Source organism: Spea bombifrons, chromosome 10 (genome assembly GCF_027358695.1).
Source record: "Spea bombifrons isolate aSpeBom1 chromosome 10, aSpeBom1.2.pri, whole genome shotgun sequence".
In the NCBI taxonomy this organism is placed as follows: domain Eukaryota; kingdom Metazoa; phylum Chordata; class Amphibia; order Anura; family Pelobatidae; genus Spea; species Spea bombifrons.
Genome location: NC_071096.1, coordinates 18,493,258 through 18,565,346, shown reverse-complemented (window position 1 = coordinate 18,565,346; position 72,089 = coordinate 18,493,258). Strand labels below are relative to the sequence as shown.

The 72,089-nt window shown below is 43.1% G+C and overlaps 2 protein-coding genes across 3 annotated transcripts; one reads left to right on the top strand and one right to left on the bottom strand.

Moving 5' to 3' along the window:
* Positions 1-2,634: 2,634 nt before the first annotated feature.
* On the bottom strand, positions 2,635-10,103 carry BAD (BCL2 associated agonist of cell death). Of its 2 annotated transcripts, none has more exons than XM_053449048.1 (4): positions 10,002-10,103; positions 9,420-9,564; positions 8,436-8,611; positions 2,635-2,900 (listed from the first exon to the last, which is right to left on the bottom strand). In XM_053449048.1, exons 2-4 carry the CDS (start codon positions 9,562-9,564, stop codon positions 2,766-2,768), a joined length of 456 nt encoding a protein of 151 aa, XP_053305023.1. In that variant the 5' UTR covers positions 10,002-10,103; the 3' UTR covers positions 2,635-2,765. The 2 variants fall into 2 exon arrangements, with proteins under 2 accessions (XP_053305023.1, XP_053305024.1); XM_053449049.1 differs by having other exon boundaries at positions 9,931-10,086.
* Positions 10,104-26,730: 16,627 nt separating this feature from the next.
* Positions 26,731-49,336, top strand: LOC128467997 (potassium channel subfamily K member 4-like). Its single transcript, XM_053449776.1, has 5 exons — positions 26,731-26,811; positions 45,838-46,154; positions 46,711-46,828; positions 48,640-48,800; positions 49,328-49,336. Coding segments are annotated over exons 1-5 (606 nt in total). The 5' UTR covers positions 26,731-26,810.
* Positions 49,337-72,089: the final 22,753 nt, after the last annotated feature.

Below are 72,089 nucleotides of genomic sequence, written 5' to 3'. Positions count from 1 at the left end.
AGTTACTGCAGATTTGTACATGATCTCACGTTCCACCACATGCCAAAGGTGCTCTATTGGATTGAGATCTGGTGACTGTGGAGGCCATTGGAATACAGTGAACTCATTGTCATGTTCAAAAAGCCAGTTTAAGATGATGACCCATCTGCTTCAAGGTTCGACATGTTGTGCGTTCAGAGATGGTATTCTGCATACCTTGGTTGTAATGAGTGGTTGAGTTACTGTTACCTTTCTGTCATCTCAAACCAGTCTGCCCATTCTGCTCTGACCTCAACAAGGCATTTTTCTCCACACAACTGCCGCTCACTGGATATTTTCTCTTTTTTCAGACCATTCCCTGTAAACCCTAGAGATTGTACATGAATATCACAGTAGATCAGCAGTCTCTAAAATACTCAGACCAGCCCATCTAGCACTAACAACCATGCCACATTCAAAGTCACTTAAATCTACACTTCTACATTCTGATTCTCGGTTTGAACTTCAGCAAGTTGTCATGGTCAAGTCTACATGCCGAAATGCATTGAGCTGCTGCCTTGTGATTGGCTGATTAGCTATTTGTGTTAACAAGCAATTGAACAGGTTCTAATAAAGTGGCCATTGAGTGTATATATGTGTGGGAGCTAGAAAATCTATGATAGAAAATGTATGGAATATCATAAAAAAGTATCGATGCAGAGTCCTGGCAGAGAGAGACAGCAAAGATGTGGTACCTGGAGTCCTTAGTATATATATATATATATATCTTATATCGTATAGCAGAATCTGCATCTTTGAGCCTTTTGCAGGGTTTTTGCAAGGATAATGCCTGCCGGTAAGACACAGGACATTTTTTATCCACATTTGGACTGGAACTTTAAGAATGTGTAGTTCATGTGGTACTATGTTTTGGTTTTACCCAATAACAGATATGGCTGTAGACACTGATCGGAAGGATCTACTCCCCCCATATTTTTATTGTAGTTGATGATGCACTATAGTTTTAGGGCCTATGTATCACAGTATCCTCTCACATTGAAAGGCACCACCGGTTCAGCATGTACAGTTGTGCTCTAAAGTTTGCATACCCTTGGAGAATTGGTAATACAAGTACCTTTTTTAAGGAAAAAATGAGTGAGCAGGCAAACATTTTTGTTTTATTATTTCTTATGGGATTAATATTCAACTGTAAATTATAACAGAATCATAAAAAAAACATAGCAACAAAGAAAAAAAAATGAAATTACCCCTATTCAAAAGTCTATATAACCTTAGTTCTTAATGTTTTGTATTACCCCCTTAAGCATCAATAACAGCATGTAGTCTTTTGTAATTGTTGTCTATGAGGCCCCAAATTCTTGCAGGTGGTATGGCTACCCATTCGTCACGGAAAAACGCCTCCAGGTAACGCAAAGTCTTTGGTTGTCTTGCTGGAACCGCACATCTGAGATCTTCCCAGAGTGGCTCAAGGATATCAAGGTCAGGAGACTGTGATGGCCACTTCAGAACCTTCACCTTTTATTGCTGTAACCACTGGAGGGTCAACTTGGCCTTGTACTAAGGGTCATTGTTGCGCTGTAAAGTCCAAGAGCGTCACATGCGCAGCTTTCGAGCAGAAGAATGCAAATTGTCTGCCAGTATTTTTTGATAAGATGCTGCATTCATGTTGCTATCAATTTTCACAAGGGTCCCTGTGCCTCACACAGAGCTCATCCACCCCCCAAACATCAGTGAGGCAGCAGCATGTTTCACAGAGGGGATAATATTCTTTTCGCTATAGGCCTTGTTGACCCCCACTCCAAACATAGCCCTTATGATTGTGACCATAAAGCTCTATTTTGGTTTCGTCACTCCAAATTACAGTGTGCCAGAAGCTGTGAGGCGTGTCAAGGTGTTGTCAGGCATATTGTAACTGGGTTTTTTGTGGCATTGGCACAGTAAAGGCTTCTTTCTGGCAATATTTTGGTTCATGTAAACACTGTCTTTTTCAAGGAGTAGCCTGAATTTCTCCTGAGGTTACCAGCGGGTTTTTCTTTGTATCCTGAACAATTCTTCTGGCAGTTGTGGCGGAAATCTATCTTGGTCTACCTGACCTTGGCTTGATATCAAGAGATCTCCAAATTTTCCACAGTATTGATTGGCATTTTCAAGGCTTTCTATATCTTTTTACATCCTTTTCCAACTTCATAACATTCCATTACATTGCAACGCAGGTTCTTTTCTGCTCCCCATGGCTCAGTATCTAGCCTCCTCAGTGCATCCACATGAGAGCTAACAAACGTATTGACTATTTATTCACAGGCAATAACTGCAATTTAAAAAGCTACAGGTGTGGGAAATTAACCTTTCATTGTGATTTTAATCTGTGTGCGTCACCTTGTGTGTCTGTAACAAGGCCAAACAAGGGTATGTAAACTTTTGATCCGGGCCATTTGAGTGATATCTGTTATGATTTAAAAATGAGCCAAAACAACTATGGGATAATAAATGGCTTCATATGATCACTAGCCTTAAATAAAATAGTTTTTTTGTATGATCAGTCATATTTTCAAAAATATGAAAATGCCAACATTTCAAACTTTTGACCACAACTACATGGTGGAGAGAACATACACATAATTTTTGCACACGCATCAACCGGAAAAAAACAGAGACTTTGTACATTTCCCAAAATAATGTGTACTTTAGCATTACATCCAGAGTGTCAATGGGAGGTATACTTTGAGTAAAACCGCTGCTGCCGCTACATACCAGATTTTTGCAAAGTCTCCACATAATGGAGTCAATTACATAACATCATCTGTGACTTCTTTTTTTCCTTTACTTCTCCTCCATCCCCAGAAAGTCATGAACATTTCTCCTATATTCCTTTTCCCAAACAATTGAGCTTCTGCACCGGCACTTTTTGGACGAGGCAGGCCCTGTACAAAATAATTGTTTGTTATAGAACACAAAGCCACATTCATATAAAAAGGAAGATGAAGAAAATACTCTTTACATTAAACCACTCCTGGGTGATTTGTAACTTAAAGGGTGTGAATTGGGGAACACTAGATTAAGTGACAAACCCAGAGGACATGACAAAGATGCATTTTACCTTAATCAACATAAACAGCTCTCCTCACGGTCTGGGTTCATTCAGACAAACCCATAAAAGCTGAGGTCTTGGGGGAGTGGCAACCAAAGCTGCCATCCTCTGCTCTGCTCAGGACTGACACTACACTATAGGCAAGGTAGGTGCCGGCCTAGAGCCTAGATCTACATGCTGCCAAGAGGTTCAGTTGGTGAGATCATGGACCTCTGTCTCACTGCTCCCTCACAATGCTGCTGGTGACCGACGCAGAATGCCTGGATATGATTGAATATTACAGTGCTTAGCAGTGACGCCGTGCAGGACCTCTGTCTCACTGCTCTCTCATAATGCTGCTGGTGACTGACGCAGAATGCCGGGATATGATTGGATATTACAGCGCTTAGCAGTGACGCCGTGCAGGATAGGGTCCTTACGTTCCCACCAAAGGACTTCAGCAAGGTTAATGATGGGGAAACATAGTGAGAAAGCGGAGGCATAGTAAGAAAATGGAGAGGTAAAGAGAACGATATAGAGGAGAGATACTGATGAAAAGAGGGAGAATAGCTAGAAGGGGGAGATAATGAGAAATAAAAAATGGGGGAAACTTGCAGAGATAAGGAAGGATGGAGAATGAGGAGGAGCGATGGGGGGAGATATAAAGAGAGTAAGAGAACTAGAGTAAGAAGAGAGACAAAAAGGGGGAGATGAGATAATGAGAGATGGGAAGAGGGAGAGAATGACAAGAGGGATACATAAAGAGAAAGGAGAGAGATGCAGAGAGAAAGAGAGGTAAAGTGAAATAGGAAGAGAGATAAAGAGAAATGGGACAGATTGGAAAGAAGCAAAATAAAGAAAAGGGGGAAGAGAAAAAGGAGGAGAGAAAAGGAGAAAGGGCGTGGAGAAAATAATAAAGAGATAATGGAGAGCTAAAGAGAGAGGAGATCCCATGAGAAAGGGGGATCAAAGGGAAGGGGGAGAAAAACTGAAAAGGGAGAGGCACAGATGCTGAACAGAAAGGCAAGAAATAAGAAAGGGGAGAGAAAGGGAGAAATTAGGGAAAGATACCAAAAAGGGAGCCTAGAGAAGGGGAAAAAAAGTGGATAACTAGAAAGGTGAGAGATGGGCAGAAAAGGAAGCGACAACAACGAGAAATTAGGAGAAAGAGCAGTGAGAGAGCTTTTGTTTTGAAAGCGTTAGGGCAAGTATATCAAAGGGCAAGCAAGTGTGTGGATGCAAAGGCAAGTGTGAATGTGCGTGTGCATGGGCAGATGTGTGTATTTTGGCATTTTGAGACTTAATGGTATAGAATTAATAAAGGGTGCGCATGAGCCAGACTGAGAGGAGCCCTGAGACCCTAAGAGGTGACCTCCGATGGTGCAATCTGGGTACTGGGTAAGTCCTGTGGATGCAACCTGGTCAAGTCCTGTGTCTGTGTGCAATCTGCGTGCTGGGGAAATCCTGTGGGTGCAAGGTCAATTCTGTGGATGCACCCTGGGAAAGTCCTGTGTCTGTGTGCAACCTGAGTGTTGGTGGGGCAAGTGCTATGTCTGTGTGCAACCTGCGTGTTGCTGGGGCAAGTCCTATGTGTGCAACCTGTGTGTTGGTGGGGCAAGTCCTATGTCTGTGTGCAACCTGCGTGTTGCTGGGGCAAGTCCTATGTGTGCAACCTGAGTGTTGCAAAGAAGCAATACTGTTCTTGTTAAGCTCATTCATTGCAATAAAATAATCAAACTGTAAAATCATGTCCCTTAAGAATGACTGATATGTTTACAGGGTCAATGTAAAATAGTTGTAATGTGCATGAACACAGCTTAGTGCTTACAAAAATATGACGGAGCCCTACTTTTTTTTTTTTATTATGACTTTAATATTAGGGACCTTAAATCACATAGACTTAAAGTTTACGTAACAAATTTTCTCTTTAACCACATTCAATGTCAATGTAAATATGTTTAGGCTGTGGGTATTTATTGTAATAAAAAGGTGTAATTTTAATTTTGCTCGTTGTTTAGGTCACTGCTATTGCCATTACACTCAGTGATATACTGGAATAATAATCACTAATAATTATTGTGTTTTATGTCTATGATTTTAAAAGAAGGCCATACTAATCCTGAACAAAACAATGTATAATTTGTGCAGGATCCAAGTGGCTAAATGGTCCTTATGCTTCCTTCTACCTTTCCCTGGCTTCTCTTACTACTTCCTAAATCTTCTTATTGTTTTTTTTTGGTATATATTAAATTCATAAACATATGGTGTTATATGAAACAACTGTCATTACGTGATTTGGAAATAATGTTTGTCACAATCAACGATTGCTTTCACCGACCTAATCTGATCATCATTCCTATCACCAGCAATATACACTAGTTCAAACCATAACAGCAATCACTATTCACTAACAGTACCCCAACCCAAGCTCTTACAGTACCCTGTTATTTGTAACTATTTGTGTGTAATTTTTTTTTAAATTGTCTGCAAACTTATGCAAAGAAAGGCACCAAAACCACTTTGCAGTCATTATATGGGGCCTTTTGTGAGAGTCTATATGCTCAGCAGAAGCAGGTGCTTATTTTTTTTCTGTTTTCTTCACTCTTCCAGGTAACCCAGCATGCAGCTTTCCTCCCAAAATGTGCCTGACATGAAAAAGAATGGACCCCCCAGAAATTCTGTGTTCACATTTACATATTTGGTGTGGGATCCCCTAGAAAAGTAAATGGGGTTTCCTTAAACTCCTCAAGTGATATGAATTGGGTGGATACCACGCTGACTAAAAAAAAATCTACTAGTAAATTTTTTGAAACCTGGGGTACATCTATCTCCACACTGAAACCAGACACATAATTACTGATCCAATCTGCCTTACAACATACCTCGTGGTATAGTCTCCAACTCTTGCAGGGCAGGGCCCCCAATTGTAATTGTATAGGCTCTGGCGCCGTTTACCATATGATGTTACACAGTGGACAGCCCCCCCCCTTTTTTTCTCGCCACGCAGGGTAAGCACAGGGTTTATATGTTCATGTTTGTTATGTTATGTGTTGGGAATTACTCATGATACTGAAGCCATGTTGCACCATTGCTGTCTTTATTACATATACTCAACTCACATGTGCTCTTAGCAGTAATTATTCTGCAACAGTGATGTTGTAACAACTCTGTACCCTTTCATATAAATTGTGCGAATGGAATTGTAATCAGGGATTTGCTATGGACTTGAAGGTGCATTGTTTGTCATCCCCCCCTTTATCCATCCCCCTTTTTTCTTTCTGTATCCTCAATGTGAAAAAAGAAAACACATTAAAAAAAATCCTCGAGTGCTTTTATATATTTTGTGAATATTTTAGCGTTTAGGTGTAGTGTTACCCTCGTGAGTTAAGCCTTACTGGTTCAGCTGTAAAGAAATTGAAAATACTACACATGCTCGTTGTTTGGGGGCCTCTTCTGACTGTGTAAAGCCGATATTTCCCTGCTTTTGTGGTATGTATGTGTTCAGGAAAGGCAGGGGATTACTTTTTGTTTTTCTTGCTCCAGGTAGCCCAGGAAGCAGCATCTATCCCAAAATGCGCCTGGCATGTAAAATGGAAGAGAAAAACTCTTCCAATTATTTTTGTTAGATTTGTGTTTTTGTTGGATCACATAGACAGGAACAGAGAGTGCCTTTCAGCTTATAGTGCTTTCAGACTATATACCGTATAGCAAATATCTGAAAAATATCCCTCCTCTTATAATCGGTGTCGTCTTATAATCAGACCTCAAATACGTCTGACTATGAGCCTACTAAGATCCAGATTCCCCCCCCCACCCCACTTACCGGTGCTTCTGAGTCCCCGGTGTGTAGCGTGTAGATGTCTACGCGATTTTATTGCTAAAAAGTTAAATTTATTAGACTATCACAAAAGACATCTTTAAATTTAATGCATGGCTGCCGTCAATTAAACAGCTCTAGCTGCCCGGGATGTTAGAATATGCCAACAAAACTATATAATTTTTAGAAACTACACCCCCAGCTGCAGCAAATGAGGTCTTATTTGTATTTGTATCACAAATCTGATGTGCACAACAAATAAATGAATATCACACTTATAAAAATAAAAATTAAATTAAAAGCGACAAGTTAATTTATGTCTTGCGCACTCCAGTCTTGTGCTACTAATACATGCAGCCCCTCATTTGATGAGCCAAGGGGTGTAGTTTCTGAAAATATATACTTTATGTACCATAATTTAACTTCCTAGCTGTCTAGAGCTGTCTAATTGCAGACATCACCCCTAAATGTTTTAAGACAATTTTTTAACATGATTCTCAAATCTGACATATCTGAAGTTAAAGTGGTCTAGACATCTGGGAAGTTAAATTACAGTACATAAAGTATACATTTCAAGAAACTACACCCCTTGGAGCTTCAAATGAGGGGTTACATGTATTTCTAGGACAAACGTTGAGTCTGTAGCTGCTTAGATGCCTGAGATACAGGCATCTAAGCAGCATGCCCCCATAACTTTAACTGACAATTGTCAGTTTTCAATAAAGTTGCGCGGTGACGTCATCGTGTCATTACGCGTGCCGTCACCAGCCGGATCGGGTGGTCCCAGTGATGCCCTTCAATGTGAGGGTCAGATCGCCGGGGTAGGTGGTGATGGAGGTCCACAGACCCCCATCAAGGTAGGGTAGTGCTAGCGACAGCATGGTGCCGTCGTTAGCACCTGACTGGGACTGCTAGCGACGGCACCAGGCCGTCGTTAGCAGTCAAGGGGTTAAAATACACCGGTGTTTCCAAATAAAGAGAGTTCCTGTTTTACCTCACTACGAGTCCTGTCTTGTTATTGAGGTAGGCCTCTGTGCTACCCTTATCAGGGTGGTAGAGTGCTGTATTGCTATACTTCGGTATACTACAGTACGGCTGAGGTTCCTGAAGTGCTGTGTTCTCGGCTATGATCGTGTATTGTCCTTTTCAGTAGCTCAGCTTCGGCTAGCCACAGACAGTGAAGGGGTTAATCTCTGGTGCCCCGGTGGCCTAGGGGCGAAGGAAGCAACGTTCTGCGGGCGTACCCAGTCGGGGTACAGATCGGTCCTGTCACACCGGCTAATTCAATTTACCCCATCCAATTTCTCTGTCCCCCTTGCAAACCTCCTCTATGTGCTTTTGCGCATAAAATAAAGCATATTAAAGTGATTAAAAAAACAACATAATATGAATTCTTTGCTGGTGAGCCTGCATGAAGCCCTAGACTGTATACCACATCACGAACAGAAAATCCAACAATGTATAATACAGAAACCTGTATATAGTGAACATATAAATGTGTTTGACTATGTTTTTTTTTTTTTGCACAAAGACAGTTGTGTCTGTTATTGAATATATTCCGGGTAGTTTTACCTTAAATGTTTGGTCAAACTCATCACTCATACGTCTAAGCTCTCGTCCATAGCGAGCAGCAACCAGAAGCGAGGAAGGTGCAGAGCGAGAGCGTGTGCGAAACTGATGGAGCTCCCCCATATTGTCTGTTTCAGATGACTCAGACGCGGACTCAGTGCGGGACCGGGTTTCCTTTCCTGTGAAAGAAACTCTTTTCATACTGGATCCTACCAACACCAGGAAACAATATGGTTTATCTGTTTACGCTTTGCTTTACTTCAATGTATCTGAATTAAACAAATAGGTATCCAATTAGGAAAAACATTTATGACATAATGCTTTTGGGTGCCCTATGCTACTGTAAGCATACACAGCTAATGTGGAAAAATGTAAGGGGTACATCTCGAGAAAATGGTCCTTGAGGACCAAGGACGGATAGCCTACATCATGGCTTTTGGTACCGGGATTTAACAGCTTAGTCTCCCCCAGCTGGGGCCAAAATTTATGGACAGTGCTCTAATTAACTGCTGTAGGGGTGGGATACCAAAGGGGAAGCTTATTGGAGAACCTCCTGATTGCTGCCCTGGGGAACCTTAATAGGTATATATAAGAAAACTACAAAAAAAGTATCATTTTTTTCTTTTTTAGTTCCATACAAAATAATGCCTTACATTAATGAATATAGCTTCAAAAGAAACTTCTACTTGTGCTGAACAATCAATATATAATATGTGTGGGTAAATTACTTGAGTAAGGGAGACATTACAGGTGAACACATGTACAGCACTACGGAATTTGATGGCGCTATATAAAACAATAAATATAGTAAAAACATGAAAATTGTTCAGGTCCTGTAGTGTAAAAAAAAAAAGACTGGTCCTTAAGAGTGGTTAATAGCTGTCATGATGTAGGAGATCGATATCTTTAACACAGCTGTCAGTAAAGAACATAATAGACCAGAATAGGAACAAGTGTGTTTGTGAGCATTTTAGTACTGCCCACTACCTTGATGCCTTTGTAGATTCGTTGAACTCCGACTCATATTCTGGTCTGGCACATACAGAGGTGGATCTGTATTGGGAAGTTTTTCTCCCTTTTCCTCTTCAGAAAATTCTTCTATACTGAAGGAAGCAGATGAAGAGTCTGCCATCTGCATGCAGAATAAAATAACCCAAAACCTTAGCCACTTCAAATACTTGCATCCCTCCACACACCAGTCTCAAATTTCCCACCCTAAGAATAACCTGTTCCTTCGTGGAACACTTTACCTTCTTTTTAGAACGCGAACATAGAAACTGCTACTCTATTTTCACGTTATTAACATTCCCATTCATCTGTATTCCTTCACTGATAACCCTCATTAACTCTGAAAACACTCGTTATCCTCTATCCCCTACAGATTATACCAAACTTTATTTTACCCAAGTATTTCTCCAAACTTCAATTATGCCAATTTATCTTGTCCCTCTCAATCCATTCCATAAAATTGTTTATGCGGTATTTTATAAATCCTCACCACTTCCCACAGCGTCTAAAAAGCTTCCGTTTGTTACAGATTTATGTATTTCTAAATATTACAAAATATACCTTCAGTTGGGCTTCTCATTCCATTCCCCTACAAGCTATGTTTATCTACGTGCTTTTTCCGGGTTCCTGTTACAAGCCCCGCCCCTCGCCTTGTTCCCGGGCGAAGCGTCTACATTTCGACCAATCGCCAGTACGCAGCCTTTGTTTTGTTTTTATTTGCTTGGGCTTACCGTTTCAGAAATACACAGTCGGTTTCCATGGTGACAACAATTTCTAGCCAGGTCTAAACTACTTACGGAATTTTTTGTAACTTGCTTTAGTGCCTGGTGTGAAAATATACTGGAGGTATCTAGGAAGGCTAAAGCCGTTTTACAAATTAACCCATGGATAAAAAAAATAACAGTAACAGGTAATATACCAATCCTGTCAGTTTTTGATAGCATAGAAATAAAAACTTGATGCATCTGGTGCAGGGTGGGTTGCATTATACCTCTCCGTGTTATAGAATTATATATTGAGACTCTCCCAATATGAATAAGGAGATCACTATAACTACTTATACATTTGTGAATAACTCCTATAACTTTATAGTATAACTGAAGCAATCCCTTTGACAGAGGGAAAGTTGTAATATTCCCTTCTCCGATAGTACCTGTCCAAAGTTTATTGTGTGGGATGTTTTGCGTTCTTACAGAGATTGTGGGCAAATGCCATTGTTATGCCACTCAATTGTCCCGATTTTGCGACTTTATCCTGTTGTCCTCCCATGCTCTGCCTCTGTCCCGGTTTTTGGACAGAGGTAGAGCTCGGCAGGATTAATGTGCCATCTCCCAGTGTTTGCAGAACTAGTCCTGCTGCTGCTCATCCACCCAGAGCAGTAGAAGCAGCACCCAAAAGTGCGCTGTCCAGGGCTCTCCGCACCCCAATTTGGGAGCACTATGAAAAAGTGCAAACATTGTGGGAAGCTAATAGGCAGAGGGAAAGTCTCTGGGCATTTCGCCAGTGCTAGCATATAGCATATAACACAGCACTCAACACAACGCTGTGTTATTGGGGAAAGATGCAGAAAAACATAGGGCAGGCAGCATAGCTGGTGGCCTTGGTACTGCAACAACTAGTACCATCTCCAGAGTGGAAACCTCCAACAGCTACTTCTGAGCCAATAGCAGCTACTGCTAGTGCTGGCAGGCAAAGACCAAGGCAGGTTGGAGCACTGCAACATGTCCAGCCCACCCTGGAAGAATTTGGGGCATTCCACTCCAGGAGGTCAATGTCCAAACAGCAGGCCAATAAAATGACCAGACTTATTGGACAGTTCATTGCTTTTGGAGGGGCATCCTTCTCCATGATTGAAGGGGAGCCTTTCAGGGCTGTGGCTCCACAATACACAGTTCCCTCACGTTCCACTTTTAGTAGGAATATTGCCCCACTCACTGTATCGGTCCTGTGTTTCAGCAGTGAAAGAGGAGCTTTCCAAGGCTGCTGGTCAATGTGTACATTTCACAACAGATTTGTGGAGTGCACCTAGCGGGCAGCATGCCTTTCTTTCCTTGACAGCAAACTGGTGGCAGCCCGGTGTGTCTAAGGAAGCTTCTGCAGAAGGCTACCGATCATTCCTTCTCCATGCAGAAGTGATGGATCAAAAGCACACTTCCAAAAATATTCTGCATGCAATAAGGAAAATGTTTTGCCTTTTCGGTAGGAGCAAAGGCTGGCACCAATGTTGAAGATGGGTTTGTGGTAACTGACGGAGATGCAAACATGGCGAAAGCGCTGCAAGATGTCATATTGTTTGCGTGCGCTGTGCAGCCCACATCATCCATCTTAAAGTCAAGTCAGCAACGTCAGAAGGAAGTAATTTAGCAGCAGCAGTGATGCACGCAGACAACCCCCGCTGCTAGCCACACCTCCTTCCGGCAGCAGCGGAAGTTGTCTACGCCAATCGCACGCTAGTGATGTCCGGATCATGAACGAATCGTTCATTTGATCCGGTTCTTTTTAGTGATCCGGATGAATCGGTTCAGTAGACTGAACGATTCATTTGTAGCGGTTCAGTCTGTGAATCATGCAGCTGTAACCTGATCCTAGAGCTGTGAGTCATCTGCAGAGCACTCAGACACAGACTCTGGGGTCAGGTTACAGCTCATTAATTCACAGAGGAACGATGACTCATAGAGTCAGAGAGTCGTTCAAAGAGTCGAATGATCCGAAGAGTCGAATGATCCGAAGAGTCGAATGATTCAAATCTTACAGGGATCTGGATCTTACAAGGATCCGAATCTTACAGAGATTCGAATCATTCAGAGAATATTACTGATACCATACTTTTATAAATAAATACATTAATAATGTTCACACTGCCCCCAGGATTTAGATTCCCTTGAGTTTGCCCCCCTTTACCTATAACTGCACCTACAGTTAACTTTATTAAATTAATTAAATTAACCCTCAGTCATCAGCATAAAATTAACCCTTATATCCCATCAACCATAACTGCCCCTGAAATTAACCGTAAAGATCCCATTAACCATAACGGCCCCTGAAATTAACCCTAAAGACCCCATTAACCATAACGGCCCCTGAAATTAACCCTAAATACTCAATTAACCATAACTGCCCCTAAATTAATTGCATGTACTCCAGATAAATTACCTAATAAATTGGTATAGTTGATGGGGTCTTTAGTGTTAATTTAGGGGCAGTTATGCTTAATGGGGTGTTTAGGGATAATTTAGGGACAGTTATGCTTAATGGGGTCTTTAGTGTTAATTTAGGGGCAGTTATGCTTAATGAGGTGTTTAGGGTTAATTTGGGGACAGTTATGCTTAATGGGGTCTTTAGTGTTAATTTAGGGGCAGTTATGCTTAATGAGGTGTTTAGGGTTAATTTGGGGGCAGTTATGCTTAATTGGGTCTTTAGTGTTAATTTAGGGGCATTTATGCTTAATGAGGTGTTTAGGGTTAATTTTGGGGCAGTTATGCTTAATGGGGTGTCTAGGGTTAATTTGGGGCAGTTATGCTTAATGGGGTCTTTAGTGTTAATTTGGGGGCAGTTATGCTTAATGGGGTCTTTAGTGTTAATTTGGGGGCAGTTATGCTTAATGGGGTGTTTAGGGTTAATTTGGGGGCAGTTATGCTTAATGGGGTGTTAAGGGTTAATTTTAGGGGCAGTCATGGTTGATGGGGTGTTAAGGGTTAATTTTAGGGGCAGACATGGTTGATGGGGTGTTTAGGGTTAATTTAATGGTGAGGGTTAATTTAATAAAGCTAGCTTAAGGTGCAGTTGCAGGTAAAGGGGAATGTAAATCCTGGGGGCAGTGATTATTAATGGATTATTTATAACAGTATGGTGATATTCTCTGAATGATTAGAATCCCAATGAAGGCAGAGAGTCGTTCAAAGATCCGGATCTTACAATGATCCGGATCTTACAATGATCCGGATCTTACAATGATCCGGATCTTACAGTGATCGGGATCTTACAGTGATCCGGATCACTGTAAGATTCGGATCCCTGTAAGATCTGAATCTTTGAACGACTCTCTGCCTTCATTGACATCACTGGAGGCAGGGGGGAGGATTCATAATGAAAGGGGCGGGGCCAATCGTTAGTGTGCCTGCACAGAGTTACTGGAAAACAGTAACTCCTGTGAGTCACACTGAGTGATCCGAAGATTCGGATCATGAATCGGATCATTTCAGTGAACGAATCGAAATGATCCGATTCACTTTAATGATCCGAACTTCCCATCACTACTGTACGCTGCCCCAGCTGCACACCGGGGACTCTGAAGTACCGGTAAGTGGGGCGGGGGGGTTGAGACAGGAGGATCCAGATCCCCTGCAGCTGCGATGCGCGCAGACCTTTCCCAGCTGTCAAAGATCAGAGTTCCCCGCACGGGGCTGATCTCTGACAGCCGGGGAATGTCTGCGCGATGCACGCAGACAACCCCCGCTGCTAGCCACGCCTCCTTCCGGCTGCAGCGTGAGTCTACACGCTGCCCCAGCTACATGACAGGAGACTCAGAAGTACCGGTAAGTGGGACGGGGGGGGTTAAATGGGGGGCATAAGGCATTTCTGGAGGCAGGGTGCTCTGTGAAATGCCTTTTAACCCCCTTAATGCCACTCTGCCTCCAGAAATGCCTTTTTAACCCTCTATATGCCACTCTGCCTTCTGAAATGCCTTAAACCTCCCTATATGCCACTCTTCCCCATAATATGCCTTTTAACCCTCTAAGTGCCAGAGTGGCATATAGGGTTGAATCCCCCTGCAGGGGATATCCTGTCCTCCGATGACCTTCCGGGTTACGTCAGCAGTGACGCAACCCGGAAGGGAATGCCCGATCGCGCGATCGGGCATTTGAAACTGCCCAATCGCACCATCGGGCAGTTTGAAATGTAACAGCTTTCCGGCTTTCATGCCGGAAGCTGTTACAGCAGATCGGACAGCAGAAAGCCGGGACAAACGACAGCCTGATATCCCGTGCAGCGGCAGGGATGTGTCCCTGACGCTGCAAGAAGGGCTGGACGTACCGGGACGTCCATTGGGGTTTCTTAATAGGCGTTTTTTGGACGTCCCGGTACGTCTATAGGGGATTAAAGGGGTTAAAAGTTTAGGAGGCGATCAACGATCACTTCCTAAACTTCAATGGTTTTGCTGAAATGCCTCAATCACGACCGCCACTGCGAGTGATTTTGCCACTCGCAAGATGGCCGGCGTCCTGTAATAAAATAACAAAGTTAGAAAAGTTCGCCAGAGGGTCTCCGGACCCTCTAGAGAACTCTGGTTCCACTTGCAGGTTGAATACAGGTACTGCATTCAACCATGCAAGTCAATGGAGCCCAGGTTTCTAATCACTATGTGATTAGTAAAATATGAAAAAAATAATTTAAAAAAAATATGAAAAAAATTGTAACATTTAAAAATTATTATGCATCAGAGAAACCATCCAGTCCCAGCCAAATGTATAAAAAATTCCAAAAAGAATAAAATAAAAAATAAAGTTTATTATTATGAGCAAGTGCTAAAATTAGCGCTGTATCTTCCCAAAAACCTTGACATGGAAAGAGTTAATGTAAAAGTATTTCTGTCATGGAATAAGTTTGTTTATTTGTTGTTTCCCTTTCTCCCATTAAGTGGCTGGTTGCCCTGGCAACTTTCCAATTCTCATAGTTGAGATTGGGCTATTCCTCCTCCCGTGCAACTTTTCTGTATTTAGTTTGTCCTGGGTGTTTTCCTGTTCACCTGAATCTCTCCTCTGTACGTTCTATCTCAGCAGCTTCTGTGAGTACAGGTTCTGATTTTCTTCTCCCTTGCAAGGCAATCCATTTTTACCTTCCCCTTGCAGAAGCACTTCCACCCAAACCAAAGCACCTTCTTCTAGAGAAGCACGTTTCCAACACTATACAAGTGCCTTTATTTCTGTGACTTTCCTAATAAAGCAAAGAAAATACAGAAAACTTTGTGTGCTTTTATAGGGAATGAGTTAAGCTATCTGACCTTATTCATATCCTGGCATTTGATATTCATATCCAGGCATCTGAACCTGCTGTTCCAGAATAATTTCAAATACCCAAGGGGTGTCTAATTTAAAAAAATGAATGGTTTGATGGGGTAAATTGGAGTGGCCGGGCCCTAAGACTCAAAAGACTATGCTTACTGAAGGGTATCGGTTTGACTGCTCAAGAGAATGGGTTGATTATCTAGGGGTCAGATTAAGGTTTGACTTAAAGAAAATTTTTATTAATTAAAAAACTCTCCCTTCTAATAGAAAGGATGAAATGGGTGGAGGTGTCCTGGCTTGGGAGAGTGAATTTGATAAAAACCTACTTGATTCCTAAAATATTGTATTTATTCAGGACTATACTACTTTGCGTCCCTGGGCCTGTTTTGGATAGACTCTCGAAATTACTTTTTTCATTTGTATGGAAATCTGGGAAACCTAGAATCAGTCAAGACATACCGTATTTGCTCAATTATAAGACAAGGTTTTTTTCAGAGCAAATGCTCTGAAAAATACTCCTCGTCTTATAATCGGGGACGTCTTATAATCAGACCTCAAATAGGTCTGACTATGAGACTAAGATCCAGATCCCCCGCAGCGTTGCCGGGGCAGCGTGTAGACGTCTACACGATTTGCGTAGACAACTTCCGCTGCAGCCCGAAGGAGGTGCGGTTAGCAGCGGGGGTTGTCTGCGTCCATCGCGCAGACCTTCTCCGGCTGTTGGAGATCAGAGTTCCCCGCACCGGTGCAGGGAATTCTCTCTCACAGTCGGTGCGGGGAATACTCTCTGACAGTCGGGGAAGGTCTGCGATGGACGCAGACAACCCCCGCTGCTAACCGCACTTCCTTCCGGCTGCAGCGGAAGTTGCCTACGCGAATGGCGTAGACGTCTATCCGCTACGCTGGGGAGTCAGAAGCACCGGTATGTTTGGGGGGGGGTGTTCAATGGGGGGCATAAGGCATTTCTGTAGGCAGAGTGCTGTATAAAATGCGTTTTAACCCCCTTAATGCCACTCTGCCTCCAGAAATGCCTTATACCTCCCTATATGCCACTCTCCCCATAATATGCCTTTTAACCCCCTAAATGCCAGAGTGGCATATAGGGGTATAAGGCATTTCTGGAGGCAGAGTGGCACATAGGGGGTCAAAAGGCATATCATGGGGCACAGTGGCATTTAGAGGGTTAAAAGGCATATCATGGGGCACAGTGGCATTTAGAGGGTTAAAAGGCATATCATGGGGCACAGTAGCATATAGGGGTTAAAAGGCAATTCTGGGCAGAGTGACAAGCCTGGAGGCAGATGTGCATAACTGGGGAGCAGGTTGGAAGATTAAAGGAAATAAAAACAACATATTTTTCTCAATCATAGCTTTTATTAAAAAAAAAACTAGTTTACATAGTTTACATGAATTAACATTTAATGGTAAAACTTTTTTTTCCTATAGGGTCGTCTTATATTCAGGGGTTTTTTTTCTTTTTTTCCTAAATTAATATTCAGATTTTGGGGGGTCGTCTTACAATCGAGCAAATACGGTAATTACAATAAGCTGTAGATACCTGGGTTTAGGCTTCACAGATATAAGAATGCTACATGAAGCCTCAATGTTTATCCATGTACTTCATTGGGATGTTAAAAAAGACAATCATTTGGGCTGGATTTATTGCGAACACAATCAGACAACAATTTACTAACCCTATTATAACTGATGCAATAAAAACTAGTTGTAAGAACAGGGCCTCATTAGGTATACAAGAGGAATTCACTGTTTATACACCTATAAATGTATTAAAATACTTTATTCAAGATATAGACTTAACGAACTGGATGTCTAGTGGTATCCTCACATTTGGCGATTTAAAATCGAACGACTCTGTTCTGAGCTTTGCTGAAATTCAAACTAGAGTTCCCTTAGCAGATAAGGACCTGTTTTTATACTTGAGAGTGAAGCATTTTTTGAAATCCAAAATAATTTTTCCATCATCAGAATTGGATGTATTCTTTAGTAAACATCATAAACAAATCTTATTTCCAAAGTGACACGATACTTAGATACCCATAAAAATGATTTTATTCCTTCTTCAATAGAGAAATGGAGTGAATGTAAGATCTCTTTTCCCATGGAGTGTTGGTCAAACGTATGGCTACAAGTTAGGAAGGTGGTTCACTCAGTTAGTTTACACGTTTTATAAACTTCTCCACCAATGGTACTTGGTTCCCTCTTGCTTAAGTAAGTTTTATAACTCATCTCCTGTTGGAGATGTGGCCGAGCGGAAGGGACCCACTCCCATATTTGGTGGACATGCAGCAAATTGGAAAATATTAAGCTAGAAACTACTAAACTTCTCTCTTATATATTCAGAGCCAGTTTCGCTCTTCATTCTCAAACTTGGCTCTTTCATTTGGATTTACCTACCTCAAGCAATTCCTCTAAGCTTTTGGCAGACAACATATTGCTTGCTATAAAAATCTGTCTCGCTAGATGTTGGTGCAAAGAGGAGCGCCCCACTTGGATTGAGATTTTGAACCAAATTTCATTCCAATCAAATATGGAACGTTATTTTTACACTTTGAACCATACTCTTCATAAATATAACGATATATGGTCCCCCTGGTTTGAATATACCAAACCTAATGTTCTTTATAGATGGTCCTTTATCAGTTCTTAGGACTACACCCCTATGGGTTTAGTGCGCCAGTGACAACTCTCATTACACCCGAGAATGAGCTTTGGATGCCCTCTGAACACTGCTGCTGATTGTCTACGTCTTGGTTTCTCTAATAGAAGTCCAGTTGATACTTGTTCTATGAAGATTTGATATGATACTGTGTCGCTAATAACTGATCCTTGTATTCTGTCTGGACTTTTAACAAGATTCTATTTATGTATTTTTATTAGACTCGGGCGCCGGCCAACTGCGTTCAGTTCAGGCGAATATTCGTGTACATTCTTGGTGTTCGTTTTTTTTCTTCGTTTTTTGTAGAAGGGGTTAATACGGGGTTAACACGGCACGGACTACGTAGCAGCTTTGGCACCAGGATTTAAAATGTCCGTGCGAGCAACTCTATTGGTCGCCTGCAGGGGCCTCCTCTGCCATCAACCAATGAAGTACACCTGGGAAGTACAGAACTGGGGGTGGAGGAAGACCACCGCCGCCACGAGGTGGACCGGCACCCTGCGATGCGACCATGCCGCCCCCTCCTAGTGCGTACTATGGAAGTGCAGCAGCAAAGAGAGGTAGGTACATAACTGGACCTCCTCCTCAAGCGGGCCCTCCGGCTGCGCTCAGGACCAGGACAATCAGGGTGAGAAAGATGGAAAGTACGTATTTTGGCAGGTGCGTGAATGTGCTGTATTGTTCCCAGGAGCCTGCTTCACTGTACCCCTTCCAGTGGATGAGGTATTCCAACTGATCCCTCCTAATCCTGGAGTCAAGGATCCGTTGTACCTCATATTCCTCCTCACCACTGACTTCTATGGGACCTGGTGCTGATGCTTCAGAGATGCAGAGGGATCAGGAACCCACGGCTTTATGGGGGATACATGGAACACAGGGTGTATTTTATAGGTCCCTGGCAGCTGAAGGCGAACAGCAGCATGACCAACCATCTGCAGTGCTGAAAAAGGACCAATGAATTGGGGTCCGAGCTTCTTGGTAGGACAGTTGAGTCGGAGATGGGTGGTTGAGAGCCAGACTTTATCTCCTGGTTGATATCAAGGGGTTGAGGTATGGAGACTGTCAGCATATGTCTTTTATCTATGTTGGGCTCTTAGTAAATTGCGTCAAATTATTTTATAGGTATCTTAAGAGATCCCAGAGTCATTTGGTGGCCTCAGGTACAGCACAGGGTATGAGATCCCGGGAGCATGACTGGATGATATCCATAGTTGGAGTAGAAAGGCGAATAACCTGTGGCTTCTTGTATATGATTGTTATATAGATACTCTGCCGTGAGTAGTAGATGGGTCATCTTGTAGATAGGATACAAAACACCTTACTGTTCTATAATTTGATTGATGAGTTCTCTTTGTCCGTTGCTTTGGGGGTGAAAAGCGGTAATTCGGTTGACTTGAATGAGGTAAACTGGGTACCACGGTCCAAAGTAATAGTGTTGGGTAGTACGTGTAACCGAAAAATCTCCTTGATGAACAGAGTAGCTGTTTCTGAAGCCGTTGGTAAACCTTTAGTAGGTACAAAGTGTGCCATCTTGGTGAATTGGTCAACAATGCCAAAGATAGTTGTGAACCTTGGGCAGTCGGAAGATCTACGATAAAATCCATCGAAATGTTTACTCACTGTTGTTTGGGTACTGGAAGCGGTTGTAAAAGGCCTGCTGGTCTTAGACCTGATGACTTGGTGCTGGCACAGGTTTGACATCTGGATACAAAGTCATGTATATCCTTGCGCATGGAAGGCCATCGGAAATTCCATTTGATGGGGTCCTTTGTCTTTTTATAACCTCTGTGACCCGATAAGACAGTTGCATGATGTTGGTGTAGCACCCCATGACGGACCTGTGGTGGTACATATATGTTGGTAAGATGGTATAAAAGACCCTCACGCGGTAACAACTGGGGTATGTTAGGTGGCATAACATGTTTTCGAAGAAGATCCCAGAAGGAAGGATTAGTAGCTAGGAAGTGTCCCTGGCGTTGAATAGTCTCTTTATCATCCTCTGCAGTTGTTGATGGTTCGTATATCCGAGACAATGCATCAGCTTTGCCGTTCTTGGATCCTGGTCTGTAGATCAAAACGGCAGAAAAACATTGCCCAGCGGGCTTATCATGGTTTAAGGCATCTGGCAGAACAGATGTATTTGAGATTTCTATGGTCGTGTAGACGAATATGGGGAATTTTGTTCCCTTCAGATGCTGCCTTCCCTCCTCCAGTGCCAGTTTCATGGCAAGCAGTTCTCTATCTCCTACATCGTAGTCATTTGGAGAAAAAAGCTACCGGATGGAGTAGATCTCATTCTCATTGTCTTTGGGACAGTACCGCACCAACAGCAGATGCATCTACCTCCAGTACGAATGGTTTTGTAGGATCGGGAAACACGAGGATCGGGGCAGAGGTAAATAGCAGTTTTAGGTGGTCAAAAGCCTTTTGTGCTGATGAGGTCCAGAGGAAGTTATGTTCTTTTTTTGTCAGGAAGGTCAAAAGTTGTATGACTTTGGAGAAATCACGAATAAGTTTATGATAAAAATTGGCCATTGGGAGATAGCAATAGTCTTTTTATTGTCCATCATCAAACCTTGCGGTGTTAAAAGGAACCAGAGGAATTCCACAGACGTTGTATCAAATGTAAATTTTTCTAGTTTGGCATATAGTCCTTGTTCCCTAAGACGGGTAAGCACTTTGTGGATATGGGAATGATGTTCCTCCAATGAAGGTGAAAACACTAGAATATCATCGAGATAGACGACCATGAAGACATCGAGGTAGTCTCGGTAAACATCGTTGAGATAGTGTTGGAAAGTAGCCAGAGCATTGCACAATCCGAAAGGCATTACCATGTACTCGAAATGTCCGTAACGAGTTCGGAAAGCCATCTTCCACTCATCGCCCTCAAGGATTCTCACTTGTATGCCCCCCTGAGGTCTATTTTGGAATATACATGAGCGGAACTGAGGTGATCCAGCAGTTCGGTTGTTAAAGGTAGTGGGTATCTATTCTTGGCCGTTACGGCATTAAGAGCTTGGTAGTCCACACAAGGACGCAGGCCTCCGTCTTTCTTCCCCACAAAGAAAATCCTAGCGCCTGCAGGAGAGGTGGAGGGGCGAATGAAGCCTTTCTTTAGGGCATCATCAATGTATTCTTTTAGGTGTTTAGTTCTGGACATGACAGAGGGTATATGCAACCATAAGGTATAGGGGTGCCAGGAAGGAGGTCAATGGGGCAGTCATACTTGCGATGTGGCGGTAGTTGGTCCCTGCCCTTTTTTTCAAATACATCGGCAAACGGACTGTAAACCTCAGGAAGACCGGATGCTGTCCCCTCTTTATCAGTAGCATCCATAGTGGATAGCTGTGCGACCTGTTGTAAACAATATCCCATGCAATAGGAGGAAGGAAAGGACACAACATACCAGGACTCCAGTTTATACTGAGATTGTGGCGTCTGAGCCAAGGGAGGCCCAGTATTATGGGGAACAAGGGTGACTGGACCAAGTGAAATGTTAAATGTTCTAGATGCCCGGTTCCAAGACGTGTCTCCAAGGCCTCTGTTTCATGAATAATGGGACCAGAAGCCGAGGGATTGCCATCCACAAGATGTATATGGACATGGATCTTCTAAGAACAACGTGGTATTTGATTTAAGGTAGCAAAGGTCATATCCGTGAAATTTCCGCTGGCCCCAGAGTCTATCATAGCAGTGGTTGTTATAGCCCTTTCATTCCACTGTAACAGGAGAGAGACAAAAAGGTGAGGTGCGGTGTACCGAGATACTGGTAGACCTTTAGGTTGTGTAGATAGCAGCTTAGCTATAGGTCTAGAGGGCCGTTCAGGGCGGAGTAAGTGGTTAGCTTTACCGCAGTACAAACATAGGTGTAGAGTCCGTCTTCTAGCACGTTCAGCGGCAGTTAGTGGTCCTCTGAAGAGACCAATTTGTATGGGTTGATCAGTGCTCTGGGTAGGAAAAGGGATAGGTGGGGCGACTGGTCGATTAACCACTGGTTACAGGCGACGTCTTGGTGGACTGTATCCAGTGGCACGTTCCTGTCTGCGCTCCCGTAAACGTCTTTCTATCTGTATTGCAAGATCTACCAAGGCCTCCAGAGTAGGGGGTACCCCAATACGGGCTAGTTCATCCTTCAAGGCCTCGGAAAGACCCAGACAAAATTGATCAAGGAGATCGGCTTTGTTCCATGCTGTCTCCACAGCTGCCTGGCGGAATTCCGTCACATATTCCTTGATGGGTCTTCTACCTTGTCGGAGACGTCGTAGGGTGTTCTGTGCTGTGGAGGCTCTATGGGGATCATCATATAATGTCGCCATGGCTTGTTGAAAGGAGGTCCAGGAATCCAGAATTGGGATCCGCAATATATGGTGAGCCCATTGTTGTTGTTCCCCCGTAAGGAGAGTGATCACAGTATGCACTCTTATATGATCCATGCTCTAGGTTCTTGGCCGTAAAGTGAACATCACTTGACAGGCAGTAATGAAAGTCTGATACTGGGTTCTGTCACCTCCGAATTTCTCTGGAAATGAAACCCGTGGTTCAGGTGCTGCGGCGCCCTCAGGGTTAACTATCGGTTGTACCGGATGGTGGGCTGGTCCTGGAGCATAACGTCCGGAGCGTAGTTCACTTAACTGGTGGTGCAGGTCGGCTTGTCCAGCTTGTAACTCTTGTACAGTCTGTGTTAGAGCAGAGAGTTGTTGTGACATGGCATCAATGGCCTCAGCTAGTCCTGCGGATTCCATTATTAAGGCTCAGGTATTCTGTAACAACCTGAGAAGGTATCAGGAGTAGGAACCCGTTATGCAGGAGAGAGCTTGGAGACAATGAAGGAGGCACCACAATGTAGTGAAACCGAGAACAGGAACCAGTTCAAATGGTAATGGGTTAAACAGCAAATATAACTAATCCAGGTGACAGTCCAGGGGTGAAGGGCAGGCAGCAGACAAGAGCAATCCGGGTCACGGTCCAAGGGTCAGAGGCATGCAAGAAGTAATCCAGGTCACGGTCCAAGGGTCAGAGGCAGGCGTCAGACAAAAGGCAAAAGACCGGGTACAAACTGGGTCAAGAAGCAGGGTTTACAAGGACAGGACAATAGCAGCAGGAAGACACGGAATGCAACTAAGCAGCTCTGAATACCTGAGCACCGCCATCATGGTTCCAGAGTCTTTTATAGGACTGGCAGGCACCTCCCCCGTAGCTCCACCCCTCGCTTCTTCCAGCAACAGAGGGGTTAATGAAGAAACACTGACCCCTGCCTGTTCGGACAATGAAGGGGTCCTCTATTAACAGCTGCGCCTCCTCATCACTGCGGTCTCCAGCTCCCTGTGAGGGCGCAGGGAGTGAATAACTGGGGGTGGAGAAAGACCACCGCCGCCACGAGGAGGACCGGCACCCTGCGACGTGACCATGCTGCCCCCTGCCATGGAGGTGCGACAGCAACGAGAGGTAGGTACGTGACAGGTAGATAGTGAGAAAGAGGGTAGTAAGGGAAGGGAGAGAATTAATGAATTTGTGGGAATGCATTAATGAATATGCGTAAATGATTTGGGTGAATGAGTGAGAGAATGAATGATTGTGTGAATGAATTATGTGAATGAAAGTGTGAGTTAATGAGTGACTGTAAATGGTTTTGTGTGTATCATAGATGTATAACTGTGGAAAGGCAAAGATGGCACAAGCAGAGTGTTTCAGCCTTGGGGACCAAGATGCCACAGGCAGAGTGTTTATGGGACAAAGATGGCATAGGACGGGCTGTTTGGGGACAAAGTTGACTCATGCTGGGCTGTTTGGGGATAAAGATGGCAAGTCCTATGTGTGTTATCTGGGTGCTGGTCATGTTCTATGAGGGCAGTGTGGACGCCAGGGTTGGCTTTGGGTTGTGCAGCCTATGATCTATGTCTGTATTTTAGGGGTTTTTATCTATACTTTTAATACTGAGTTTTTATGTGAATTCCAATTGATCTATGCCTGCAAAGCTGGGTTTGTGTGTTATTCTGTTGATCCATATCTGCTGTTATGTTTCCATACAGTATTTATGTATACTTGCAAATACAGGGTTTGCATGTCTTATTCAGTTGATCAATACCTGCAATGCTGTTTCCATGTGTTTATTTGATCTATATCCTCAGTGCTGAGTTTACATGTGATTTCCAGTTGATCCATACCTGCAATGCTGGGTTTGTGTGTTCTGGTGATCTATACCTGCAATTCTATGTTTCCTTACATTATTATTGTATACCTGCAAGTACAGGATTTGTATGTCTGATTCTATGCCTTCAGTGCTGAGTTCACATGTGAATTTCAATTGATCTTTACATGCAAAGCTGGGTTTGTGTGTTTATGTGTTACATAGTTACATATTCCATAAGGTTGACCTAAGTTCACCAAGTTCAATCGGATTTCTCCTTGGATCAAGAAGCTCTAAAATATTAATGTTATTCTATTTATAGCCCTGTATGTCATGCCTTTCTAAAAAAATATCCAGACCCCTTTTGAAGGCATCTATGTGTCACAAACATTAGGAGCCCAGGTGCAGGGGATACGAGGGGCTCTGTCTATGGTGGTACAACAATATATACAAAGAAAGTCACTCGACAGGAAGCCCTCTGGTTGGGGCACACACGGCAGGAAGCCCACTTGCAGGGCACACGGCAGGAAGCCCACTTGCAGGGCACACGGCAGGAAGCCCACTTGCAGGGCACACGGCTGGAAGCCCACTTGCAGGGCACACGGCTGGAAGCCCACTTGCAGGGCACACGGCAGGTTGCCCACTTGCAGGGCACACGGCAGGTTGCCCACTTGCAGGGCACACGGCAGGTTTGCCCACTTGCAGGGCACACGGCAGGTTGCCCACTCGCAGGGCACTCGACTTCACTCGACTCGAGTCCACTTAGTGGGGCGCTGGCCGCAACTCAGGAATAAATCAGGAAACAAAGCAGGAAGCAAATCAGGAAGCAAAGCAGGAAGCAAAGCAGGAAGCAAAGCAGGAAGCAAATCATGTGGTCCTCAAACGTTAATGTCAAGGCCCAGACTGCAGGGCTGGGCAGGTCTATGAAGGCTGTCTTGATCATGGAATCAACTGCAGCTGGACCTGATAATGAGTCAGAGTGGTTCTGAGTGGCAAGGGCGGCCACTAGTGGCTGGAAACATGAAATGAATAACGCAAAGTATAAACAAGTCCAGCCAGCGCATGGTGAAACGTTACACTGTGAGGCACGGAGGCCACCTCCTACCTCGTCCCGGGGACCGTCACACTTCGGACTTTCACCTCCTAACAGGTGTACAGGGGGGATGGAGACCTCAAGAGAGGGGGAGGGGTTCCTACCTGCCTGACCCTATATAAACCCTCCAGACACCTCACACAGTGCTAACTAGTTGAGCTATGTACATGTGCTATACCTGCTCTAGCAACCTGACGTCTACCTGTGCTTTGACCCTTTGGATTGTGACCCCGATACCGACTGTTTTCTGCCTGCCTCGACCTTTGGATTGTGACCCCGATACTGCTTGTTTGCCGCCTGTCTCAACCTTTTGGATTGTGACCCCGATACAGCTTGTTTGCCACCTGCCTTGACCCTTGGATTGTGACCCTGACTACTCTTTCTGCATTGACACTCGATACACGTCTGTCTGAACTTTTTTTGCTTTCGTTCCTGTGCTACGCTCCACAACCCGGCCTGACAGCATCTAATGTATTTGATAACACCACCTCCCTTGGCAGTGAATTCCATACCTTTATTGTCCTTACTGTAAAGTATCCCTTCCTTTGTCGTCTATGAAATCTAATATTAATTTATATATTGGCAGCGGGGTCTAATATTAATATATATTGGCAGCGGGGTCTAATATTAATATATATTGGCAGCAGGGGCCAATAATATATATTGGCAGCAGGGTCTAATATTTATATATATCGGCAGCAGGGGCTAATATTAAAGAAACTGCCAGTTTAGCTGTTATTTTGAAATCATATTTCAATCATAGTCTTTACTTCAAGATAAGTACATATTATGTAGTTAAAATGCATATATATATATATATATATAGATATATAGATATAGATATATATACACCTGTGTGTGTGATCTCATGCGCTTCATAGTGTGGCAGAAATAAAATGTGGTCACCCTAATTCATATGTGTGTTTGTTTCTTGTGTAGAGAACCATCTCAACTTCTCTCCAGAAGCTCCCTGCTGATAATATGGTTATTGACCGTTATTGATCATGATCATTTATCTTAAAATGCTGAGGGAGCAGAGAAGAGTTTTTATGCTCTCTCAGGAACCAATTAATAAGGAAGTGTGCGATTGCTGCCTTCTGCACAATTTCATGTGAGGCTTGAGTGGAGTCTTTATATTAGTAGGGAAAGGGTTATATTGTTATTGGGCTCTAGACAGGTTGATTGAATGTATGGGGACAATGAAGATGATGTTATGTCTGCTGGGCTCTTTTAGGGCGCGGATAAAGTTATCCATTATAATGTTTACTTATGTGGAAGAGGCTACGTAATGCTGTGTCTCAGGGGTTAAGACTGACCTCAGCATTCTTGTATTGTTATATTTTGTGTGGCTGTCCCTGTGAAGAACCTGGCAGAGAGACTACAGAGCATCACAGTGCACTGAGCTTGAGGCAATGCAGAGCATTATCGAGTGCTGAGACAGAGCAAGAACACAAGCGTCGCAAACAGTGAGACTCCTGTATCCCTTCTATTATTACACTAATCAGATTCCCTTTTTTAAATACCTGTCTCATCTTGTCCTGGTACATGAAGTTTGGACTTTGTTACCTCTTGCACTCTAGTTTATCACTTCTGAATTTTACTTCACTATTTGTATGGAATGAATTCTATTATAGAGTAATGTTCTCATGGTTTTCACTTCCCACATTTTCTGTTATAGAATATATGTAGAGAAAATCAATGATAAATTAATTACCAGTAAGAGAATCCAGTCCTCTGTCTCTTTGCTTACTCTCAAGCATTGCTTATTCTGTCTCTTTATGTCAGTGTATCTACTATTTGTCTCATATTGCTTAGCTCTTTGTCTAGATATCTGTCTCCTTAGCCTGTGCTTGTCTTTCTGTCTAATGGAGTCTTTAGTCAAATTTGATACCTTTGATTGGACAAAGAAAGTGATATAAAGTTAAATAAAGTGGACCCCTAAAACAGATGGGGACATTAGCGGGGCTAGAGCAAAGGTGTGAACAGGATGTAATTACAAATGTTCAATGAGGTTCCACCGAGAGAGGGTGTAGTAGACAGAAGTCTGTTCCTGACCAAAAGACTATGAAAATCGACTGGCTGCTGGTATGACACTTTTGTAGAGCGAGCTGACATATTATACAAACATCTAGAATATTTTCATAGTAATCTGGTCGAAAACCACCTTGCATAAGATATGCAACCTGCTAGCACTTTCTATGAGGACATTCTATGCTGTACTTGTAAAGGTTCCCAAGAAGGGAGAGAATAATGGCAGTTTATCCATGTGTATATTTATATATTCCTTTGTGTATTTATTTGTATAATTTTTAGTGTGAGCTTGTGGATATATATGAGTGTGTGAGTCAATGCATGTACATATTTGTCAGAACATGCTTGCATGTTATTCTGGGTTATTCTGGGTTATTATTTCGATCTAACCTGCATGCCAACTGATTTTATATGATTCATCTATTGTAAATTTTATTTGAATATATATGTATATAATAATGCAACATATGTTTTTTCAGAAAGTATTTTTAATGTCTTGTGATTTCTTGATATAGGTATTTGGGTATGTATATATAATGTGCGGGTGCAAAGCATGATAGCTGACCCAGGGGCGTACCTAGAGTATTTGGCACCCGGGGCGGATCCTGTAAGTGGCACCCCCCCCCCCAAATGTAAAGACATCTACAAAATTATGTTGGCAAGAATATTTATTGCACCAATTTGTAACCAATTTGTAAAATCTGAAAAAATAAATTAATAACTTATAAGTAAAATAAATATATTTAAATAACATTTACTGAACATATAATAGTGCTTTCTTTAATAACCCTCCAAAAAAAAAACAGCGTCCACATTGCCCACATAGAACCTGACCAGCACCCAAATTACACACACACAGGACGTGCCATCTTTGCCCCCAAACAGCCCAGCATGAGTCAGCATTGTTCCCAAACAGCCGAGTGTACGCCATCTTTGTCCCATAAACACGCTACCTGTGCCATCTTTGTCCCATAAACACCCTGCCTGTGCCATTTTTGTCCCATAAACACCCTGCTTGTACCATCTTTGCCTTTCTGACAAATCAACTATACACCTATGATTAACACAAACACTTTTACAGTCACTCACTAATTCACTTTCATTCACACAATTCATTCACACAAATTATTTACACATATTCATTGATGCATTCTCACAAATTCATTAATTCTCTCACTTATTCACACAATTCATCCACACATTAATCCATTCATTTTCGCTCTCTCATTCTGACTCTTTATTTCAATATTCTTGCTACCCTCCTTTATCCCTATCTACCCCTTCTCACTCCCTTCTCCCTAACTATCCCCTATCCCCCGTCTCACTCCCTTCTCCCTATCTACCCCCTCCTAACTATCTACCCTCTCCCCCCTTTGAAGTTCACTTACCTTTCAGGAGTCCTGCGGTGGGGGTGCAAGGCCCCTGCCTCCCAGCTCTGCCACTGTATGGAACAGTATAGAGTGATGGGAGTTATGATGTACTTTAGAGCATAATTATATAATGAAAAAGACATTGGAAATGGTACAGCATAACACCCATCACTCTCACACACTTACCAATCCACATTTACCAATCCACATTTACCAATCCACAGATTCCACACATACCAATCCACATTTACCAATCCACACATACCAGTCCACAGATTCCACACATACCAGTCCACAGATTCCACACATACCAGTCCACAGATTCCACACATACCAATCAACATTTACCAATCCACGCATACCAATCCACAGATTCCACACATACCAATCAACATTTACCAATCCACGCATACCAATCCACAGATTCCACACATACCAATCCACACATACCAGTCCACAGATTCCACACATACCAATCCACAGATTCCACACATACCAATCAACATTTACCAATCCACACATACCAGTCCACAGATTCCACACATACCAATCAACATTTACCAATCCACACATACCAATCCACAGATTCCACACATACCAGTCCACAGATTCCACACATACCAATCCACATTTACCAATCCACACATACCAATCCACAGATTCCACACATACCAATCCACACATACCAATCCACTCTCACTGTCACTGAATGTTTTCCTACCTTTCTTTTCTTCTTGCAGCAGTCAGCTCCTTTTCTTCCTCTTCGCTCCTCTTCTTCTGTCTTCTTCCGGTTCAGAGGGCACGGACGGCGGTGGGCGCGGCTTCAGCAGCAGTTGCCGCGCGGATCGCGAGGGAGCGGTATCGGAGGTCTTTAACAGACCTCCGGCTCCCTTGAGTGATTTTAAGCCGGTTCAAGGGAACCGGCTTAAAATCATTCAAGGGAGCCGGAGGTCTGTTAAAGACCTCCGATACCGCTCCCTTGTGAGCATTTTCCTCCAGCGGCGGACATTACTGTCCGTCTCTGGAGGGGTGCCGGGTGCCGGCAAGTTGGCACCCCCCTGATGAGCGGCACCCGGTGCGGACCGCCCCCCGCTAGGTACGCTACTGAGCTGACCTAGGATTTGGTTGTGAAGCAAAAATCAATGTATTTTAATATAGAGCTATTGTAAAAGGAATCCTTCTTGACTTAGGCCTTCCCCTTTATGGTGCGCTTGCTGAGCATGGACAGGTGCCTGCAGGGTTCAATCCCACAAAACATACAAACCTAGAACCTACATCTGCTAGCTACCCATTAAAACTAAAGTATCCTGGGCAATAGCAACTCATGTGAATTTGGTGATACGATCCGCACCATAACAGCTAGACGGACCTAAATTATGCTAATTATGTATGGGTAGAATGGGTGGAGCTTTGGGGTAGTGGGTGTGGTAAATTAGTAAGTAATTGAAAAAAGTAACTGAAAACTGGGCTGGAAAGTGTACCTGAACGTTGTTTTCAAATGTTGGCAACTATGTTATGGTGCCTCTTAAGATAAGTGGAGAAGGAATGAGAGATATGTGACAGCAATGGTTGTGCGTATGTATATATCAATCACTATACGAATAATGGACCAGTGTGAGTTTGTCAATGTCTATGCATGAGTTAGTGTGTGTGTGTGTAACTTCCTAATAAGATGTTACTGTATGTACATAAGAATTTATGAGTATGTCAGTGTGCTTGTTTATGAGGATCGGTGTGTATTTTTTGATGAGTTGTCAGTTTGTGGATTCCGCACAGAGCTCCTGACAGCCTAAGAGCAGTCTTCTTGGCCACCCACTCTCCTTAAGTCTGTGTCTGTGTCTCGCAGCCTCTTGCTTTTTCATTCCGTATCTCCACGCCCATGCAGTGTGTGGATGGGAGGGAGGGCTCCATTTGGGATTCATTCTCCTGTTAGCATCAGAAACATTATGTGAGCTGCCGGCCCTGCTTGTGAGTAGATACACCTGTAAGAGACCGTGCCTATTTGTACATAGATCTATATAAATAGATATACGCATATATATGTTAGCAAACCCATGCTGTCTCTTACTATCTTTCCTGGTAAGTGATTAAATTAAATGCTATTGCTCACATAAATAACTTACACTTTAATAATATCAGTCTGTATTAGTGCTATAATGTGTGTGTGTGTGTGTATATATATATATATATATATATATATATATACATATATATATACATATACATATTAGTTAAATCTGTGTACGTACAATAGTTTGTGTATTTTTGTGTCTGCTACATGCAAATGTTTTAAATTATATATCTGTCACTCTGTCAGTGTTTTCAAACCTGGTTTTTCGAGGCGCATTAATAGGACAGGATTTAATAACTACCAATTCCAAAAGGGAGATACATAAAATCCAGACCATTGGTTTGCTTTGAGAAATGTATTTTGAACTACTGCTCTATGTCAATAAATAATCTTGTTTAAGGTTTGTGTATTGATATGTTTAAAAGTTATTTTAAAATATGTTTATAGTTTGTAAAATTGGATATGCTGTATGTGTGGCAGCATATGTGTAGGAATGTACACACTATAAAGCAAGGAATCTGCTCTCCCAGTAAATATACTGTAAATAATATAAATGGTAAGTGGCGGGCTAAGCAATATATTTCGGCATATAAAGTGACTGCATCTGCAATATTTATACTTGAGATAGATGTTCTTAATAGCATTTACTAGACTTAGGCACCGGCCAACTCTTTGTGTTCATCTTCGTCTCCGTTTCTGTGTTCAGGCGAATATTCGTGTGCATTCTTCGTGTTTGTTTTTTCCTTGTTTTTTGTAGAAGGGGTTAATACGGGGTTAACTCGGTACGCATTACGCAGCAGCTTTAACTCTTGGAGCGGGAAGACCAGTGGTCTCCCCTAGCCAAGTTGCTGCACCAGGATTTTAAAAGTCTGTACGAGCAACTCTATTGGTCCACGGCAGGGGCCTCCTCTGCCATCAACCAATGAAGTGCAAGTGCTGGTGACCAATAGAGTCTCTCGCACGGCCTTTTAACTCCTGACGGCGAACCTACGGATTTCCGCTCCCGTTAACCCCTGCGATGCTGTGTCGATAAGGTAGGCTAGATGGGGAAGGGACCAGGGAGATTTGTAAAGAAGATGAACATGAAGATTCTTGTGTGTCGTCGTATTCATGTACGTTTTGCCGCCGCCATGTTTGGTATTCGGGGTGAACAATGAAAACACACCCTTCGTGTTCGTTTTCATGTTCACCCGAATACCAATGCACAAGTCTAGCATTTACTAGTTTATATATATGTACACACACATTTGTATGTGTTACCATATCATACAAGTATATCTGTATAGAAGTATATCTACATGTCTGTATCTTACAGCATTTTGTGTTTAATCTAATTGCCCAATGTTCATAATTGCTACTATTTTTATTGTGCCAAGAAACCCCAGGAAATCAATACTTATCAGAGTTCATGCATGTGAACAGGGATTTTGTTATTAAGCAGACGTTACCCTCAATAAACAGAACTGGACTGTTTTCGATGTTGGCTGTTAGATTATAATTTCATTGGAACACAAAGTGTCTACTAGATTTTAATATATGGTTTAATAAAGTTAATTTGTGTATATTGTGACAAACCCCGTTGCATGAGGGCCATACATGTCACTTTTAGGGGTCCTAAGCACAGTCCTCTGGAAAACCTCCCCCAGACAGCATACAGGTATTGCCTCAATTGGCTCAGGGATGGTCTTCTCGTTCAGGGCCTCTCCTTGCCCTGGGAGCTCAGGGAACTTCCTCTTCCCCCCAACAGTCTCTCTGAGTATCAGGCTCCAGGGGTTTTTAATGCCCAGCACCTGTGCCTGATGCCGGCCTCAGAAATCCCGTACTGCATCCTGCAGACTTCTAGCCTCCTGGAAAAGCCGGCATGGATTTTCCACAGAATGGGGGAATGGAGCATTGGCCCACCCTGCTCTCCAATTGCTCCCCCCCAGGGACCCATATTTACATTCTGGATAGCACCTGTACCCAAATGCCAAAATAAGCATCTGGGGTTTACACCGTCACAATATGTACAAATACAATACACATACAGAGCTAGGAACTTAGAAAATTAAGCCAACCAACACTGTTCTGAATAGGAAAACATTGTTAGCGGCTAGTTCCTACCCATGGTCTGATGTCAGAAGACCATGTGACTGATTGGTACAAAGAACTACAGGAAGAAGCAGCAGCGCGGGATGTGCAAATGATTACAGATGGGTTGTGCTGGGCTGATTTTGTGCTCCTGCTTCTTCAACAACATGGGATGTGAGGATGAGAGCTTTAACAGAACACTGCAAAAGAATCTGTTTACGGGGGGCGTGGTCTGACGGAGCTTGAAGATGGCCGCACGTTTGTAGAGCTCTGTCGTCTGCATGATCACTAAGCGGCTTCTTTCGTTGTCAGACGCTCGTTTCCAGTAACGGACGTACTTACCTGCTCGGGGATACGTGTCTGGGTCCAAAATATGACTTCCAGGGCCGCGAGGAAGCAGGACCGGCAAGAAAAACAGGACGGCTTCTTCACACCACGACGCAAGATGGCGGAGAAGGCACAGGAACTGCCTAGCTCTGACGAAGCATCACCAGCTTCTGATACCCATACTGAGGATCCTGAAGTAAGTCTCCAAATCTCAGAAAAATTTATTAAATCTATGCTGCAAGATTTACGTAATTCCTTACAACTTGACCTGAAAGAGCTGGCTAAGGAAATCAAAACTGACATACAAAATTTAGGTGAGAGGACTTCTCACCTGGAAAATAAAATGGAGGACTTTAGCAGTGCACATAACGATCTGGTGGACCGCTTTAATGCCTTAGAAGAAGACCATGATGCTCTTAAACTTAAACTTGCTGGTCTGGAAGATAGAAGCAGGCGTAACAACATTAGAGTACGGGGTATTGCTGAATCTGTGACACTCCAGCAGCTTCCAGATTTCTTAACAGGCTATTTTAAGGCCCTGGTTCCTGAGTTATCTGATCTAGATGTCACCTTAGATCGGGCTCATCGCCTGCCCAAACCCAAACATCTCTCTCCATCTACATCCAGGGATGTCATCACACGTGTCCACTTTTTTCGGACCAAGGAAAAGATTATGTTGGCCGCCCGTGTCTCTGCTGATGTCCCTGAGGCTTTCAAGGGCCTATCCATTTTTGCTGACCTGTCTGCCTTAACCCTCAGCCAGAGACGGTCATTTCAACCAGTTACCTCAATCCTGAGACAACATAATATCAACTATAGATGGGGTTTCCCCACTAAACTGCTCATTCATCGCAACGGCGTCTTGCAGGTGATTCACACTCCTGAGGACGGTCAGCGGCTGCTGGCGGATTGGAACCTATCGCCTCTACCTTCCACCTCTGCTCGGGCACCTGCTGTCCGTCTACCTAAAGAGTGGTCTAAAAGATGAATTACCTATGCTTCTCTAGTCGCCTTTCAGAGATGTCATTGTCCACACTCACATTGCGAGACATTCATTGAATTGTCAGTTTGAATACACTTTTTTTATTTTTAATTTTTTTTTTTTATTTATTTATTTTTTCCCTCAACACTTCTTGCGATCCGATACTCTCCAGCGCCTCTACGGCAGGATTGCCGTGCCTTTACTCTTCTGGATCGCATGCCATGGCCATACTTCGTACCCCTGCGCACACTTCAAAGTACTCTGCATAGGGCAGGCTCGCTACTCTACCTCAGATGCATTTCTACAGCGTGTTTGGAGCCCGCTCTTCTACGCTGAATATTTTTGTCACGTCCCACGCACCCACTGACACTTTCTCATCCTATCTGGAGACTTTATGATAGTGATATGCTGTTTCCACTTGCTCCTGGTAATTTCTTTTTTTTTTTGTACACAATCAATCCTACTGGGGATCCGCTCTTCTACGGCGAGCCTGACGTCCGTCCGCAGCCATATTCTACATCATTATATACATCTCTCCATTATTGCTGACGGGGCCATCGGCACTTTGCCTCTCTGACTTTTCCACAAGGAATTTGGAACACAAACTTTCTCATGACTATTCTGTTTCGGTCCCCCGACTATACTGTGTATGTATGTATCTATATGTATATGTATATATATATGTATGTGTGTATATATATATGTATATGTGTATGTGTATTTTTTTTTTTTTTTTTATTTCGCCGAGTGTTTATTCATTTATTGCCTGCAACCGTCTCGATCCGTTACACATTTCTAGTTCTATGGTTATATGTTACTGATCTCTGGTGATCTTTGACATCCTCTACACCCCCCGCCTACTCTGTAGGTTATGTTTGGTGCTCCCAGTCTCTTAGACGTGGGACCGCCGACACGTAAAGGTTTCCTAAACCTTCGTTCTTTCTGTTTATTTTGGTTCTCTTTGAAGTGCTACTGCTCATATTTTGTGTTTTCTCGCCCCCGGTGGTACCTTTCTACTGATAGTGCTGTATCGACCTCCACCCGATCCTTACCATATGCTCCCCTCTCTTGGATGGTGAGGGTTGGCCTGTTGCAATTGAGGGCCCAGAATTTCTTACTGCTGGAATTGGTGTGGCAGACTTTCCTCCTAGACGGGTGGCGCTCTGGACCGTACAGCTACAGGACTGGCGAGAAGGCAGATTCCAGTGACGTCACGTATTCCTATGGGGTAGGACCCTCGTTCACTTTCTCCTTTCATTTATTTTATTTCCCTATCGTTTTTAGCGGCTCCTATACTTTTATCTACTCACGCCATGTCTATCACTATCTTGTCTCTTAACGTCAAGGGATTGAATTCCCCATATAAACGTAAATTAGCATTACAAGAGGCAGTGACATTTGGTGCCACTATAGTGTGCTTCCAAGAAACCCACTTCATGGCAACAAGGGCCCCTAAATTGTTTTCCACTGCCTTTCCCACCCATTACTCAGCTATGTCAGATAACAAGACTAGGGGAGTCTCTATACTTTTTAGTAAAGACTGCTCCTTTGATTTAAAGCACAAATATTCAGACCCAAGTGGTCGACTGTTAATACTCACTGGATCCCTTGATGGTACTCTTATCACGATAGCTAACATATACGCCCCAAATTCCGCCCAACTGCCATTCCTTAGACGAAGCCTAGAGAAATGTGAGCAATTACGTGAAGGCCGGTTGGTTCTCTGTGGTGACTTTAACTCTGTCATCAACAGGACTCTGGACTCTACCTCCACTTCATCTTCTTCGATCCCTCCACAATGCGTATCCATGCGCCCCTCTAAATTGCAACTCCTATTAACTGAATATGATCTTCACGACGTGTGGAGGTGTCAACACCCTAACGAACGTGACTATACATTCCACTCGGCCCCACATAATACCTACACTCGCATAGATTTCTTTCTCACAGACAAAACCACTTTACAACATGTTCTCTCCTCTCACATAGGCGACATCACATGGTCTGACCATGCCCCAATCCTGCTCCGTATACCCATCTCCACGCCATTACCTAGCGATAGACGATGGAGACTAAATGAATCCCTACTCCTGAAACCTGCTATATTACAAACGCTTCAGACTGAACTTCAAAACTTTTTCTTGACAAACACGACTCCGGACGTCCCAATTCCTACAATATGGCTAGCACACAAAGCCTTTATAAGGGGCCTCTTTATCCAACAGGGCGCCCGACTTAAGAAACTATATACTGGTAAAATTACAGACCTTAAAAACCGATTGTGTTCCTTAAATACCCTTAACAAACTACAACCGTCACGAGCTTTAGCGCGCCAATTAGCGGCTGTCCAGGCGCAATATCACCAGCTTTTACTTACCCACTCAGCCACCGCTCTACGGAACACCAAACAACTGTTTTACTCAAAAGGCAATAAAGCCGACAGGCTGTTAGCCCGTAAGCTTAAAAAACGACAGGCCGCTTCTAGAATTCCCTTTCTTTCCTCTCCGGATGGAATACCCCTTAGGAACCCCAAACACATAGCCAACGCCTTCGCCCGCTACTACGCTGGCCTATATAATTTAAAAGACGATACAAATGTCTCTCAACCCTCCCAGTCCTCTATAGACAGCTTTCTAGCCTCTGTTCCACTACCGCAGCTTCCATCGGGCTCGCAGTCGGCTCTTTCAGACCCCATCACTGCTTTTGAAATTAAATTGGCTATTCGCAGCCTTAAGCCTCATAAATCCCCAGGTCCCGATGGTCTCCCTAACTCCTACTACTCTGCCTTTGCCGAAGTCCTTCTCCCTCAGTTGACTGACCTTTTTAATTTTTTTTTTCGGACTGGCAAAACTCCCCAGGAAATGCTGGAAGCCCTCATAATAACGATCCCTAAGCCAGGCAAGCCTACAGACAAATGTTCTAATTTTCGCCCTATCTCCTTACTGAACACAGACGTCAAACTTTATGCTAAGGTGTTGGCTAACCGTCTCAACACCTATCTACCCATTCTTATCCATAAGGATCAAGTGGGATTTATCCCCGGACGACAGGCCACAGATAATACCAGACTTCTTGTTGACATTGTAGCCACTTCCGAATCTTCACGAACCGACTTGTTACTTCTCTCCCTTGACGCCGAGAAGGCGTTTGATCGCCTACACTGGGCCTATATGATAGCTACTCTTAAAGCATTTTGCATCCCTGATGTCTTTATCACTGCTATCCGTGCCTTGTATGATTCCCCATCGGCGAAGGTTTTCTACTCTGGATTCTACTCCGACAGCTTTTCTATCACTAACGGCACCCGTCAGGGTTGCCCCCTATCCCCTCTCATTTTTGTATTAGCGCTCGAGCCCCTAGCAAATATGATTCGGAACCACAATCTTATTCATGGCTTTGCTTTTAAAGATCACACTTATAAAATTAGTTTATTCGCGGACGACATTCTTTTAGTTCTTTCTCAGCCTTTACAATCGCTCCCCCCTCTCTTGCAACTCTTGCAAGAATACGGCAAACTCTCCTACTATAAGAATAATGCTAGCAAGACACAGGCACTCCCTCTCAATATGTCTCCCAATGCCCTTCTATCCCTGCGACAGCTATATCAATTTGATTGGAGGACTGACTACCTGACCTACTTGGGTATTAAACTTACTAAACGCTTTTCCTCACTGTTCCATACTAATTTTACCGCTTTATGGCCGTCGATTAGGAGAGATATCCAGACCTGGACTAAATTCGAGATCTCCTGGTTGGGCCGTATAGCGGCTGCGAAAATGGCTACCCTCCCAAGATTAATGTATCTTTTCCGTGCATTACCGATCCCTGTTCCCGCTGCTACATTACGACACTACCAAGCTACACTCACTTCGTTTATTTGGATGGGCAAAAGGCCACGATTGGCCATGACAACCTTAAGATTCCCGAAGCGTAAAGGGGGGTTGGGCCTTCCGGACCTTCACTCATACTACAAAGCAACGATGGTTGCCCAACTTTTGACGGCTTTTAAGGCGTCTGAACGGCCCCGTTGGGTGGAACTGGAGTCTGCCTTCTTGGTACCTTACCATCTCACTGAACTGCTGTGGTTTCCTCCTTCCATGGTCCCCAAGTTGCCGTTAGCTCTCCCTAGCACTAAATGGTCCCTACGACTGTGGAGGGATATTATGTCTAGACTGTTACCTTTCCCATCTGCCCTTCCTAGTGCCCCTTTATCGATATTGGCTCATTTTTCTAGAAATCTCCCACTTCAGTCTTGGATTGGCAGGGGTATCTATACGGTCAACCACCTCATGGCAAAAACTAGATTATGCACATTTCCAGAACTCCAAACTCGCTATGGTCTTCCTCTTTCAGACAAATATACTTATTTCAGAATCTCTAGCATTTTACATAAAGTTTTTTCCAATCCAGATCTGGGGGGAGATCGTAGGCTCCTTACCTTTCTGCGATCTGCGAGATCTCCCAGGCACGCTATTTCAATTTGTTATGAATCCTTGGTTACCCTTTCTTGTCCAGATAAGTTACCGTATATGAGGGCATGGGAGAGGGAGCTAGGTACAGAATTTTCAAGCCATTTGTGGTCAGTCGCGATATCTAACTTTATTGGTATTTCTCGTTGCTCCAATCATTTTGAGGCAAATAGGAAGGTATTATTTAGGTGGTATATGGTCCCTGGCCGCTATTTTCCCAACCTGCCCCAATGTATGCTGGAGATGTTTGAAGGCCCCTGGGACGATGAGTCACATATGGTGGCATTGTCCTGTTCTTCAGCAGTTTTGGAGGATGGTTTTTGCTCTTCTTAACTCATTTATAGTCCCCGGATTACTCCCATCCATCCAGATAGGTTTACTAGACATGCTACCTAAAAGCGCTACCCCCTGCTCTAAACCTCTGGTCTTACACATTCTTGCCTCAGCAAAACGGCTTATAGCACGTCATTGGAAATCCACTAGCCCCCCATCTATCTCACAACTTAAAGAAGATTTGCTCTTCGTGGAAACTATGGAAGCCATGTCTTACAAACGCTGTAACCGCTTAACAACTCACATGAAAATGTGGTCACTCTGGCGCCTCACTGCTTTGCCATTCTTGAATGAGTCGTTACTGGGGCTTGACTAGGTTCGTTATCCCATGGCACTCCACGCTATTTCTGTGTTTGCTTTTTCCTCTATGCCCTGGAGTCGCCACTTGGGTCGATGACAGGGGGCGCCGGGGGTGGAGGTGACACTTTCTCCCTGACACTTATGTAGCACTTCATACTTGTTTGTTGTTGTTTTTTTTTTTCTTGTTTTGTTTTATTATTGTTTTGATGTTTTATGCACCTACACGAACTGATATTTTGTGTAGAGACTCTACTAAACTACCACTCCACAACTTTACATACTTGCTATGTCTAACCGCGTTTCTCGCTGCTCATGGTATCTGTATGTTTGGTTGCAGGGCAACCTGCTGCACCTCACCCAGGACATTACATATATTGATATGTATATTTTGAATGTATGCAGAATGGGTTGCGCATTTCCTAACTGCGTTATTCTCTTTTGTTTCTGTTTTTGATTCCTATTAACATGCACAGAGACATTTACCAGTCAGCCTAGTGTATGACATTGTCGCCTGACTTCCCACATATTGATCTGTTTTAAGCTCTTGGGTGAGCTTTTTTTTTCTGCTTATGTTACACTTTGTGAAAATGGTGGTCTACTTAATTGTACATTTATGTGCTGACTTCAATAAACACTCTTTAACACAAAAAAAAAAAAAAAAAAAAAAAGAATCTGTTTACAGTGAGTATCTCTCTCTTTGTCTCTCTAGGTGCCAGTGAATGTGTGTGTCTCTCTCTCTGTCTCTCTCTCTCTCTGTGCCATTGAGTGTGTGTCTCTCTCTGTGCCAGTGAGTGTGTCTCTCTCTCTCTCTGTGCCAGTGAGTCTGTCTCTCTCTCTCTCTGTGCCAGTGAGTCTGTCTCTCTCTCGCTCTTTTGGTGCCAGTGAGTGTATGTCTCTATCTCGGTGCCATTTAGTGTATGTCTCTATCTCGGTGCCAGTGAGTGTGTGTGTCTCTCTCAGTGCCAGTGTGTGTGTCTCTCTCAGTGCCAGTGAGTGTCTCTCTCACGGTGCCAGTTATTGTGTATCTCTCTCTAGGTGCCAGTGAGTGTGTCTCTCTAGGTGCCGGTGAGTGTGTATCTCTCTCTGTTTCAATGAGTGTGTCTCTCTCTCTCTCTCGGTGCCAGTGAGTGTGTCTCTCTTTCTCGGTGCCAGTGAGTGTGTGTGAGAGAGAGAGCGTGCGCGAGTGTCTCCTCGAGCGCGCGAGTTTCACCGAGAGAGAGCGAACGTGAGCACCGCCTCGAGCGAGAGAGTGAGCGAGCACGAGTGTCGCCTCGAGCGAGAGAGCGCGAATGTCGCCGCGAGAGAGAGCGAGCACCGCCTCGAGCGAGAAAGAGCGCGAGTGTCGCCGCGAGAGAGAGAGAGAGAAAGTGCCGCCGAGAGCGAGGGACCACACAGGTTTAAAGTGAGAGAGCAGTATGAATCCAGGACAGATGGAAGATTATTGGAGTCATAAAAAGGACACATCGGTACCCATTAACACAACAATTATTTAGGGCTGCAACTAACGATTATTTTCATAATCGATTAGTTGGCCGATTATTTTTTCTATTATTCGATTAATCACATAAAAAAAACAATATGCTAATTTTTCATTTATTTAAAATAAAAACTTATAATTTACATTAAGATGTGTCATTAACACTGACATAATAATTAAAGCTATATTTCAAAGGAACCCAAAAAAGTTTTACTAGTAAATATTAATTCATGTAAACAATTTTTTTATATTTAATAAAAACTATGAGAAACATGCCTCTTGTTTATATTTTCTTTTATTTGCCAACCTGCCCCCCAGTTATGCACATCTCACCCCCAGCTTGCCTCCCTGCCCCAAAAATGCCTTATACCTTATATATGCTACTCTGCCCCCATATATGCCTTATACCTCCTATATGCTACTCTGCCCCCATATATGCCTTATACCTCCTATATGCCACTCTGCCCCCATATATGCCTTATACCTCCTATATGCCACTCTGTCCCCATATATGCCTTATACCTCCTATATACCAGAGATGCCACTGTGCCCCGATATGACTTATACCTCCTATATGCCACTGTGTCCCCCCCTTATATGCCTTATAGCACCCTAAATGCCACTGATATGCCACTCTGCCCCGATATGCCTTATACCCCCCTATATGCTAGTGGGGCCTCCTGATATGCCACTCTGCCCCTATATGCCACTGATATGCCACTCTGTCCCCTGATATGCCTTATACCTGTCAGGGTACCAGTGAATCAGGACGTAGGCAAAAAGGTACGGGTCAAAATGTTTATTAAAATAAAATAATAACAAGAAACCAAAACATAAGACAAGCGGGTGGTCGTAGAACAAGCCAAGGTCAGGAGCCAGAACGGGTAGTCATACGAGCCAAGGTCAGGATTCCAGAAATCCACATAGTCCAAAAGCAGGCAGGAGTCAGCACCAGAATGGGAGTCAGACAGGCCGGGTCACACACAAGAATCAAACACTGGAGGCACGCACTCACAGGTCCAGAACCACGAAAGGGCAACCAGCAACTGAACTAGCTGGTTAATATAGTCAGAGCCTGCAGGAAGAGGAGGGGTTAACTTGGACATAAAAGTAGAGGAAGTGGGTGCGGCCTAACAAACAGAGAGCCATGAGGAGGAAAGCCAGTACAGGTAGGCTGAAACCCTGACAATACCCCCTATATACCACTGTGCCCCCCTGATATGCCTTATACCCCCTGATATGTCACTGATATGCCCTTTACTCTCAATATGCCACTGTGCCCCGATATGCCTTATACCCCCCTACATGTCACTGTGCTCCGATATCCCCTATAGCCCCCTATATGCCACTAATATGCCTTATACCCCCCTATATGCCACTGTGCCCCCCTGTTATGCCTTATACCCCCTATATGCCGACATGCCCCCTGATATGCGTTATAGCCCCTTTATGCCACTGTGCCCCCCTGATGGAGCACCGGAAGGTCACGTGATGCCGGCGTTCAGTAATAGAAGCCCCAGCAGAAGTGGAGAGGAGAAGCCGAGGATGTCTGCACGTATCGCATAGACACCCACCGGCTGACAGAGAGGAGAATCCAGGTCTTCTGCAGCGCTGCAGGGGATCTGAATTCTAGTGTTATAATCCGATCTCTATTTGAGGTTGGATTATAGAAGGATGGGAGTTTTTCCGAGCATTTGGTCTGAAAAAACTCATTTTATAAATCGATAAAAATCCATTCAACTAATCGATAATGAAAATTGTTGACAACGATTTTCATAATCGATTATTATCGATTTTATTGATTCGTTGTTGCAGCCCTACAATTATTTTTAGGAATATTTATGGGTATGTTATGAAACATAAAGTAAAAAAATCTAATTGACAATGTTTCTGGAATTTTTCTTGCCTTTATGACCATGACATGCAGATGTGTGTTGTACCTAATCGCGGTGCCACTTTACAAAGTATCAGATGAAATAAACCAGTTTCATTCATTTTTAACAATCCTTAAACCAGTTTTGACCAACACATCCTTACCAAGCTAAATAAAGAACGCAAGCCACTGCAGCCCTCACAAAAGAAGGGACAAACATGGCCTACCTCAGGCTATAAACAGTGAACCATTGGAAAGTAAGCTTTGTTTTTATTTATTTATTAAAAGTGTTTTCTATCTGTAGAGCATACTGTTGATTAGGAAGACATTTATTGCTCCTTTTTTTTTTTTTACTATCCTGAAACTTGCGACTGCTGGTCACCCTCTGAGTCCATATATCCTCCCTCCACCTTCTATGGGTCAATATACTACCCACTCCACCTGGTCATCATGAGCTGCAAGGGCAGCAGCAGGTCTGTGCATGTAACAAGGTTAATTAAAATTAATTAAAATCATTCCCTTTATCTTTTGCAAATTTCTCAGCATATAAAGGTTCATTAGCAGCATAAGAACTAGGAATTACTGTGTGAGCTGGAGCTTCAAAGAATCCCTTGCAGTATAAGAAATGTGGATTGTTAGCCTTGTAAAGGACCTGTGTGAGCTGAAGGTATAAAGGTCCTTTAGCTGGATGCGAACTAGATTTCTCACTATGAACCATCTAGTTCCTATCCCTGTAAGGGACCTGTGTGAGCTGGAGGTATAAGGGTTCCTTTGCAGTACAAAAACTATGGATTGGATGCTCATAGCATTTTAACTAAAAAATCAAACAGGGGGGGTATTTCCTACCCAAACGTTATTAACCTTCATGAGGCTACCATGTTGACACACTATCTGGCATGGGACAATAGCTCAAATAACCTCCCCAGATGGATACAAATAGAGCAAGCAGACATCAGGAAGTGTAAATTATATTCTTTATTCTGGGCCGATATTCCCCACTTAAAGGGGGTAATCAAATCGAATCCAATAATTTATGATACATTAAAATCAATCGATAAACTTAAAAAGAAAGTAAAATTAAATTCCTCCTTTTCACCTTCCACTCCTATAGAAATTTTACAACTTTATATTCAGGATATTGATTTAACTAAATGGATTAATGGTGGTATTCATTGTTTAGAAAATATCTTTAATCAAGATTCACTCATGTCCTTCCCTCAGATTAGAGACCACTATTCCCTATCTATCTCTGAATTTTTCTCCTATATGAGAATTAAGAACTATATGAAGCGGGTAAAATTGGAAATAAATCCTGACATAGAACACTGGCTGGCATTACACAAAAAAACAAAAACAAATTTCAAGCACAATTACATTAATGCAAGGACTCTCCACAGACGAGAAAGACTTACCAATTGTCAAGTGGGAAAGTGATTTTAATATCGAGATCGGATTAGAACATTGGCGGCACGCTTTTATGCTGGTGAAAAAGCATGTCCACTCGCTAAGCCTGACAGAACTCTATATTAAGATAGTATATCGCTGGTATCTAATCCCAAGTATACTTAAGAAAATCAGCACTAGAAACTCAGACAACTGCTGGCGATGCTCGGTACATATTGGAACCTTTCTTCATATATGGTGGGAGTGCCCCCAACTATTTCACCTTAAGGAAAAATTATTGTCTCTAATTGGCTCCCTTTTTCATACTCAATTTCAATTGGCCCCCCAGATGTTTTTGTTCCATGTGGATTTAGATAAATTCTTATTTAAACAAAAGATCTTAATCGCTCATGTATTCTTAGCGGCTAAGATCATCATGGCCAGACAGTGGAGAAAAGAAGAATCAATTAGTTGGAATATGGTCTTTAATCAAATACAATCTCAATACTTAATGGAAAGAGGATACTTTTTTAAAACTAACAATATCAGCAAATTTGATTAAGTTTGGGAACCATGGAAAGCAGTCCTGACAGCTGGATTAGACGAAACTGTTAACTAAAAGGTACTCAAAATATATATACAAAAAAAACAAAAAGAAAATTCCTTCCATATTAGATTCTCTTTTCTTTATATCTCTTTCCCTGGGCGAACAGATCATCTCACTGTCGATAGTTAACATGCCCTGATAGAATGTTTTAGGTCCCTCCCATGAGGATGTTTGATGGATGAATGGGTTAGAATGTCTGTTTAAATCTTGGTATTTAAATATGCTCAAATCAGCAGGAAATATTAATAATTCTTAAAGCCGATAGAAAAGCATTAGATACTCATTGTACATTTGTAATTTTTTTTTTCTTCTCTCTCTTTGAAAAGAAAAAAAAAACAAAAAAAAAACTATGGATTGTTATCCTTGTAAAGGATCTGTGTGAGCTGATGGTATAAATGTCATTTAGCTGGATGGGAACTAGATTTCCCCCTATGAACCGTCTAATTCCTATCCCTGTAAGGGACCTGTGTGAGCTGAAGGTATAGTTGTCTCTTGGCTGTATAAGGACCATTGTTAGCTGAAGGTATAAAGGCCCTTTGGGTGGATGGGAACTAGATTTCTCACTGTGAGCTGTCTAGTTCCTATCCTTGTAGGGGACCTGTGTGAGCTGGAGGTATAAGGGTCCCTTTGCAGTATAAGAACTAGGGATTGTTATTCTTGTAAAGGACCTGTGTGAGCTGAAGGTATAAAGGTCCTTTAGCTGGATGGGAACTAGATTTCTCACTGTGAGCTGTCTAATTCCTATCACTGTAAGGGACATGTGTGAGCTGGAGGTATAAGGGTCCCTTTGCAGTATAAGAACTAGGGATTGTTATCCTTGTAAAAGACCATTGTTGGCTGAAGGTATAAAGGTCATTTAGCTGGATGGGAACTAGATTTCTCACTATAACGCATCTACGTCTGATCCTTTAAAAGGACCTGACCACAATGGAGCAAAAGGTCTTTTACCGCGATAGAAACTAGCTCTCTTTATATGAGTTGGATAGTTCCTATCCCTGTACAGGACCTGACCACTCGGGGAAAAAAGTAGTCGCAACCAGAAAACATCCGCTATACAGAACTTTACAGCTTTGGGTTTAAACAAACTGTTCTTTATTAGAGACACACAATAAAAAAATCCAGATTGCGCTTAAAATACACAGGCTGTTTAACACATGCACTCTTAAAGTTAACATCCAGATATTTTTTTTTCCTTGTAGTGTCCTGCAAATCACCAGTAGCACCTATCACTGGGAGCCTCCTGTACCAATTGTCTTGCTCCTCGCAGGATTCCATTTTGTTGGGTGAACAATTAGGGGCTGAGGAAGAGGTGCCCAACAGTAACGTCATGAAGAAGAAAACTGTTGTAGCTTTGTTTGGGGTCGTTCTGGGCTACCTGGTGACAGGGGCTGTGGTCTTTCAGATGCTCGAGCAGCCTTATGAGTCTATGCAGCAGGACAGGCTTTCAGAGCACCGGAAAGCATTTCTCGAAATGCACACCTGCATCCAGGAGGTGAACCTAGATGATTTTGTACTGGTAAGAATTATGGTGAGAATTGTTTTTGCTGTGTGCAATTAAGTGATAACGTTAGCTTATAGTTAGAGTTTCAACTCTCCATAAATGCTGAAAATGGAGAATAAAACAACATTTTCAGTTTGAAAAGATATATATATAGATACTGGGTGACCCATTAAGGAAATAACAAAAAATATACAAAATGAAGCACTTAAAGATATAATTTTTTTATGTATTTATATATTTAACATGAATATCATTATTAAATGTATTATGTTTTAATGATACATATTTATTTTCAATTTGACTCGTATATGAGCACATAACAGTATGTTTCACTAAATACACAAACTAGTGTACTATATATATTTTCTTTTACTTTACTTTTTTTAGTATTAAATACTGTATTTTTCTCCCTAACTGTTGCATCCAGTAAATTTAGAGGTAATCATGTTTGGTAGAGCTCTGCTAGTGGAGAGGTTAAAGAATGTTCTGCATGCCTGCATTGGAGGGGTAAGTGAAGTTGTGTAGATTGGTGCTAGTTAGAGAGGGGTTAAATGACCCTCTGGCTCTGCAGCAGGTGAAAGACGCATTGAATTCTGGAGCTGATCTCGCAACAAATGATACAAATGTCACTTCGCGCTGGGACATCGGGAGCTGCTTCTTCTTTGCAGGCACCGTAATCACCACCATTGGTAATGATCATGGGATGGGGGTGTTTATGTATATATTCAAAATTATAGACACACATTAAAGAAAAACACACATTAAAGAAAATGTTTACAAACACAAATTGTTGTTGTTAGTTGCTGTTTTGTTCATTGCATGCTGGTTTGTTTGAAGTTTCTTTGATATAAGGGAGCTAAAACAGCTAAAGCAAAATGGAATGTAGATTTTCTAGATTTTCTAGATTTTGTAGATTTTGTAGAATGTAGATTTTGCATTATTTTGCATTATTCTTTATGGGTATTATGGGTATTATATTATGGGTATTATTCCTAAAGCTAAAACTGGAATAACTAGAACAGACTGCTAAATTGCCACTAAAAGCAATGGGATTTATCCTGCTGGTTGCATTTAGTGTTCTGTTCCAGACTTGTTCCTGTTCCTCCTTTAGACTATATAAAGTTTGGGGTCACTTAGCTGTAACATAAATGCAAAAAGATTTTCTATTGGCCCATTAGCCTTTAAACCTAAACTAGGAAAAGCTGACACATAACGCATTAAAAGTCGGCCATTTACAACTACAATAGTCATTTAAAACATGAACAGTGTTCACACTGGATTTCTGATCCATTTGATTTTCATGGACAAAAATGTGCTTCCCTTTCAAAAACAAGGCCCTACACTTTTGAATGGTAGTAGATATATACCGTATTGGCTCGTATATAGGCCGCCCCCGTATATAGGCCGCACCCTAAAGGTTTGGTGCTTTTTTAAAGAAATGTTTTTTAATAGACATGCTGCCACTCTGCCCCCCCCGAGATATGCTGCCACTCTGTCCCCCCCACAAGATATGCTGCCACTCTGCCCCCCCCCGAGATATGCTGCCACTCTGTCCCCCCCAAGATATGCTGCCACTCTGTCCCTCCCGAGATATGCTGCCACTGCCCCCCCCGAGATATGCTGCCACTGTCCTCCCCCCCCCAAGATATGCTGCCAGTCTGCCCCCCTCCCCGACTTACCAGAGCAGACTCCCGGGTGCAGACTTCCGGGTGTCTTGCGGGGCCGGCGGGGGACATCTACGCAATACGCGTATACAAATTCCGGTGCCGGCAATCAGCGGATGTGCCGGCACCAGAAGTTGTGTACGCATATTGCGTAGATGTCCCTCGCCGGCCCCGCAAGACACCCGGAAGTCTGCTCTGGTAAGTCTTGGGGGCAGAGGTAAAACGCATCGTGCGGACGTTCACCGGCTGCGGCGATGCGCGTAAACAACCTCTGCTGCCGGCACGTCTGCACGATGTGCTTTAACAATCTCCCGGCAAGGGAGATCGTTAAAGCACATCGTGCAGACGTGCCGGCAGCGGAGGCTGTTTACGCGCATCGCTGCTGCCGGTGAACGCCTGCACGATGCGCTTAGACAACCTCCCGTGCCGGCACTCCCCCCGTGGGAAGTGCTGGCAGGGGAGGCTGTCTGAGCGTATCAGAGAGTAGGATGCAGGTCCCCTGCACCGCTGCGGGGGATCTGTATCCTAACCCTGCTGCCTGCCCGGCACCTGGAACTGCATGTCCCGGGCGTCGGGCGCTAGACCCCGAATATAAGCCGCACCCCCACTTTTAAAGACTTAAAGTGGGGGAAAAAAGTGCGGCCTATATTCGGGCCAATACGGTATCTATATCCTAATGTTACTACATGTGTTTCCTATCTATTGTCAGTGGGTCATTATAGTCTCAGTTTCGCTTCAACTTTACTTAAGTGTCTTTGCTTTGATCATTTTTAAGTAATTGCTGCATGACCTTACACAATTAAACCTTACTCAACTTTTTACATTTCCTCTTCCAGGTTTTGGTAACAACTCACCAAAAACAGAGGGTGGGCGACTCTTCTGCATATTCTATGCACTGATTGGAATCCCACTCTTTGGAATTCTGCTGGCCGGAGTAGGGGATCACCTAGGGTCTGCTCTACGTGAAGGAATTGGGAGAGTGGAGAAGGTTTTCCTGGTAAGATCACAGAACCCATTTTTTCCCAACTGTTTGAATGCCAAACTACCCTTGTGATGTAGTGGCATATTTTGGCTTAGGCTGATGAGGCCTAGGGTGGCAGGTCTAGAGGCTCAGATCTTGTCAGCTGGCCTATTTACACAGGATGTATCTGATGCTGTGTGTCATTCCGATCGTAGCATCATTCTATGCCATCATATTTCAGCTCTCAATAGAATCTATTTGGCTGCAGAGGGAGGTTCAGGAGGTGCTGCCCTGGGACAAGGCTTGGGTAGCATCTGACATTCATCATTGTTGTGATGTATTTTAGTAGCAACCAAGTTGAGTGGCTTTTGTACCTCCAAAACAAGTCATGATTGATAGGAACCTATTGGCTATTGATACATGCCCTATTAAATAAAGATCCACTTTGTATTTCCTTTCTAAACTAGCCTAATATCATAGTTGTAATCAAAATCTTCATAATTTCAGAAACCCTAACTGGGGATTTAATTGTTCTAACCACTAAACATTCCTGTTCTCTTTAGAGCTTCTAAATGTACCTCACTAGCGTTTTGCTCCCCTACAGCAGCCTTCAGGAGATGCATTAACTCTGTAAGAAAGATCTTACAGACAGCTCACTTGTCAATAAGCCACCATGAAATTGATTTTTTTTTTGCTTTTACAATTAGATTTTCAGATGTGCTTAGGCCTTTGTACAGACAGTCACATGGGTGGAATGGGAAATTGTTTGCAATGTGTCTTATATCTAGGAGAAATAACTACTTTGTATAGGTGTATTATATGTAAGTAGCTATGCGAGCCTGCTCCTCCAGCGGCGGACATTACTGTCTGTCTCTGGAGGGGTGCCGGGTGCCACCCTGATGAGCGGCACCCGGTGCGGCCCCCCCCCGCCCGCTAGGTACGCTGCTGGCGGCAGCGGTAAGCTACGGTGGCGTCGGACCCTGCGTCGGCGGCGGACCCAGCGGCGGCGCCCCCTGGAGTGTGGCGCCCTGTGCGGTTGCACAGGTCGCACACCCCAAAGGCCGGCCCTGAGTATAAAATTAATATTTGGACTGCTGAAAGTTAGGGGAGGTGGGGATTAATTTAGGGGCAGTTATGGTTAATGGGGTGTTTAGGGTTAATTTAGGGGCAGTTATGGTTAATAGGGTGTTTACGATTAATTTAGGAGCAGTTATGGTTGATGGGGTCTTTAGGGTTAATTTAATGCTGAGGACTAAGGGTTGATTTAATTTATTTAATAAAGTTAACTGAAAGTGCAGTTAGAGGTAAAGGGGACAAACTAATGGGAATCTAAATCCTGTGGGCAGTGAAGATTAATCCTGTATTTTTTAATAAAAGTATTGTCAGTGCGCTGTGAACGACTCTCTGAATCGATGAGCATAATTAGATCATGAAAAAGACATTGGAAATGGTACAGCATAACACCCATCACTCTCACACGTATACCAATCCACACGTATACCAATCCACACGTATACCAATCCACACGCATACCAATCCACACGCATACCAATCCACACGCATACCAATCCACACGCATACCAATCCACACATATACACTAATCCACACATATATACCAATCCACACACATACCAATCCACACGTATACACTAATCCATACATATACACTAATCTACACATATACACTAATCCACACATGTACACTAATCCACACATATATACCAATCCACACGCATACCAATCCACACATATACCAATCCACACATATACACTAATCCACACATATACACTAATCCACACATATACACTAATCCACACATATATACCAATCCACACACATACCAATCCAGACACATACCAATCCACTCTCACTGAATGCTTTCCTACCTTTCCTCTCTTCTCCTTACAGCTCCTTTCCCTTCTCTTCTTCAGTTCTTCTGTCTTCTTCCGGGTCAGAGGGCACGGACAGCGGTGGGCGCGGCTTCAGTGTTGTGCGCCGGGATCTGATAACAAACCCCAGCGCACAACAGCTGTTGCCACGCGGATCGCAAGGGAGCGGTATCGGAGGTCTTTAACAGACCTTCGGCTCCCTTGAGTGATTTTAAGCTGGGTTCAAGGGAGATCCTTGAACCGGCTTAAAATCACTCAAGGGAGCCGGAGGTCTGTTAAAGACCTCCGATACCGCTCCCTTGCGAGCCTGCTCCTCCAGCGGCGGACATTACTGTCCGTCTCTGGAGGGGTGCCGGGTGCCCCCCTGATGAGCGGCACCCGGTGCGCCCCCCCCCCCGCCCGCTAGGTACGCTGCTGGCGGCAGCGGTAAGCTACGGTGGCGTCGGACCCTGCGTCGGCGGCGGACCCAGCGGCGGCGCCCCCTGGAGTGTGGCGCCCTGTGCGGTTGCACAGGTCGCACACCCCAAAGGCCGGCCCTGAGTATAAAATTAATATTTGGGCTGCTGAAAGTTAGGGGAGGTGGGGGTTAATTTAGGGGCAGTTATGGTTAATGGGGTGTTTAGGGTTAATTTAGGGGCAGTTATGGTTAATAGGGTGTTTACGATTAATTTAGGAGCAGTTATGGTTGATGGGGTCTTTAGGGTTAATTTAATTCTGAGGACTAAGGGTTGATTTAATTAATTTAATAAAGTTAACTGAAAGTGCAGTTAGAGGTAAAGGGGACAAACTAATGGGAATCTAAATCCTGTGGGCAGTGAAGATTAATCCTGTATTTTTTAATAAAAGTATTGTCAGTGCGCTGTGAACGACTCTCTGAATCGATGAGCTGTAACCTGATCCCAGAGTCTGTGTCTGTGTGCTGTGCAGATGACTCACTCTGGGATCATGATTCACAGACTGAACTGTTACAAATGAATCGTTCAGTCTACTGCACAGATTCATCCAGATCACTAAAAAAAATCTGATCAAAAGAATGATTCGTTCATGAACCAGACATCACTGCCCGCGACCCGAAGTATTCGCGTCTTGACCCGGAGACACGGTGCTTCATCCGGCAATCTCCGGGTCAAACCCGGAAAGTTCCCAGGGAGGGTCATAACTGCAGGTACTAGATCATCTCTGTGCAGGTACAGGTGGTTGTTCAGGAGCCTGCATGAATCTGGTTACTTCCAGAGCCTCTGATGCCTGCTGCCGCCATACTCCTTTTTTTTGGTGCAATCTACAGGCATGACAGGGAGCACACACGAGACTGTGACTGGAATGGGCAGTCATCAGGAGACAACTGAGACGGGAATGGGCAGACAACAGGAGATGGCTATTTTGCTGGGTACAGCCAAGGATGCTCAAGATCACATTGTACTTGCTTGCCTTTAAAGTTACATACCCTCCCAGGATCCTGCATGCAACTCATAAATTGGTAAATCTGCAAGTTTTTGTTTTGCAAGTGTAAGCATGGAAGGGTAGAGTCCAGTATGCACAGTTAAGCTAACCATTAGCACATCAATTTTAGTTTTCCTAAAGCCCACAACCAGCATCACATATGCATACTCAGCATTTCAGGTGTCCAAATCAGGACACCTATGTTGGAATGTAAGAGGTAGGAAGGGGCTGGGACGAGAACTGTGCAGGGTCTGAGCCATGGCACCCAGCTCCTTACCCGTAAGAGCCACTGTATAGCATCACAAGGTGACCATTTTGATTTTACAGCTCCCTGGGCCAGTTAAGGACAGTGCCTATAAACTGGGACTGCCCTGTGAAAACCCGTACTGTTGGGAGGTATGTATCTGTTGTATCTGTATGTATACATGTATTAAACCTTAACTTGACTGACCACTTGGCTTCTTCATGGATAGACCCAAAAGACTTGATACAGAGACATTTTTTGATGGCCTGATTTATATGCCACATTAAAAAAAACTGTGTCTTCTTGTTCTGTCTGCGCTTCCAATAAGATGTCTTCTTGCAAGCCTGCTGCTGGTTTTACATCATGGACTTGCCTGCTTCCACCTGTCCTACAGTGATACTTTTAGTAGTAGACAGTCTCACCATGTTATTCAATTATCCTCTGTTTTAGATCTCTACTTCTGAATAGACCTAACGTTTGATTCTCAAATAAATTATTTGGCTCCATGGGATGCCCTCTGAGGTTGTGTCAAACCTAGGTAAACAATTTACTTTTATGTTTTGGAAAACATTCTCCAGGTCCCTTCATATCAATGTTCAAACAACATAACAGATGCTCCCAGCAATGGACACATTAAAATCAGACTTCATCAGGAAGAAAAATCCATAGTAATTTTAACATACCTGTTGAGAAGAACCTGGAAAGGACATATAGTTATTAATATTTGTTGTGTTATTTACACATTGATCAGTTTATACCTGTGTGATTATACCTGTGTTCCTTCAGTGTGATACAGCGCCATTGGTGATAATTTTTTTATGTTTTTACAGACTTTGGAAGTAAATGTGTTTTACAGATGAACTCATTTGCGTTATTATTATTCTTATGAGTGCATAATTGTACATATTTAAATAATTTAAATATTTGACATACTGTACTATTATGAGCTACCTAGAAAAGGTTAATTTTTCTTCTGATATCTCCCTGCACCTCTCTCTCTTTTTGGAGCCTTCCATAACTAAAATTATATAGGCAGTTAATGTTGGGTGTATGTAACTCATTTTATTTGGCATTGGTAAACCCATCAAGTCCAGGCAATGAATGCAGTGCATCGTCAGATCAGGCAGATTGCACTCCTCCAGAAATTTCTCTACCAAGAAGTGCGTTTGTGGGGAAGAGCCTGGTCAAAAAATAAAATTTTACAGATATCTAAAACAACCAGCTAAACTGTATGAGTGGATAAAAATAAAATGTATAATCTTATCTAGAATACCTGGGACCTCTTTGTCCAAAAAGATAAAGAGGACAAGTAGAGTATATTTAAACTCACACTCTACCACCACTGTATAAGACGCACCCAGTTTATACATGGGGAAATATGGTAAATATACTTAAAATAGACAAAGCTCAAAATCAGACAAAATCAGTAGGAGTCAGCACGGTTTTGTGAAGGACAGATAATGTCAGACCAATTTAATTGCAATCTAAACATTTGTGAGTAAATGTGTAGATCAAGGTATTACTGTAGATGTTGTCTATCTAGGTTTTGCAAAAGCATTTGACACTTCCACACCAGCGGTTATTGTATAAGCTACGACAAATCGGTCTTGGAGAAAATGCCTGTGTTTGGATCAGAAATTGGCTTAGTGACAGGGTGCAAATAATTATTTATTATTTATAATTATTATTAATGACCTTGCAATAGATATTGGATGTCACGTTTCTGTGTATGCTGATGACACAGAATTAGGTAAGGTTATAAAGTTTGACCAGGATGTAGCTTCTCTAAAGAATGATTTGGATAAACTAGGGGACTGGTTAAATAAGTGGCAGATTCAATATAAATAAGTGTAAGGCAATGCACTTTGGTATCAAAAATAAGCATGCAGCTTATACTCTAAAGGTCATTACATTGGGGATAGCAGAAATTGAGAAGGACTTGGGTTTAAATGTAGACCATAGACAAGTGCAGTGCCAGTCAGTGGTTGCAAAAGCCAGTAAGGTATTGGCATGCATTAGGAGGAGTATTAAATCACAAGATGAAAAAAGATGTTACCTCTTTAGCAAGCAGTGGTGAGGCCTCACCTTGAATATACAGTACAATGTTGGGCACCAGTTTTTAAGAATGATGTTGTTGATCCAGGGAGTAATCAAGAAGGATTTTTTTCCTTGTCGTAGCAAATTGGTAACTGCATCATGTAGGGTTTGTTAACATTTAAAAATAATTATGCATCAGAGGAACCATCCAGTTCCAGCAAAATGAAAAAAAGCCAAAAAAGACTGTTGTTTGATAGTGACGTTTACCTGGAACTATACATTTATACCTGAAGTACAATTTGTCTGAAAAAAAAAAATACTACCACAAAGTTTGGCAAAGGCTAGTAGTAGAATCTCATGGAAGAAAGGGTTAAAATAGTATTTGAAATACCTTGAGATGTCTAGTTTTCAAAAATATATGGTTTGATGGCTACATTGCAGTAGCCGGCTTCAAGGATGGCCCTATTAGGACATGGGGGCAGTAGGACCAGATGTAAAAGTTCCAAGTTAAAAAATGCGCACTTCCTAAATGTGGCGTTTTACCTCCCAAACAACCCGTCCAACCCATGCATGTACTCGGGAGATGTTGTTGAACACATATTGGGGTCTTGTTTGAAAGTGACGTATACCAGCAGCTGTAAATCCATACCTGAAGCACAATTTTAGTGGTAAAAAACACAAAATAAATTATTACCACGAAGTTTGACAAAGGGTGGTAGTAGAATAAGTGCATGGGAAGGGTTGAAATACCTTGACGTGTCTAGTTTTCAAAAATATATGGTTTGATGTACATTGCATTGACCAGCTTCAAAAGACACCCGAAATAGCACATGGGGCAGAATGACCAGCTTTGGAAAAAATGGTTTTGAAATAACAAACCGCTACTTATTGCCCAATAACTTGCAGAAAAGGCAAAAAAACACAAACTCAGGACGAATAGTAGCAGGTTTGGATGCGTAAAACATTTTTCCAAAAAAAGTGAGAAAACATTTTATTTTCTTCTTCAATTTTTCATCATTTTATTATTTTTTTTATAGGAAATTAGATATGACAACAATGGTATCTGAAGAAAGTCCTTCTTGTCCTTAAAAAAACAACATATACCGTATTTGCTCGATTATAAGACGAGGTTTTTTTCCGAGCAAATGCTCTGAAAAATACCTCTCGTCTTGTAATCGGGGTCGTCTTCTAATCAGACCTCAAACAGAGGTCTGACTATGAGACTAAGATCCAGATTCCCTGCAGCGCTGCAGGGAATCTGGATCCTCCGGTCTGGTAACCTCAGCTGCTACCGGGTGTCTATCAGTGAGCGCCGTGAAAGCGCGGGCAGCAGCGTACCTTTAGCTGCATAGTGTGCTCTCAGCATGGGGAACGCCTCCTCCGCGTTGCGATAGCCCGCCCACTGCCGGGGAGCAGAGCCGGTTGAGGGAAATCATTGATCTTGGCACGGCACTCCAGAAGCAAGACCCCGTGGGCCCCAGGCGGCCCTGTGCCGTCCCAAAGTCGAAGGCGGATCCGGTAGATTTACCGCTTTAATTTTTTTGAAGAGGCGGGGCCTAGCGGGGTCACACCGCGTCATGCTGTAATGCCGTGGAAGCCGCAGTATACTAAGTGCCTGCTGAGCCATCGCGGTGAGTGCTTTAGTTGCTTGAGTGCTTGAGTCTTGGTTTGGAAGTGTGTCTGAGTGGGTATATTAGTGTCTGGGTATGTGTGTCACAGTGGATATGTAAGTGTCTTGGTGGGTAAGTGGGTAGATTAGTGTCTGGGTGTCTAAGTGTCCTCCTATATGCCACTCTGCCTCTAGAAATGCCTTATACCCCCTATATTCCACTCTGTCTCATGATATGCCTTTTAACCCCCCAGAGTGGCATATAGGGGGTTAAATGGCATATCATGGGCAGAGTGGCATATAGGAGGGTAAAAAGCATATCAGGGAGGCAGAGTGGCATATAGGGGGTATAAGGCATTTCTGGGGGCAGATGTGCATAATGGGGGGCAGATGTGCATAACTGGGGGGGCAGGTTGGCAAATTAAAGGACATGAAACAAAAAATATTTTACTCAATCATAGCTTTTATTCAATATGAAAAAATACTTTACATGAATTAATATTTACTGGTAAAACTTTTTTCCTATAGGGTCGTCTTATAATCAGGCTTTTTCTTTTTTTCCTAAATTAATATTCAGATTTTGGGGGGTCGTCTTATAATCGAGCAAATACGGTAACTTGGGTGTGTACACTAAATGAGTGAGGAGAAAACATCTAAACACGAGCATCGCAAAAGTGTTAAGAGCCTCGGGCCCAAAGGGTACAAAAAGTAAAAAACAGCCTGGTCTTTAAGGGATTAAAAGTTCCCAAAATAGAAATTTTACTTACCGTAGATTCTCTTTTCCCCAGTATAGTGGCAGTCCCAGTGGGCTTGCTCTTTCTCCTGGGACAAGCACTCTGAAAGATAGTTAAAGGGTTAAACTCCGCCCTCCCCTACCTTATATCGGCAATCACGATACTCCATCGGTCAGTTAACAACAAGATAACCAACCAGTATGCACAAAAAACTTATTATCCAAGTTAGGGAGGGAAACACGTACACTATACTGGGGAAAAGAGAATCCATGGTAAGTAAAATGTCTGATTTTCCCTGCGTATAGTGGCAGTACCAGTGGGATATAACAAGATGCCTAAAATAAAGAGGGGAGGGTATTAGTAATTAACAGCGTGGAGGACTTGACGCCCATACGATTTTGATACCAAGGAAATGTCCAGTCTATAATGTTTAATGAACGTGTTCCAGGAGGACCAAGTGGCCACTTTACACATGTCCTCCGGAGACACTGGTGCCCTAGCGGCCCCGGAGACGGAGATAGATCTTGTGGAATGGGCCTTAATCTGGGACAGAAGAACTGTATCACATGACGAATGGTGTCAGTGAGCCATCTGGCCACCGTGGATTTGTTGAGAGCTCTCTTAACATCTTGCCATGTTCTTTCTTCAGGTGAAGAGTGTGGAGTGGAATCCCTGTGTTTTCCAAAATGTCTGGCCACACTGGTAGTTTCCAATGATTCACCGATACCTGACAGAGGTCTGTAAACCAACTCCGGTTTGGCCAGAATGGAAGTATCGCCAAGACTCTTGCTTTGTCTGTTTTAATTTTTAGAAGCACTTGAGGAAGCACTTTAGAAGCACTTGAGGAATCAGATACTGGAGGAAAAATGTATGCTAGATTGAACTGCCACTTGATCGCTAGACCTTCCAGAAAATGCGGATAATCTTGTAGAGAGAGGTGAAGAGGGAAACCTTCCGATTCAGTCTTGTCTTGAGATAGGATACCGTCGTGGTATTGTCTGATTGAATCTTCACTGCCCTGCCCGATATCCATGGCCGGAAGGCTAGCAGGGCCTTGATGACCAATTTCCCTGGGCTATTCGAAACTGGAGATGAGCTCCCCAACTGGTCTCGGACGCATCAGTCGTCACTATAATCCAATTTTTGGGCTGAAAAGATAGACCGTTTAACAGATTCCTTTTGACTTTCCACCAGTTTAGCTGCTGGAGGACTACTTAAGGCAGGGGTGTCCAAATTTTTTCTGCAGTCGGCCACTTCATCAGAATTGTATACGTGCGAGGGCCGCACTCATTTTTCACTGTGAGAAAATATGGCGTTTAATAAAATATGCAGATTAAAATAAAGTAAATGACACAAAACCTTTACTTTTCCTCTCACTGATTTCAGGGCCTAGAAAATGTTGTTGAGGATTCTGGATAAGTAAAAATGAAATAGTTGTATTTATTCTAGGGATGCAACAAAATGAAAATTCTGGACCAAAACTGATAATTCAGGGTTCACTGAAAATGACCCTCCCCACCTTTAAAAATAATGAAAAAATCCCACACTTTTAATAAAAAATAAGGTACACACCAAAATTGTACAGAAAATGTAATAATGTTAATATATATATATATATATATATATATAAATACATATATAAAATGTAATGATTGTTAACAGCAATCTCAGGCTGGGCTGGCTGGTCATGATAGGAGTGTTATTGCTGTCAACAATAATTTCTAAATTAATATTGTTATTGTATTTCTTTGTACAATTTTGGTTTGTTACTTACTTTTAATAAAAGTGTGGTTAACACACCAAAATTGGACAAAAGAATTCAACAATATAACTTGGCATGATACCAATCATACCCAGGCAACCAGTAAATGCTGGAACCTAGCCATGATGGGACTGTGATTGCTGTTAGCACTCACACTCCTATCATGTCAAGTCAGCCAGTTCATGCTGAAACCTGGCTAGCTGCCCCTCTTGTGTATTGATGCTGCCAGCAGTATGGGGTCTGCACATCACAGCCACCCTGTACCATGCCCCCCCACTTACACATCCATGCTATCACACACACATGCTCCTGTGATCCCGGTTGCCCTGGCTGCCGATCTCACGCGGGCTGCACCTTGAGGTCCCGCGGGCCGCAAGTTGGACGCCCCTGACTTAAGGTATAAGAATGCCTGAGTCTAGATCCTCTTCCCTTCTGGACCAATGGGACAGAATATGCCATTGTAGAGGTTTCATCCTTGATCTTGCCCATGCCTCCCCAGGAATGGTAGATGTCATCAACCCCAGGATACTCATTGCCCATCTGATGGGGCAGAGTGGATTTGTTTGTAACTGGGTAACTTTTTGCCGTATCTGCTTGGTTTTTAGATCTGGTAGGTAAAGACATAGAGACATTGAGTCCAACAGAAAACCCAGGAACTTGATCTTTGTGGAAGGGATCAAATTGGACTTGGATAGATTCAGAAACCATCCGTGGCGGTGTAAAAAAGAAATTGTGGTCTGTAGATCTAACTGAAGTTGGGCAGAAGATGATGCCTTGATGAGCCAATCATCTAGATATGGAACCACTGCCATACCTTGAAGTCTCAGCTCTGCCACTAATGGAGTGAATATCTTGGTAAAGACTCTTGGGGTTGTAGAAAGGCCGAAAGGTACAGCCTTCAATTGAAAGTGACTGCTGCCTCTCTTTGTGTTTGGGGAAAATCTTTCTGGATCTTTCTGCTATCGGTACTGTCAGGATTTCACCCTACTAGCTACTTTTAAAAAGGAACGATCCATAACTTTCTCATTAAAAAAGTTTTGGTAAAACTCTTGTTATACTTTTAAAATGCCCGCAATGGAGAACTGGCCTTCCGTCTCTAAAATGATGTCTCTCTTTTGAGATATTTGTTTAAAAAGAAGCAAGTGCACGTCTCTCCTTCCTCCAAGTGCTTTACCCGGCAATTAAAATGAATTTGTTTACCTTTAAAATCTAAAACTTTTTTTAATTTCCTTCTTTAAATTAAAAATCAGTTCATCGGTATTGCTTACACCAGCCTCTTTCAACTTAAAAAGAGTTTGGAAACGCACATTAAGATCTTTAAAAACTTGTTTGCTCTGTTTTCTTCCTCTTGCCAGCAACAATAAAAAATCAAAAGTCTTAATTTTGGACTTGATGGTTTCCCACCAGTCCAAAAAATTCTGACTTTCTAGCGCCATTATTGCCCATATGAGACCTTGAAATTATTACTGATTTGTTCGTCCACAATAAATTGAGTTTCCACAAACCATTCCTAGTTTTAGATTCATTAGGAATTAAAAAGCTAGTTTTTAAAAGCTAATGATCTGAGAATGCATTATCTTCTAAAAACATGTCCTGGAGATTAAAACCAGCAGAGGACAACATAAAATCAATGCGGGAGCTGATCTGGCCATTAGACCATGTATATCCAGGGTCAGAGGGTTTTAAATGCTTCCACGCATCTTTCAATTTAAAATCAATGATAAACATTTTAAGCTGGCAATAAGTTCTGTCTACCCTCTGGTTCTCATCCCCTCCACTTCTATTTCCCCCCCAGTAATATACAATTAAAATCACCTCCAAGTATTAGAGGGGAAGAACCTGTGGCAAAGAAGGAGATATGCTCTAAAATTTCCATTCTTTCATTCTTGACTGGTGAAGCATATACATTCATAAGACGAACATTAAAACCTTTAAAAACAACATCAATCATAAGAGGGATTTCCTCACTCCCATCCAGCAATGTCCATCCAATCGAGGGTCATATTTCTTTTCTCTGAGATTCTTATAGATGTTGTGACACACACAGATGTTCAGTAGTGTTACTATCTATGTACCTTTAACTTGGTTTTGCAGGCAGTAGATGTTCTGAAGATCCAGTCCAAATGTTTTAATTAGCACCTCCTCTACAATATACTTTGAAGTTCCTGAGAGAAAGAAGAGAAAGGAACAATTTCGATTGAATTTCTGAGTCTTCCGTCATTAACAGATGCAAAGTTGATGGTTGCAGGCATTTTCTTTTCACCAGAACGACAAAAATTATTCTGGCTTAAGGTATGCAGCCTGCTGCCTTAACCCCTTCAGTCCCCTATGGACGTACCGGTACGTCCATAAAACGCATCTAAAGAAACCTCTATGGACGTACCGGTACGTCCTGACCTTCTTGCAACACCAAGATCGGCATACACGCTACACGGGAGATCAGGCTGTTTGACAGCCTAGACTCCCCCTGTCAGCAGAATCTAGCATCGCCGGAAAACTGTTACATTTTTAAATGCCTGATCTCGCGATCGGGCATTCCCTTTCCGGGTCGCGTCACTGCTGACATCACCTGGAAGGTCATCGGAGGACAGGATATCCCCTGCAGGGTCTGTCCAGACCCTGCTGGGATATCCGATCGCTCCTATGAGGCACAGACACTGTGATCTCTGCAAGTCTGCAGGGACAGCGCTACGGAATTTGATGGCGCTATATAAAACAATAATTAATAATAACTTGCATAGAAATTTCATTGTGATCGGTGCAGGGGGGGTGCAGGGGGGGTGCAGGGAGGAGAGTGAGAAACTATACTGGTCCATATGATAAAGGACTGCCATCAACCACTTGTACCTGGAGACGTTGGGCTTTGAGCCTTGTGGGTACAGAGAGACATTTGGCAAGCTGGAGATCCATTAAACACCTGGAATCAATGACTGCCATCCCTTGCATGGGCCTGTGTTTCTACTGCAAGAACAGAGGGCGGAACAAATAACACCTTGGTTCAGATGGTAAAGAGGTTTCTATGCTCCCTACCCTTTTTGTCTGGGTGGTCTGGTAGGACAGAAGCATAAGAAGTGTCCACAAAAGAGACACAGGTTTTGTGTGCGTTGTCAAGTCACCTTGACTGGGGCTGAGTGGTCCAGCTGTCAGGCCAATTTGCATGGGTTCTTCGTAAGGAACAGGAGAACACTCAATAGCAGTAGGTAGGCAAAAGATAGACATCTCAAGGGATCTCTAACGCAAACTGTGATCTGTCTGCAGTGAGAGCGTAATGATGTCTTCCAAGGTGCACGGGACCTCTGTACGAGCCAGCTCATCTTTTAGATTTTTGGGAAGGCCGAGACCAGATTCATTTCAGTAAGTGGCTATAGCCAGGCACTCAGTTATCTATTCTTCTACTGGAAGGCAGCCTTGTCTAGGGGCCCTGACCATGGCCTATGTAGTGGAGGCCTTTTGTGTGTCTTCATACATGTCCATAGCTTGGATAAATGAAGACAAGGTATTAAAGACTTTGTGTCTGGAGTAGGTCAAACTTGGGGTTTCCTGGATAGCAGTGATATAACGATGTGGACAAAATCGGTACTATAGGTACGTGGTTTTAGGGAAACATCATTCACAAGATGAAACTAAAGTTCTGTACTGGTCATGTTTCCTTGAGAATCTTTTTGGCAATATTGACATGGGTAAGTGAATAAGTTCCCATGCTCATAGTCACCCATGCTCATAAGGCTATGTGGTCAATGGAATATCTGCCTTTCCATGGCAATGTCTTCCATGCCTAGTTTCTGACACACTTGTGGCCTTTATATACTAGGGTTGATCCAAGCTTTCCTTGTAGGAGCATTTGATCATGCCCTGTGTTCTTGTAACTGGTTGCAATTAAGTTATTTGCTTAACCCTTTGCTTAGATTCTAATTTGCATTTTGTGCTGTGTCTCTTAGCACCTTATTTTGGCCTGGCTGATTGTGGCCAATAACCCAGTTTGGACTTTGTCTCTTTTTTGGTCTCTTAATTACCTGATATTTGACCTAGGCTTGGGCTTGGAATATCTCTTTTTCTTATCCTTCCTTACCATGCTCTGGTTCCCTCCAGAACATTGGCAAGTCTTACTCCTTAGTCTACTTTTCTTAGACTCCTGCCAGACCCCATGTCAGGCTCCCGCGCCTGCCAGACCCATTCTCAGACTCCTGCCATCCTCTTATCTGCTACACAAAAGACCCAATATTTCTAACTATTTCAGGATTTAAAATTAACAGATAAGAGGAGAAAAGTTACATGATACTGCAAAAGGTTATGTTGCTATTACTCCCCTAACTAGAAGAAGACAGTACAGACCCAATACAGATACTATGGACAGCAAAGCAGAGGCATCAGTGAGAACATATATGGTTTCGTATACCAGCATGCTTGCAGCAGATGACATGCAGACCACAAAGGGCAAATCATTGATGTATAGGTTTGTGTTGGCAGCTGCATAAGCCTTCTGGGAAAAACAGAGTCTCACACCAAAACTCCTAAGCACCCTGTGGGGTACATGAGACGTTGCTAAATATATATATATATATATATATATATATATATATATATATATATATATATAAATATATATATATATATATATATATATATAATTAGGGCTGCAACGATCGACAAAATCAATAATAATCGATAATGAAAATCGTTGCCAAGAAATTGCACATGGGGGATACTAAAACATAATTTTAAAAAGCTTGTGAGCAGGGCTCTCTCCACCGAATGTATTGGTTTGTCTTAGTCTGTAAATTCTTGTCTTGTCATATCCCTTGAATTTATGTATTGTATTAAGCGCAGCGTAAACTGTTGGCGCTATATAAATAAAAGATAATAATAATAATAATAAAAAGGCCAATTTCAATAAGATAAGGGCACCTTTACAACGTATTGACTGGCATAGGGCTGCAACTAACGATTATTTTCATAATCGATTAGTTGACCGATAAAAAAAATGAATGTAAATTTTTCATTTATTTAGAAAGTGATGGCAGATAAGCCAGTAGGCCCATCCAGTCTGCCCAACCTCTGAGTACTTTCCTTTAGTACTTGCCCTTATCCTATATCTAGCTTGGCCTTATGCCTATCCCATGCTTGCTTAAATGACTTTACTGTATTAACATCTACCACTTCTGCTGGAAGGCTATTCCATGCATCCACTACCCTTTCCGTAAAGTAATATTTTCTGATGTTACCATTAAACCTTTGCCCCTCTAGTTTATGGTTGTGTCCTCTTGTTGTGGTAGTATTTCTCCTTTTAAATAAATCTTCCTTTACCTTGTTGATTCCCTTTAAGTATTTAAATGTTTCTATCATATCCCCCCTGTCACATTTTTTCCAGGCTATATAGGTTAAGATCCTTTAACCTGTCCTGGTAAGGTTTATCCTGTAATCCATAAACCATTTTAGTAGCCCTTCCCTGCACTTTCTCCAACATTTCTATATCCTTCTGGAGATATGGTCTCCAGTACTGTATACAATACTCCAAGGGAGGTCTCACCAGTGATCTGTACAACGGCATGAGCACTTCCCTCTTTCTACTGCTAATACCTCTTGCTATACAACCAAGCATTCTGCTAGCATTACCTGCTGCTCTACTGCATTGTCTGCCTACCTTTAAATCCTCAGAAATAATTACCCCTAAATCCCTTTCCTCATACGTTGAGGTTAGGATAGTATCAAATATTCTATACTCTGCCCTTGGGTTTTTATGCAAGAAACAAAAACTGTCTGCGCTTCTTACCCTAATAAAGTTGGCAACAAATATATAAACATAATATAAATGAGAGGTTTTGGTTATATGAATTGGCCAAAGCATAATTAAGCTCACCCGCCACGTCAAGGCACACTCTCAATAGGGTGAGAACCTACTCTCACCTCCTACATAGTGGGCACACAAAGCAGTTTATACTGCTACCAAAACCTTATTAATGTGTTGGGGGAGGTACAATTAAACCTCCTCCCTATTAACCCCTGGACAGCAAGCTGCAACCAGACTGATGAGGAGCCAACAACCTCAAATATGTGCAAACAGGGAAAAGAAAAAATGTCGGTGCGCTAAGCTAGTCACAGGCTCAAATAATACAAATGTGTAATACGAGGCCTACCAAACAGGTGTAAGCATGCTGCAAGAAACAGTTTATTGGCTGTACAATGTATACAAGAAACAAAAACTGTCTGCGCTTCTTTGTACAGCCAATCCCCCTGCACCGATCACACTGTGATCTCTATGCAGTGACGCAACCCGGAAGGGAATTTTTTTTACTCTTACTGACCAGCCTAATACAATTTTCTGTTATCTTCAATAATACAGCTTTTAGAAAATCCCATTTCTCCTGAACGCCATTTAAATTGTCCCAGTCTGATAATGACTCCTCTATACATATTCTCATTTTAGAAAAGTCAGCTTTTCTAAAATCTAAAACTTTTGTTTTTGTGTGGTGTGACTCAGTCACTGTTCGTATGTTAAATCACACAGACTGATGATCACTAGATCCCAAACTTTCACCTACAGAAATATCTGTTAACAAATCTCCATTTGTGAACACTAAATCCAATATGGCCTCCTTACGAGTTGGTTCCTCAACTACCTGATTTAAAGATAATCCCAGTAAGGAGTTTAGAATATCCGCACTCCGGGTACAACCAGCTACTTTCGTTTTCGAGTTCAGATCAGGGAGATTAAAGTCACCCATGATTATAACATCCCCTTCACTGTCATTTTAGCTATTTCCTCCAAAAGTAGATTATCTAGTTCTTATACTTGTCCTGGTTGTCTATAAATCACACCTATGAGAGTTACTTTACTTTTGCCAAATTGTACTGTAACCCAAACCGACTCTAAATTCTCCTTACCAACTTGTATCAAGTTAGATTTTATGTTATTTTTCACATATAGGGCCACCCCTCCCCCTTTCTTGCCCTTTCTGTCTTTTCTATATAAAGAGTACCTCGGTATTGATATGTCCCAGTCATTTTTCTCATTATACCATGTCTCAGTAACAGCCACTATATCAACATTCTCAACTGTCACAAGTTCATGGATCTTATTCCCTTGACAAGCGCATAGTTGAGATTGTGCCCAGGATGGCCGTACCCCATACCCAATAATGACACACACACTTTATTGGGTGCAAATGTATTTTCCACAGCTTTATTAAATTATACAATATTTAAAGGTCATTGTCAAAACAGGCCACCCCGGTTAGAACATAAATAACAGATTTCCTTTTTATTAACACTGACAATGACCTCCCATAACAAATACATTAACTGTATAACAATGGCACCAACACATACCAGGTGCCTCCACATTAACACATTGACCACAATAGGGGTATACCAAGACACCCCTACCAGACCGTATAACCAAATTATAAACCATGTAGGGGCAAACCGAGACACCCCTACACCACCAATTTAACCAAACCACCAATGCAGTGGCATACCGAGACACCCCTCCACCACCAACTTAACCAAACCACCAATGCAGGGGCATACCGAGACACCCCTACACCACCCCAGTTTCTGAGCCACAGGCCAGCTCGACACCTACCAAACTAACTTGAACCAAGTCAAATCAGTAAACCAAACCATAAAAAACCACCGTACTAAACAATAATCCCCAACTATCCCCGCCGCTGTGACCAAATAAATGGGGTAGTCACCCCCACAACCCATCATTAAAGGGAGGGAGGGTGGGACAACCAGGATTTAGAAAAGCAGTTAAGTGACCGTTTACAAAATGGTTGCCACTTATATACCTTGATAGTAACCCCACCCTTAACAAATTTGAACCAATTAAATTAAATCACTCCTTATGCACACCACCTAGCTCTGTCAAGGCCCACTCCACCTAAGCTGCGCTGTTCCATGGGCTTCAAAACTGTGAGCATTTGTAGACATGACCTTTAGTTTGTCATTTAACACTGATGCTGCAATCGCTTTCTGTCCTTGCTTTGGGGGGCAAAATATATGCTTCCCCCTATTATAATAAACAAATGATGACAAATTTAATTTAATTTAATAAACAAATGATGTTAAATACAACAGCAGAATAAAAAAAACTTTGATAAAATGCATTTCTTGTCTTTATTTCCCAACCATTTATGCACATTTGAGCCCAGGCTTGCCACGCTGCCTCCCAGACATGCCACGCTGCCTCCCACATATGACACGCCAAGCTGCCTCCCACATATGACACTCCATGCTGCCTCCCACATATGCCACTCCATGCTGCCTCCCACATATGCCACTCCACGCTGCCTCCCACATATGCCACTCCACGCTGCCTCCCACATATGCCACTCCACTCTACCCCCAGATATGCCACTGTGCCTGATACGCCTTATACTCCCTGATACACCACTCCATCCTCCCCAGACATGCCACACTGCATCCCAGACATGCCATGCTACCCCCAGATATGCCACTGTGCCTGATACGCCTTATACCCCCGATACACCACTCCGTCCTCCCCAGACATGCCACACTGCCCTCCCCACATATGCCTTATATACCGTATATGCCTTATACCCCCAGATATGTCTCTCCATCCTCCCCAGATATGCCTTTTACCCCCCCAGATATCTCATAGTCCCCTCATAGAGTCACAGACCCCCTTTATCTCTAACCGCACCTTAAGTTAATTAATTAATTAAATTAACCCTCAGTCCTCATCATTAAATTAACCCTAAACACCCCATTAACCATAACTACCCCTAAATTAACCCGAAATACCCCATCAACCACAACTACCCTAAAATTAACCCTAAACACCCCATTTACCATAACTGCCCCTAAATTAACCCTAAACACCCCATTAACCACAGCATCCCCTAAATTAACCCTAGAGATCCCATCAACCACAGCATCCCCTAAATTTACTCTAAATACCCCATCAACCACAACTGCCTCAAATTAACCCCAATTTCTAAAAAAAAAATAAAAAAAATGAAAGTGTAGGTACACTAAAAACAGAGAAGGGAGTGTTAGTTAAAGAGGACCAGGAAAAAGCAGAAACGTTAAATAACTATTTTTCCTCAGTATATATTAAGGAGGAACCTATGGCAATGCATATGCAAATGATTACTGCAAAAAATTTGCAGACAATTTGTGATTGGATGACTCAGGACAAGGTGCTGCAGCAACTAAAGAAAGTTAATGTCAACAAAGCTCCAGGGCCTGACGGTATTCACCCACGAGTACTTAAGGAGCTAAGTCTGGAAATAAGTGAACCTCTGTTTCTAATCTTCCAGTATTCTTTTCTTTCAGGAATTGTACCAGAGGATTGGAAGAAGGCAAATGTGGTTCCTATATTCAAAAAGGGTTCAAACGCTTTGCCTGGAAATTATAGACCTGTGAGCTTAACTTCTGTGGCTCGTAAAGTATTTGAAGGGCTATTAAGGGATAATATTCAGGAATTCATTGGGAAGAACAGTGTTATTAGCAAAAACCAGCATGGTTTCATGAAACAATAGTCATGTCAAACGAATTAAATTGCATTCTACGAAGAAGTAGGTAGAAGTGTAGATCAGGGTGTTGCAGTGGATGTAATCGACTTGAATTTCGCCAAGGTGTTTGACACAGATCCACACAATAGGTTAGTATTCAAACTGAAAGAAATTGGTCTAGATGCAATTTCTTGTTCTTGGGTTGAACATTGGCTTAGAGAGTTGCTATAAATGGTACATTTTCAAGCTGGACAAAAGTGGTAAGTAGTATCCCTCAGGGTTCTGTTTTGGGACCAATTGTATTCAACATATTTATAAATGATCTTGCAATAGGCGTTGAAAGTCATGTTTCAGTGTTTGCAGATGACACTAAACTCTGTAAAGTAATACAAACTGGGGGACTGGGCACACAAGTAGCAGAGGAAATTTAACCCCTTCAATCCCAGGGGTTTTTGGTACCTCAAAGCCCGGAGCAATTTTGCCATTTTTGCGCGGTTCAGCGATTATTCTCTTTTCCTGTGAATAGTGTACCCATGTAAACTATATAATGTTTTTTCAAGGAGAGATAGAGCTTTCTTTTGATACCATAGTTGGATGATTAGCTGAAAATTTAGAATTAGAATTTAGTTTTTGCTAAAAACTAGCAAAAATTAGAAAAAAACACACAAAGATTTTTTAAATTTTCCCTCTGAATCCTCTCAAAATTAGGTAAAGTGACAGAAAATTCCATCCAGATTTATCAATTCAGGTGTCCTGATTCCAGAAATACCTAATTTATATAGATTTTCTATACTTTCCCAGCACATATAGGCAACATACTATAAGGTGTACATTACTTTATACAAAGCCGTAAATTTTTTTACATTCGGTGAGGGTGTGGCTTGCCTTGCTTAGAGATGGCAGCTTGATTCCTCACCTCCGCGGTTCACTCACCTAAAATCCGCATCCATCCATCACCTTCTTACAATATGGGCAGACTGAAACGACCACCTCAGCGCCAAGACACCCCGGACACGCAGACGAGACAATCGAGGCAATCGCTCCGGTCTTACTTCCGGCAGCCCTAGGCCCTCAACCGCCATCGCCTAACATGGCGCCCTCACCAGCCAGCACGGCTTCATCGGAAGACGTCTCTCAATCGCCACAACTCAGGGACTCGGCATCGTCTTCCTCCGATCTCCAGGAACTGTTTCGTTCTCTGCCTACCAAAACGGACTTTAGCAACCTCGTGGCAGAGGTTAAACAGGCCCTTCATGAAGAAGTTGCGGCCCTGAGGGTGGATATCGCGGGAGTGGAGAGGCGCACCACACAACTGGAGGCTTCTCATGCACGCACGGCGCATCAACTCTGATCTTCATCATTCCTCTACACACCTAACCGGCCTGGCCTCGGAATTGCTCCGCTCGATTGAAGACCTCGAAAACAGAGGTAGGTGGAACAACGTGAGGGTGCAGGGCCTTGGAGAATCTGAAGGCCCGGAAGATCTCAGAGCCTTATTACAGCGGCTCTTCAACACCATTTTGGGCCAGCCACTTGACACCTCGATCCGCCTAGACAAAGCACCATTCCAGGACTTATCCCCTATCACTCTTCGGAATAGGAATGCTGCGACCACTTACTGCCATACTACAGGATAGAGGTATACATATCGCTGGGGCTTCCCCTTTCAACTCCTTATAACGCATGGGGGCTACACTCATACTGAGCCCTTCCCTTCTATCTGGGAATGTTCCTTTAAGGGGCCCTTTGCCTAGACGCCAGGGAACGGAGCGCAGCGACGACGCTGCCGAGAGAAGTCGTCCCCCGCACACGCGTGAAGAATGATCCTACCACATGCTGCTCCACACAGCTGCGGACAAAATAAGAAGGGGACAACAGCGGCCTTGCGGCTGATGGCACCCTACGCGAATGGGGGCTCCTTGTTCTCCGCGGTTCCTTACCCGCGCCCGGACATTTCCTCTCGAAGAGACTTGCGCTTTTGGTGGGATTGTCGCATCCACCTCTTTGGATGACCTTGGACCGGAAGCCTGACGACCGCCTACTTGCCGGCAGTAATGTATCCATGACTCTGCTACCGCCGCCTGGTATATGGGGACTGCTGGCTTACGAAGCTGGGTTTAGGTTAGAATGCTTACTCACCGCACTCACACTGTCACACATGCATCTGCATTCACTTTCACCCTTCGCTCTATCATGGTTCTGGATATTCAAGTACTCCTGACGCGCACACACACTTTTTTTTTTTTTTTTTTTTTGGCGGCTGCCTAAATGTCCTGCTTGACTAGCGGCATGGTCTGACCTCATTTCCATCATCCTCCTGGGAGGAACCATGGCTTGCTGGGACACAAGGACACACACTGACACGTTGACAGGTGGCTCATCGCCTCATGCACGCCGCCTCTTTACCGTATGTGGCGGGCATTTACTGGTTCGTAGTGACATGCTCCAGACCTTACTACACCTACCATACACCCAGCTCCTAATACACTTTTTTTTTTTTTTTTTGTTTGCGTCCTCCTCCTATGTCAGCTCCTGGCGAGTCCCATGGCTCGGTGGGACACAATGCACTACATTGGCACGTTGACAGGACGAGATCCGAGTCAGGCAATCCGTCTCCTACACATATGACGCGTACGCCTACTGGGTCACACGCCAGAACGTACTACACCCTTCATACGCCCACAACCTAACACAATATATATTTTTTTTCTCCTTGCGTCCTCCTGAGTTGGTTCATGGGGAGTACCATGGCTAGGTGGGACACAATGCACTACATTGGCACGTTGACGGGAGGAGATCCATCCGCATCAGGTACTCTGCCTCCTACATACATGACGCGTACGCCTACTGGTTCACACAGCAGAACCTACTACACACTTCGTACGCCCACAACCTAATACACACTTTTTTTTTTTTCTTGTTGTCCTCACACACATGGGAAAGGTTAGCCTCGTTCGCCGTTACGCGATGGTATACCATTGTATGTTCTATTGATTGTTGGGGATTATAAGGGTGGGCAGATATCCGTTTTGTATGCTCTTTATACAGGGTTTAGTTTGGGAGGCTGGTTGGGAGTTTATATGCCATACCTATGTTCTATGTTGGATGGTAATACAATTTGTCTTACTTCTGTGAGTTTTAACCGCGCAGATACTGTGAATTTCCTCTTATTCTACTTGCTCAACACTTTGTTTCTTTAAGTCTGCTAACCTCTCTGGTGAGGTTTCCACTTTCCTTAGGAACTCGGGATTACCCTGGGTGCCGGACTTCGACATATATCCGGAGTTTACAGGGGTCGCCCATCCCGGTCCTTGCTGTAGTGACTATCGTCAGGGGCCCCCGCCTTCTCGGTCCCTTGAAGTTTTAGATACCCCTGAATTCACCAATTTCTTCCCTCTCCTTCTTCCCTCTCCTCCTCCTCTTTGCCTCAGGGCCTTCCAGTATGCCTCGTTGCGACTCGCCCTTTCGGCCCTCGCCCCTAACAGTACTGAGCTACAATGTACGTGGCCTTAATGTCCTGGAAAAGAGGTCTCGGTTGTTCCGAGAACTCCGTCTAGCAAAGGTATCAGTGGCCCTCTTACAGGAGACCCACTTCAAAGAGTCTCACGCACCTGCTTTGCGGAACCCCGGTTTTCCTTTGATTTACACCAGCAACTTCTCGGCCTCGAGATCTAGAGGCACAGCTATATTGTTTTCCCGTCACACTCCTTTCATTTTGTCTGAGATGAGGGGTGACCCCGAAGGTAGATACACTTTCGTTAAGGGTACCATATGGGACCATACATTTACGTTCACTTCCATATACCTCCCCAATTCGGGACAGTGTGCTTCCCTCTCCCGCATTCTCTGCTCCCTTATGGAGTTTAAGCAGGGTATCCTGGTTTTGGGAGGGGATCTAAACATGCCGCTCGCTCCCCGTGTGGACACCTCTTCTGGCTCCTCTCGCGCCCCGCCATCTCAAACTCAACAATTCAATTCTATCCTGCATAAACATAGATTAGTTGATTGCTGTAGGGCCTTCCATCCAGCTGACAGGGACTACACCTGTTACTCCCCTCCCCATAGATCTTATTCCAGAATCGATCTCCTCTTAATGGAGTATTATCATCTCAACCTAGTGGTGGACTGC

Excerpts from the sequence above, each read along its gene's own strand:
- BAD (XM_053449048.1), bottom strand. The coding sequence starts at position 9,564 with ATGGCAGACTCTTCATCTGCTTCCTTCAGTATAGAAGAATTTTCTGAA. Across the intron at positions 8,612-9,419 it reads GAATCTACAAAGGCATCAAG|GAAAGGAAACCCGGTCCCGC; the intron begins GTAGTGGGCAGT and ends TTTCTTTCACAG. Across the intron at positions 2,901-8,435 it reads AGTTTGACCAAACATTTAAG|GGCCTGCCTCGTCCAAAAAG; the intron begins GTAAAACTACCC and ends TATTTTGTACAG.
- LOC128467997 (XM_053449776.1), top strand. Across the intron at positions 46,155-46,710 it reads ACCTAGATGATTTTGTACTG|CAGGTGAAAGACGCATTGAA; the intron begins GTAAGAATTATG and ends CTGGCTCTGCAG. Across the intron at positions 46,829-48,639 it reads CACCGTAATCACCACCATTG|GTTTTGGTAACAACTCACCA; the intron begins GTAATGATCATG and ends TTCCTCTTCCAG.